Raw genomic sequence first — 59,629 nt, forward strand, 5'->3', positions numbered from 1 at the left:
AAATACTTTGAGAAAACTCACGAAATTGAGATGTATCTTGATGTCGTATCTAGAGGTAATTCCGTGCAGTAGAGAGAGAGATAGGAAATCGTAAAGTAAAAAAATATTTTTATTCAGTACTTGCTTATTTGAGAAAGAAAAAAGTTTCTTTATCAGGCATGCTTTGAAAGAATTTCAAATGCCGAGTACGTGCTTAAAAATTTAAAATATTTCTAAGTAAAGCAATGTTTTTTAAGTAAAAAGTGATATTTATAGTAAAATAATAATATTAAAAGATCATCTTAGAAAATTAAATATATAATTTTGACGTTTTTATCAATTCATTACAAAATAATAATAAAAAAATGATATAATTCAGATTTCGACGATTCCGAATGTTTGAAATTTGGAACTTTCACATTTTGTTTCTTGTGAAAACTCTTTACCCTAGCGCTGCCAGTTCCTCCACGTGCAATTTGGATCACATTTGCAATATCCACACCTATAAAAAAAATCAAACAACATTCCCATAAATAATAGGCAGCTAATTTGCCTAGTATACCAGTAATATTTTTGACACAAAACAGGAAGCCTTCCCGCTAATAGACGGCAACTCCCTGAAATTAACATGGAATCTTTCTTACGAACTGAGAAACCTTCCCAGAGGAAGCTAATAAAGGGCTTTTTGAATAAGTCAAAAATCTTCCAAAAGTAGATATGTTTACAGTAAAAATCTAACACTTTCCTGGTTTTTATCAGGTAAAGTTCCTAAAGAATTTAGAAAATAAAAGCCAATAAATGTACCTTGATATATGATGATGCTTCTTCTGTATTTCCAATAAATCAATCTGAAGCTACAAGTTACCGACCCAGAGCCGAGACCGACTTGACGACATTAACCACGTTACAGCTCAGTTGCCGAGACGACACTTTCACTCAAATAGTCGGTCTCTAGTAGACGTAACAGAACGGTAGGCAAAGAACCTCATAAAGGAAGTTGCATACATCTTTAAACTGGTAGCTAGAACTAGTTCAGCACAGCAGCAAGCGGTCCTCAAGCAGGGAACGGTTCCACCTCTTAAAATGAAAACAAAAGCTAAGGGCAGATAATTTATAGTTTAATGCCACAGCTTTTATCTTCACGTCTCGATTAGTGATGTCCCGGATCGCTAAAAAAGTAGATCCGCGGATACGGATACGGATCTCAATTTTTTTTAAACCCAATTCAACTATCCAAGTGTAACATTTGTTACAGAAGGTATTCCCGTCAAAATAATGACAGTTTCTTCAAAAAATATCAACTGCGGCAAAAATATAATCAAGACTATGATTTACTCTTTAAAGAAATCTCCGTTCAAATTGAGGGAGAGTTGGAAGGAATGGGTCAGCGCTGCATTAATGCTTAGATGGAATGCGAAAAATTATTTCTAGCTTACTCGGTAGATGTAGGATACAGGAGCAAGAGTGTAAAGCTGCTACTAGACAGGCTAGGAATAATTTTTCGCATTTTATTTCAGCATAAATGAGCGCTGACCCATTCCACCGAAATTACTCCTACCGACGAAATACAGAGCCGGGAACACCTTTAAACTTTAAAAACAGTAAATAGAGAATTTAGTCTCACTTTTTTTGAAGGATGCTGAGAAAAACAAAAATGAAGAATAACAGAAACCCCAAATCTCAATACCAAAAACTAATATTAAATTAAAAATTAAAAAAACAAAACTGTCCCAGAGAGCCGACCTCATATTAAGATGAATTTCGCGAGTCAAATTACACATTTGTTAACAAATATGAACTGACAGCAGATAAAAATTTTAAATCATTGAGCTTTTTCTCCTTGTTTTCCGACTATGAAATCGCTACCAACCACATGTATCAAGGCTTAGAATTGCATTTAAAATTAACTTAACAAGATTATAGCTCCTACTGTACATAAAGTTGGAAGTTTCAAATTAATATCAAACGCAGAAAACTTCGTTCTTTCAATTACGGCCAACATTTTTAACGTACAGGTAAATTTTTACTACCATAATTGTGAAAACCTTTAAGTCGGTTTTTAATTAATATTTCCAGTAATTAAAGTTCTATAAAAACGAGGCCAAGCTAAGAACACTTTCAATCAAGTCACCTTTTGAATGAAAAATAAACAATTAAAATCGGTTCATCTGTTTAGGAGCTACGATGCTACAAAAAGACACACTGATACGCACTTTTAAAACTTATTTCTCCTTCTTATTTGCAACGACGGGGGGTGGGATACAAATCGGCTTCTGAAATGATAACTTATAATTTAAATAGGGAATAAAACCTAATTTAAACGGTTAGTCTTTTATTCACATATTTTAAAATTTTTAGAATAGAAATGATCCGTTTAAGATCCGCCAAAAAAGTAACGGATACGGATACAGATCTTTATTTTCCTTCGGATATCCGCGGATATGGATATCCGGAACATCACTAGTCTCGATGCGGAGCTATACCATATTTGCAGACCTCTCGCTGATGGTAAAATATGTTTTGCTACCAGTGTTGTGATTTTTTCTCAGTTTCTTACTGAGGCTGCAGCCTTCGCTTCTGTTATGGCTGTTCCAGATTGAACAACCCAAAACAAGAGCTAAATTGCAATCTCTGGATGTGTAACATCAGTACGATTTTTGATGATGAAGCCCGAAATTTGCTTAAAAGTTTAGCAAAGTATTTTTTTTATAAATATTTAATGACATTCAATAACAATTTTTCATTAATTTTAGTATGCATATATTATGCAGATTTGTGCTGTGAAATTTAATAGTATATAGCACATCTTTTAGAAGCTGTTTTGATAATTTTGTAATAAAATGTCTCAGTGAAAAATATTTTACTTCTTGTGCCAATCCTAGTATAGTAATATGTATACATTTAACTAGTACGATGACTGAAATTGCTTCACCAAGAAGAAAATTCTGGTTTTTTAATACCCAACCAGTACTCGAGGATGTTGCAACACATACACACAAAACCGTGATCACTGAATTCAGGAAAATATTTCGAAAAGATACTTCATTTTTACAGGAAACCAGTGAAATGCCGAAATGCTGCTGGAAATAACAGATGACAAAAAATTCTTCAGCTCAAAAACTATGTATGTGAGTCGTTATATTGTATAACAAAGAAAACTCATTTCTAGAAGATTTATGATGTGGAAAGGTACCGTAAACTTTAAAGTGAACCTGAAAAAAGGAGATTATTTGAAGCTGCATTTAAGGGTATAATTTAGGGCAAAATTACTACACTTACAGATGGTTTGCTTCGTGTAAATCTGAAAGCTATTCTTTCCCTTTCTGTGAAACTTTTTTTTTTTTTTTGGAGTGAGTTATTCGCTTTGAAGAAGTACTATGTTTTATTGAAAATTTGATTGTACAGTAGGGCTGCGATATTTTGGTGCTCGATAACCATGATGATACAAAAATCTTGGCCTGAATTCTGGCAGGACGAAAAAACTAGCTTGCACTCCTGATAACTCGGAGTTTTCACACACTGCGCCACTTATGGGTTCACATTAGGTCGGGTTTTCGGGGCTGCACTCTATTATTTAACTGGAGCTTTACGAACGTCTATAAATTCTTGTAGAAAGTCAGATTTTGGCACTGATAGCTTCGTAAAGTAGCCTACCATTATGAATGCGAAAATAAAGTTAAAAGATAAATTTACACCAAAAAAAAATGATGTTTCTAAATCAAGATTATGGTTTCACTTTGGCAAAAGATTGATAGTTTTGTAACCGTAATAGCAATAAAAGGTTTCACAAAAACATTGTTACCTGCTACATTTTAAAGTTTGTTGAAAATTAAGCAACATTAGAGCAAAAAATTACTCATTTCTGAAGTGGAGAAAAAACATTTTATGTAGCTAATATCCAAAAGAACGCACAGACATTATGCAATTAATGAACAGCAGTGACATAAAATAATTGAAGTTTTGGCATAAAATCAGAAAAATTAAAATTTGGACAAATAATTGTGTTTTGGAGGATGCCGTCGTCAATGCAGCAAATAGAAAGGTTTCAGAAATTGAGTCATTAAAGATTTTCAGTAGGGCTGCTTCTCTTCTTTCCCAGCCTTGGGATATATGAAGCTCGCAATAGGTAATCTCCAGGCTTTGTTTCAGCCCTGTTGATTCTACGAGGGTGTTGAAAGAGCTGTAATAATAATTTCTGGATCATTTCATCCTCGTGCGGGGTATAATCCATTTCCAATTCTGGGTTTGGGTTTGAATGGGATCGCTTTGTGCTTTTTCCAAAATGCAAATTTTTTGAATCTTTACTGATACCCTGATCGTCTACGACATTATTCAAAGATGAATCCCTAGAAGCACGCAGTATGGAATCGATCAAGGATATAAACATCTGCGCAGAGTCATCAGATCCAGCTCGGAGTAGAATCTTGCCATCTTGGTCACAGATCGTGCCTTTATCAAGAGCAAGATTACCGGAGCAGCCTGGAAAAAAACAAAGCAGTTTTTAACCTGATGTGGAAATTAATTAATCGTTATCAAATGTAAAGCTTTCCCATTGCATTTCATTCCTTATTATTATGATTTGAATGACTTATTATTTTCTTTTCTTTTTTTTTTTTTTTTTTTTTTACATTTTAAACGTGGAACGATTCTAACAAAGTATTTCTGAAGGCTCAGGAGCTAAAACATTCGTTAATATTTCTTTTTCATAAGAAGATGAAAAAAATTCAGTCTTCTGATTGAGAACTTTCAGTACCGTAATGTTTTATGACGTTTCTTCAAATTATGGTACTTAAATCTTAATATTAACAATTACATGAACTAAATATATCAGAAATAATTTTTGCGTAATACCATTTAAGTTTAAAAAATAAACTGATCATGACTGAAGTTAAGAGTTTTCTAAGTTCTATTCGTCAAATTTAAATTATAAAGATCTGGTTCATTTTATTTCTCATAAAACAGTAAAAAGTTTCAATGTTGGTAACATCTGATGGGCCAAATAAATTTTTATTAACAGTATGCAAATTTTTATTAAATATGGCGCAAACTTACGTTACACTTGCTTGGGTGGCAACAAGTTTTTTGTTTTTTTTACTTCTGGAATGGAATGAACTACCCACTCTATTTTCGCCTCCCTGGAAAATATTTACAATCATGTTGTAGGTCATTTGCTTACTTGTAAAAGATTAATAAATTGTTCATCGAGAAGAGATTTCATGTTTCGTCTTTCCCTAGTGGAATGAAATTTCCCACCCACTCAAAATTTTCAACATAATTCGGAAATCTTACTAAAAAAATATTTATAATGATATTGAAAGTGCTTTGCTTATGTATACAAGTTTAATATGTTGTGAATCAAGAAATATGCATTATTTTTTCTTTTACTTGGTAAATGAGCCACCCGCTGTTTATTTTCAACGCAAATTCGACACCTTTACTAGGACAATATTTATAATGATGTTGCTTTTGTTTTGATTATTTGTACACGTTTAATAAATAGTTCATCAAAACACATGCGTAGGTCACTACGTGTCTTACGTCCTTGACTTCATGAATAAAATTAACCACCCACACTGAGTTTTCAACCCAAATCAATACGCTTTCTAAGAAAATATTTGTAATGATGTTGCAAGTATTTGCATTATTGTATAGCTTGACCACGAAAAGAAGGCGGATGACCTTCAAGCAAAAATATCATTTGTAATAGGTTTTTCGTTATTATTTTGGAATAGATAGGATTAGGCGAGACCACGCCTCTTACTATTCGGTGTTTTCTGGCAAATTCTACCTATTACAAATGATACAAATGATGTTTCGCTTCAATGTCATCCGCCTTCTTTTCGTGGTCAAGTTTTACAAGTTTAACAAATAGTTCATCAAAAAACATACATAGGGCGCTCTGCAAGTCTTACGTCCTTCACTTCCATGAATGAAATAAACCACCCACAAGTTTTTTTTTTCTTTTTAACACAAATAAGTAGCCTTTATAAGAAAATATTTGTAACGATGTTGCAAGTATTTTGATCATTTGTCCAAGTTTATTAAGTATTTCATCAAAAAACATACGTAGGGCGCTCTGCAAGTCTTACGTCCTTCACTTCCATGAATGAAATAAACCACCCACAAGTTTTTTTTTTCTTTTTAACACAAATAAGTAGCCTTTATAAGAAAATATTTGTAACGATGTTGCAAGTATTTTGATCATTTGTCCAAGTTTATTAAGTATTTCATCAAAAAACATACGTAGGGCGCTCTGCAAGTCTTACGTCCTTCACTTCCATGAATGAAATAAACCACCCACAAGTTTTTTTTTCTTTTTAACACAAATAAGTAGCCTTTATAAGAAAATATTTGTAACGATGTTGCAAGTATTTTGATCATTTGTCCAAGTTTATTAAGTATTTCATCAAAAAACATACGTAGGGCGCTCTGCAAGTCTTACGTCCTTCACTTCCATGAATGAAATAAACCACCCACAAGTTTTTTTTTTCTTTTTAACACAAATAAGTAGCCTTTATAAGAAAATATTTGTAACGATGTTGCAAGTATTTTGATCATTTGTCCAAGTTTATTAAGTATTTCATCAAAAAACATACGTAGGGCGCTCTGCAAGTCTTACGTCCTTCACTTCCATGAATGAAATAAATCACCCACAAGTTTTTTTTTTTTTTTTTAACACAAATAAGTAGCCTTTATAAGAAAATATTTGTAACGATGTTGCAAGTATTTTGATCATTTGTCCAAGTTTATTAAGTATTTCATCAAAAAACATACGTAGGGCGCTCTGCAAGTCTTACGTCCTTCACTTCCATGAATGAAATAAACCACCCACAAGTTTTTTTTTCTTTTTAACACAAATAAGTAGCCTTTATAAGAAAATATTTGTAACGATGTTGCAAGTATTTTGATCATTTGTCCAAGTTTACTCAATATTTCATCGAAATACATGCGTAGGATACTTCATGTTTTACGTCCTTCACTTCCGTGAATGAAATAAACCACCCACAAGTTTTCTTTTTTTAACAAATAAGTAGCCTTTATAAGAAAATATTTGTAACGATGTTGCAAGTATTTTGATCATTTGTCCAAGTTTATTAAGTATTTCATCAAAAAACATGCGTAGACTACTTCATGTTTTACGTCCTTCACTGCCGTGAATGAAATAAACCACCCCCGCTAAATTTTCACCCAAATCGATAGCCTTTCTAAGAAAATATTTGTAACGATGTTGCAAGTATTTTGATTATTTGTTCAAGTTTAATACATAGTTCATCAAAAAACATACGTAGGCCACTGCAAGTCTTACTTCCTTCAATTCCATGAATGAAATAAACCACCCACACTTTTTTTTTTATATATATATATAACACAAATCGGTAGCCTTTATAGGAGAATATTTGTAATGATGTTGCAAGTATTTTGATTATTTGTTCAAGTTTACTCAATATTTCATCGAAATACATGCGTAGGATACTTCATGTTTTACGTCCTTCACTTCCGTGAATGAAATTAACCACCCACACTGTTTTTCTTAACGCAAATCGGTAACCTTACGAGGAAAATATTTGTAGTTACGTTTGCAGGTCTTAAAGCATAATAAATTGAGTATCAAGATACTTACATAGGACATTCATTTTTTTATCTTTTACTTCCCAAATGAAATCAACCTAACAGTTATTGCTTTCAACAATTTTCTTGCCTAGAAACTTACAGTGATTTATAGCATGTGTGTTTTGCAAGTCTACTTTCCAGATTTATTATTCGCGAGTGAAGCAAGTGACTGGAATAGTGTAACAAATGAATACGACAAAATTTGCTTTGTTAATATGTTTCTATCGAAAACAATTGTCTGAAAAGTTTATTCTGATGTTTGTGAGAAACAGTTCTTGATCCAGTCTGCTTACCATCGCTCAATCGTCTGTCAAAAATAATGAATCTGCGAAAATCCAGTAATGGAATTCGCATATTTTACCGAAGTAATAAATTGTACTGAGACACTGAGCAATTTTGGGTGAAAGTGTAATTTCGTACCTATGATGCAACCAATCATGCTGTATTTCATTGCGAGATCGTCAACACCAATTCATCGTGTGGCGTGAAGGAAACGATTTATCTTAGGCAAAAGGAAATTTTGTATAAAAGGCAAATTCTCAGGAAAAAACATCATCGGTTCACGTTTTGAAAATAGGGAAATATTAAGTTACGTTAAAAACTCTGAGAGTGAAAATTGAAATTTAAAATTATTTATTGAAACGTTGATTTATAAAAATAGACAATACATTTTGTGCATAAAAAATAATTTGTTCAAGAAATAGACAGTAATACACTTATTTAATAGAACGTGAAGGTTAAATGAAATACTGGATTTAGAGGTTATTTTAAAAGTTTTCATTTAATGCTATCGAATTTTATTTAATATTACCGATAACGTCGTTGGGAATTCGAATTTTCCGCTTTGAAATTGTTCCCCCCTCCCCCATATAAAACCTCAGTAAGTATTGTTTACAGGAAATGACAAAACTTGTAAATCATCCTGAATGAGAAAATTTTTGTTTCAGGAAAATCGGTTAAAAATAACATTCAGACCAATTTATATTGCAGACATATTACTTTTTCTAATTTTTATTCAAAGGAGATATATACGTGCGGTGCTAGATCAATGGTTCTCTACTTGGGGGTAATTGTCCCAAGAGGGCGAAGTGAGATTTTTTGAGGGTTAAACTAAGTACCTGGATTGGGTCATTTTTCAGTCACAAAACAATATTATAAAAAATTGTTTGCATCAGATCGATAATCATTAGTGGTTGATAAAAAAAATAATAATAAACTTTCAGCTCTACTTACGAGGCACACTGACCGAAGCAACAATTATAAAACAAATTTTCATAACTAATCAATATCATAATATCAACCATCTCATTGATTCCTATTGGTTTTATAACAAATTGCTAAGAAATAAGTGTTTCCATTATCTGAAGGATTAAAATTATAATTTTATGTTTGTAGTAAAGAAAAAAATGCAATAGCTAATTTATTTTTCGACAAAACATTTTTGGTGGTAATGGCTAATATATTGTCTGCTTTATGGGCCTTAGGTTAGGAACTACTGTGCTAAAATAACAGTCTTCACAGAAAGAAAGTCCTAATGCTTAAGATTAATATACATAGTTTTATTAAGTTTAGAAAAGAAAACTGAATGATCCCTCAACCATATCCTTACTTGTAATGCAACGTGGAGTACAACCCATTCTGCTTATTGATTATTTAGTGTACAGCAAACATTTTTTTTTCAGTTCATGCGGCAATTAATGATAAACTGCTCTTTAAAGTACAATTTTTATTTATTTAGGCAGTCTTTTTTTTTAATTTTCAGTTAACTAAAAATTTTGCTCAGTCCAAATTGCAATATTTATTGCACACATTTTTCCTCGTAAATGCATTACTTAGACAGTAAAAAGACATTTTTCTTCGAAAATGCATTTTCTTTCAATTAGAATTTCTTTAATAGTTCTACAATGCAAAATAAATATAATCTACAAAATAACACTTATTAATTTTCAGAAAAAGAACTACTTCTTACTTTCTAAATTTTAGGATTTAAGCTACAAAAATTGAAGTATTATATGGAATATAAATATACTTTCGAAAATATTTAGACATTCGAAAGAGAGTAAAATAATTACCCGTTAACCTGGATCCCTTAGGTAAGAAGATTCTAAAAAAAGGAACTATATGGAAAAATGAAACATATATATATATATATATATATATATATATATATATATATATGCGGAGGAGGTTCCTCTTATCAGACAAAAATCTTCAGTCTTACTTATCTTATTGCTTTAAAACTGTTACTTTCTCGAAACACCCTGTATGATTTCCGAGTTTTTCGGTAGAATCCACAATTGATAAAATACCATGATGCTTGCATTTTTTATGACGAAACAATATCATTAAAAAATGCTATTTAAAGAATGTGTTATTAAAGTATGCACATCGTTCTTTACACAGAAAACTTTTTTTTAACAACAGGTTTACTATAACAATCAGAATTGTATGATAAGTTAAAAAAAATCAACGTTGTGGTATTATGAACTCCAAAACATCACAACAAGTTAGAATATAAATTTAGCTGTATAGTTGGGAATACTAGAAACTGACGCATGCGCAATGGTTTTAAGAACTCGAATTTGCTATCACAACCATTGTCAAACAAATAGTGTAACGCGCTAACTCTATTTCATACTAAACAAAATTTAGAAGTGTTCCTATAAACAGCTATCAACTCCTATTTGTGGCCACTTTTGCATAGGCAGAGATAGTTTATTACGTCCAGAGAAACATTACTTTCAATTTGATGTATAAATGATGAATATATATCAAATGAACGTATAAACGTACCAAAATATTTTCTGTTTACGCCTGGATATGAAGAGGTAGCGGTCAGGTGTGCAACAAGTGAATCAAATTTTGCCCAAACAATTTTATCGTATCACACGGTGTGCAAATTTTTGTCGCAATTTGAAACCACAATCTCTGCAAGCATAAAATTACACCGAATTTAAATTTCATAAAAGAAAAGTGTATCGGAAAATGGTCGAGTTTGCGAAAAGGTCGGGTTATCGGAAATGTCCGCGTTACAGGATTTTTGTGAAGATTTTTTTTCGCCATGCCAGAATGTTGTTGAGTTGTGTGGATTTGTTTTGGTTTTGGCGCAGCCAGAATTTTTGCTGGAAAAGGTTTTCACATTCAAAAATTTATCTCATCGCGAAAAATTACATGTATGTTTAAGAATTGGAAAGTAGTTTGTAATTGCTTCTTGCTCAATAAGATATTTTGTCAAAATCTATTTCGTTTGGAAAAGTTAAAATACTGTTTTTCCTTTCATTCTTGGAAATGAATGTGTCGGTGTTACGGAAAACATGAGAGTGGTTTTAACTCAAAAACACTTCCCGTACCTGCGCCATTGCAGCCGGGTAATCGATAACCGAGTTTTCAAGATTCTACTGTATTAGTATTAATTAGTACACGTGATTAGTTATTTTTTTAAATAACTGTCAGAGACAAATGTCCTTACAATGTCAAAGTATCCATTTGGACGAGGATAAATATTTATTCGAAATATTGTGATTGCTCTTTATTTATTTATTTATTTATTTATTTTTTGAGTCTCATTTATGTTTCAACTTTAAAAACATTGTTATTCTGTATTAAAAGTTTTCATTTTAAAACTGACATATTTAAAAACACTCCAAAAAACCGCTACCTCTTCATATCCAGGCGTAAACAGAAAATATTTTGGTACGTTTATACGTTCATTTGATATATATTCATCATTTATACATCAAATTAAAAGTAATGTTTCTCTGGACGTAATAAACTATCTCTGCCTATGCAAAAGTGGCCACAAATAGGAGTTGATAGCTGTTTATAGGAACACTTCTAAATTTTGTTTAGTATGAAATAGAGTTAGCGCGTTACACTATTTGTTTGACAATTGTTGTGATAGCAAATTCGAGTTCTTAAAACCATTGCGCATGCGTCAGTTTCTAGTATTCCCAACTATTCAGCTAAATTTATATTCTAACTTGTTGTGATGTTTTGGAGTTCATAATACCACAAAGTTGATTTTTTTTAACTTATCATACAATTCTGATTGTTATAGTAAACCTGTTGTTAAAAAAAAGTTTTCTGTGTAAAGAACGATGTGCATACTTTAATAACACATTCTTTAAATAGCATTTTTTAATGATATTGTTTCGTCATAAAAAATGCAAGCATCATGGTATTTTATCAATTGTGGATTCTACCGAAAAACTCGGAAATCATACAGGGTGTTTCGAGAAAGTAACAGTTTTAAAGCAATAAGATAAGTAAGACTGAAGATTTTTGTCTGATAAGAGGAACCTCCTCCGCATATATATATATATATATATATATATATATATATATATATATATATATATATATATATATATATATATATATATATATATATATATATATATATATATATATATATATATATGTTTCATTTTTCCATATAGTTCTTTTTTTTAGAATCTTCTTACCTAAGGGATCCAGGTTAACGGGTAATTATTTTACTCTCTTTCGAATGTCTAAATATTTTCGAAAGTATATTTATATTCCATATAATACTTCAATTTTTGTAGCTTAGATCCTAAAATTTAGAAAGTAAGAAGTAGTTCTTTTTCTGAAAATTAATAAGTGTTATTTTGTAGATTATATTTATTTTGCATTGTAGAACTATTAAAGAATTACCAGGAAAAATATTTTTCCGTCAAAAAATAAGTTTTTAATCAAGTTTCTGTGTGTCGTCACTTGCTTAGAGATAACATTTCGTTTTTAAAGAAATAACTGTTTTCATGCAAAACTCTTACACAAACCTGAAACTAAAACCAATGGAAATGTATTATACTTTCGTTTTTGCAAATAACGTTCTAATCTACAAATATAATCTTTTAAATTAAAAAAAAATAAATAATACTTTATGAATTTAAATCCCGTTCTGAATTCCAATCCGTTAATGATTCTGGGGGTTGGACTAAGTTTTAAAGCTTACGTTTAGAAACTCTAGTAAAACATCCAAAGAGTGAGATAATGTTTCATAATTCTTCGCTCTTCTAAGTACTTCGTATACACTGTAAAAATGACTTCGTTCTTTTGGCGGAATAAATAAAACAAAAGTAAAAAAGAAAATATATATTATTGTTCTTTTTCAGTACCTAATACACTGTAAGTATTGAAACAGAACAAAGCAAAGGAAACCATTACCAGGAAAAATATTTTTCCGTCAAAAAATAAGTTTTTAATCAAGTTTCATCCTTCATTGTTGAGCAACTACTGCCTTTTTTATGACAACTTTGAGAAATTGAAATGAATTGATCTTCCTCGACTTTTGCGGCTGCATTCATGTATGTTACATCTAATTGAGATAAAAATGAATTTAAGGAAAATACATTTTTCCAGCTGAGTTTCCTTTTAAATTTTGAATAGCGTTTTCTGCACTGCGGTACTTAAAACGTTAACTAGATGAGAAAATTAAATGCACATATACATACAACATGAAATTTTTGGAGTGTTTTTAAATATGTCAGTTTTAAAATGAAAACTTTTAATACAGAGTAACAATGTTTTTAAAGTTGAAACATAAATGAGACTCAAAAAAAAAAAAATAAATAAATAAATAAATAAATAAAGAGCAATCACAATATTTCGAATAAATATTTATCCTCGTCCAAACGGATACTTTGACATTGTCACGACATTTGTCTCTGACAGTTATTTAAAAAAATAACTGATCACGTGTACTAATTAATTCTAATACAGTAGAGTCCTGAAAACTCGTTTATCGATTACCCGGCCGCAATGGCGCAGGTACGGGAAGTGTTTTTGAGTTAAAACCCACTCTCATGTTTTCCGTAACACCGACACATTCATTTCCAAGAATAAAAGGAAAAACAGTATTTTAACTTTTCCAAACGAAATAGATTTTAACAAAATATCTTATTGAGCAAGAAGCAATTATAAACTACTCTCCAATTCTTATACATGTAATTTTTCGGGATGAGATAAATTTTTGAATGTGAAAACCTTTTCCAGCAAAAATTCTGGCTGCGCCAAAACCAAAACAAATCCACACAACTCGGCAACATTCTGGCATGGCGAAGAAAAAAATCTTCACAAAAATCCTGTAACGCGGACATTTCCGATAACCCGACCTTTTCGCAAACTCGACCATTTTCCGATACACATTTCTTTTATGAAATTTAAATTCGGTGTAATTTTATTCTTGCAGAGATTGTGGTTTCAAATTGCGACAAAAATTTTGCACACCGTGTGATACGAAAAAATTGTTTGGACAAAATTTGATTCACTTGTTGCACACCTGACCGCTACCTCTTCATATCCAGGTGTAAACAGATAATATTTTGGTACATTTTATACGTTTATTTGATATATATTCATCATTTATACATCAAATTAAAACTAATGTTTCTCTGGACGTAATTAATGAACTGCCTCTACCTATGCAAAAGTGGTCACAAATAGGAGTTGATAGCTGTTCATAGGAACACTTCTAAATTTTATTTAGAATGAATTAGAGTTAGTGCGTTACACTATTTGTTCGACAAGGGTGGTGATAGCAAATTCGAGTTATTAAAACCATTGCGCATGCGTCAGTTTCTAGCGTTCCCAAGTATGCAGCTAAATTTATATTCTAACTTGTTGTGATGTTTTGGAGCTCCTAATACCACAACGTTGATTTATTTAACTTATAATACAATTCTGATTGTTATAGTAAACCTGTAGTTAGAAAAAAAATGTTTTCTGTGTAAAGAACGATGTGCATACTTTAATAACACATCCTCTAAAAAGCATTTTTAATGATAATGTTTCGTCGTAAAAATGCAAGTATCATGGTATTTTATTAATTGTGGATTCTGCTTAAAAACTCGGATATCATACAGGGTGTTTTGAGAAAGTAACAGTTTTAAAAGCAAGAAGATAAGTAAGACTGAAGATTTTTGCAAAACTTAAACAGTAAGTCACATTTTAAATAAAATTTAAGAGTGATGTAGTTTATAGTTACTATATAAATAGAATATCGTTGCTATGGAAGTTGTCGAAAAAAAAGTTTTTTCTCACATATAATTATAAAGAAGAGAACGAGGTACATTTTCCAAGCCGGTACAATTTGTCGGGCAAGTCGGACCTTTTTCATATTTTAAATGAACAGTAAAATCATTCGTGTGCCTGCAATGTGGTAAACTAAATGCAACTACCGAAATTTTATCTTTACACCCAAACCTGTTTTTTTTTTTTTTTTTTTTTTTTTTTTTTTTTTGAGCAATCACGATTGCTTATGGTCCTCACTTGACAGTCTTTGGCGTCTGGTTCCTTTTTCAGATTGAACCAAGGGCCTCTGCAGCACCACCGGCCTCTGAAGGCGGCGCGGCTGCTCCGGTCCTGAGCTGGTCGGAGGCATCCATATACTACACACACGCACGCTCACACACATACACTCACACATGCCTACGTACACAGACACAGGTCCACGCACACACACACAAGCCTACACACACGCACACACAACTATGCACACGTAACCACACAGGAGGAGAGGCAGGCTTGGGGGGACAGGAGCCGTTTCTAGAAACAATAACTCCAATGAGTACGGTCATGTCGCAGTTCGTGATTGCGAAAAACATAATTTGAATTCAAACTTTCAGAATTCAAATTAATTCTCTCTCTTTTTTTTTTTTTTTTTTTTTTTTTTTTGCGGAATATGAAAGTTTCAATCAGATTGGGACTCGACTCAACTGGCGAAATTATTTGTAAAACGGACAAAGTAATCTTTAAAATGGACGAAGTTATCTTCAAAAGGAATAATTTGTTTTATGAGGTCCCTATCCACCGCACAAAAACAAGTTTGGGTGTACATAAGTAAAACGCAAACTCCAAAAGTGCACGAACAGGATAAACTCTGAAACCGATTGAAATTTTCAGTTTGTGACGGTTCGACTACTTTGAAAAAAATCAATGAATAGTTATTTTTTTATTCGAAATTTAGTTTTAGGACCCAAAAAATGGATTTTTCTTCCCTATATAATTATTTTATTGTCTCGAAAGCGAGGAAAAAATACCTCAATAGAAGATTTTCTACCTACGGTTCGGAGCATTTTAAATAAGGGAAAATTCATTGTAAATAAGCCGTTTGACATTTTTGCTTAAATGTGGACAAATAAAGTTATTTAACTGTTTTTAGGCTTAAAATTTCCACCCTTCGATTATTTTTTTCTGTTATTTGACGTCTATTAAATTGTTTCAAGCCTAGAGGCGTTCGCTAAAAATTTTACTTTGAATTTTATAATTGAAATTTTCATTACTGATGTATTTAATCTATTTGGGACTTAAAATTCACTGTTCTAATGTTATTTAAGAATAGTCTGAGCTGATGTGAATTTTTATTTTAAATTGGACTTTTGAAATCGTCTGAAAGGTGTGATCTGAATGAATGGGGAAACTCGCTCTTCTTCATTCTAAGTAAACTTTAACAATTAGGAAACCCTATTTACGGCTACTTTTAAGTAGGCAGGGGTAGTTTAGCATGTCTAGAAAACAAATAGCTTTAATTTGATACATAAATGTCATATGCGTATAAATGTGTCAAAATATTACCTCTTTGGACCTGGCTGCTAAAAGGTGGCGGGTAGGCGTGCAACGGCAACTATTACTTTTCAGGTTCTCTAGGCGTATTTCTTTGAAGTGCAGAACCATAGACTAATAATAAGAATAGATCGAGCTATGGCAACCCTTTTGCTGCTCATAAACCAAACCATGTGACTGGTGAATATCCTAGCAACAGCGGACGTTGATCGTAGCAGACGATCAACGCCAGCGAGAAATAAAATAAATAGAATTGATGGAACACGGATGAATGGTCTTTTATGGAGTCCGATTTGAAAATTTGTTATTCTAAGTTGTAAATATTTTGTTAATATAGTGAGTTTTTCGTTTAGATAGTATTGTGCATTTTCTTTATTCAATTTCAATAACTCTCTAAGCAATTAAAGATGCAAGCACCCAAAAAGAATCGCCAAACGGTAAGATTTTTACCTACAATTTCAAATTAAGATACCGATTAGTACATTTTTGAGTTAACGCAAAACGTTTACGCCATTACGTTCACGCCAACGCTGACGTTGCAGTTCCAAATGAAACAAAAGTTACTGAAAACTGTGATCAAAAACTAATTACTAATAACAAAATAATGCATAACTAAAAGAAAAACAGTTCAATCTCTGTACCTGGAAAAAAATTATAATGAAAACACATTACGTCTTAAAATACATGTCGAATGCCCCGTCTAGCAACCATGGGGCCTAAGTTTTCGCCAAGCCTCCCACCAGTCACATGATGTATCCATGAACCAATTTTTTCCTCAGCGAGTCTGGGAAAGCTCGGTCTACTCTTGTTATTAGTCTATGTGCAGAACAGTTTGTTTCAATAATAAGTGAACAAAAGTTTTTCCAAAAAGTAAATAAATATAAATTTGATAAAAAAAATACTATCGGGCACTTTTTAATACGCAACGTAACCGAAACACATTGTCTCTTACATAATGTAATATGAAATTTGATTTTGACTTTATGCTCGATGAATGTAGCAATATATCTTACAAAATCTAAAGCCCTCGATCCGTCTCTTAAGTGGCGACACGCTCCAGCGTCCGCCATTTTGTGTCGTTCCGCAACTTTCTCCCTATCTCAACAGTAGAAAAATACAGAGTTTCGCTCATTGAAAAGTATCTTTTTATCAACGAATGTTTACAGATTTTTAATCGTAACTTATGTAACTGATAATATACATACAAAAATGTTGAATTTTACCTTAGTAAAATATTTTTTTTATTATTAAACCGAATATTGGTAAAAAGATGTTTTGAAGAAATTTTCGACTATTTTTAAGAGTAATTTCTCCCCCCCCCATATAGACCTTCTGAGTTACAAATTACTTGAAGTGTTTTAAATATGCGTTTTATTATCAGAAAGTTGGTGTAGTAAAACCAGGGGCGGATACAGAAAAATCTCTCGGAGGGGACCCGGGAAATTGAATAGCACCACCTCCTTCCCCTTGCCACATACGATGTTTCATAACAAAGTTTTCATTACTTTATTTTTAAAATTTTTTTAGGATCCCTTAAACTAATGATCCACTTCTAAGAACATACATATTATGCGCCAATATACTTTGAATGTGGACGTAAAACATCTTTAACGTTTCAAGCCAATTAAATACTAAACCATAATAATGTTAATTTCAGGAACAATGTCGTAATGATTATAACACGAGGGCAAGGTTATTCAATAAAAAAAAATCTACCCATACCTCATTTGAGGTTTTAATATTATTTTATAGTATTTCCTAATTAAATAGTATTTTAACTATAAAATATTATTTAATTAGGAAAAGCATAGCTATTAAACATATAAGTTTTACAGAAAAATTCAGGACAATTTCTGTGTGGATTTCGAAGCAGTTGCTGATTGTTCTTGAAGCCAAGATACAGTTGGGATAACATATTCATATTACATGCCGCCTCCATTAATACCATGGTTTTCTCAAGAAACTACGATATGATTTCTTTCATTTTGCATTTTTTATAAGCTGAAAAAAGAAAAAGCTATTATTTCGCAAATAGCTTCCTGGATCAAAATAATTCTTTTAGGCACGCCTGCACATTTTTTGAAGAATGTTAGTTATTGATTCCATCAAAGAAAAATTAATGGACGAATCGCGATATTACGTTTCCTTGAATTCAAAACCAGCGAGTTAAATGTATAAATGTATTCTGCCACTCTATGACTCCAGTATGACTTCTTTAGCAAACAAAAATGCTATTATTCAAAATATGCTCTATGTGTGTTTTGTGTTCTGTTTAATTAACTATATAAAAAAATGCAATGGAGTAGTCAATTAAAAAATAGTGAATAAAATAGTTAAATAAATTCATCCTTCACGGGTCTCCTGCCCCCCTTAAATCCACTACTGAGCAGAACTGTAGTGAACTATATTAATTCTGTCATAAATTATTTGTGGGCAACAGTTTGAAGTTATTCATGCAAAGCAGTATCATTTATATTACTAATGTGTGTAGTTTTCTTATGGAAAATTATTCACTAATAAAAAATTGCAAAATTTCTTTTTGTTTTAACTAATAAGGTTTTATTTCCAGCAGAACTCTTCCATGTTTTTTTTTTTTTTTTTTTTTTTTTTTTACCAACACTTTCTTGTTTTTCATGACGATTTTACATTAAAAAATGCCTTTCATTTAAACCTGATTTTTAAGGATACTACTAGTTCTTAAAAAATCAACGAACTGATAATAAAATGTAACCAGTTTTAAATCAATATTAAAAAATAATAATAATTGAATTATTTGATATCAATAGGAATTCAAATAAAAGAGTGCAGATTACATCTGTGACGAACTGTTATAAGTAGTAATAATGAATTTATAAATTAACAGATACTGGGATAAATCATATATATATATATTTTTTTATTAAAAAGGATTTCACATCAAAATAAAAATTAAACGAAAACAGATTTTTTTTCCGAGCAAAAAAAAAAAATCTTCACGTAATTATGTAACTTGACTTGAGTTACATGTTACTATAATCTCAAAGAAGCTTAATTTTTTTAATGAATAATTTCATACTTTTAATGTCTTAATTTTTATGCGCAAAATAGATAAATAATTAACTTGGCAACACACTGAAACTCATGGTTATGACACAATTAAAAGCAAAACGACGTGTTCTTAAAATAATTTTGCTACAGTTATTGAGACATTTTGAAACTAACTAAACAATAGAAAATTTACATTAAAAATAAATAAAATAATTAGTATATTTAAATTTGGTCGGCTTTGTTATTTTAAACTCAGAAAAATCAGTTTTAAAAATAGGGCAAATATTTTACTACTGCTAGCAATTTATCAGGTGCCGTTACATAGTTGAGCTTTACAATACTTGAAGGAACTATTTATGATGATTTTAGTGAATGTCCTTATTATCCCATGAAAATTAACAAACTATCAGACAGTTTCATGCAAAGTAAAAAATATTACAATTTCAACAAGAGTTTCAAAAAGTATCTGAAATTGCACAGCAGTATTGAAAAAAATATTTAAAATACATAAATAATCTTTCAATGTACTTCGATATAGTAATTTTGAACTGTTAGAACATCTTGATGCACTATACCAAGGCATCTTCATATTAAAGATAGCGTTTGATGAAAAATACGAATAGCAAAGAGAAAATATCTAGTATTCCGCACAGTGAAATCACACAGGCAACGACACAAAATGGCGGACTGAACCCACGTGACTGCCCGCCTCCAATCGCAGTCGAAAGCGGCGCGCAGGGCATGGATCAAAGTGTGTCGCCACTTAAGAGACGGATCCAGGGCTTTAACAAAATCTACATTAGCTGCTTTGCAGCTTTTTGCTGGTGTACTTTCATCATATTTCTTCTTCAAGTAAAACGTGTTGTGAATCGTTCACTTCATCATAAACTGAAATATTGTTTAAAATTTAGAGTTATGCATTATTGTCAACCAAACCAAAACTATTTTGAAACTAATTCGTGGTTTTCTTTCATTTTTACGAAGTAAGTGCAATTCACAATGGGTAAAATTATAAGGTCCAAATGTCACTATAAGTAGCACTTTTCTATTAAAAACTTAAAGTTAGTTTGCAGTTCTTAGTATTTTCACGGAATGATTAAGAATCACATTGAAAATCGATTCCAAATGATAGGGTTGTAATAATTCTGAAATTAACAGATTTACCTTGTTTCACTCTATCGTTAATGTACTTTTCATTACTTTTATATTTCTTTCAATAGCATTGCTGAGACATTATGAATCACCAAACCTAAATAAAATGCTATTCAAAGTTCAATGCAATGTTTATTTTCCTTTTTTTTTAAATAATCCAGACCAAACTAGCGCTACTTTTGCTGTAGTTAGCAATTATTACATACCGTCATGCAATGATTATGAATCTTGACGAAAATTGTCCTAACTTCGTTGGAGGATTCAACAGTTTTCCTGGCTATTATTTTAATGAACTTAAGGCCATTGATTCAGCAATTCAAGGACATTTTTTCCACTAGTATGACCAGTTTGAAATTCCGAATGGTATCATCAGTACGAAAAACATCGGCTACAGGTGATTCGGTTCTTTCCTCCTTTGTCTGGGATCAAATGATTTGATAAAGAAGATTATGTTACGTAATTTTAGAATGAAAAGTTCATATGTTTTTGATCGATTTAATGAAACATGTTTGATTGCTCTTTCCGTTGCTCGAATTTTACTCACACGTTTCGTTCAACGGTAATGCTGATATAACTCGAATTACAGACTACCAACGTAATAAACGAGATTATCATTCAAAATTCACTGAAATCAGATTTATTTCTATTTATTTTCAAAGTACACTGCTCAAAACAATTAGGGGAGCAAGCAAAAACGTGAAGAAAACCGGGCGAGACGGCTATGTATTGGCATACAATGGATAGTACACTTGTATCAATGCACACTACAGAAAAAAAGACGTAAAAAAATTGGAATTAAGTTTTAATGCTTTGAAAGTATGGAAAAAACGTAAAAAGATGATTTAGGGCAACAATTTGGTTACATGTAAATGATGAAAAAAGACACTGTTTAGACATGATGCATAAGTTTTAATAAGGCGTGTGGGCTCCTCGAACACCTAAGACTGCTGCACACCTGTTTGCCATGGATGCGATGAGGTTATCTATCTGACTTTGGGGAATACTGTTCCACTCCCCAAGAAGTGCAATTTCCAAGTCTCGAACAGTAACAGGCGGCCTTGATCGCGCAGCAATGCGTCGTCCGAGCATGTCCCAAACATGCTCGACTAGATTCAGGTCAGGAGAGCACGTTGGTCATTCCATACGCTGTATTGTTTCAGCTTCAAGCATGTTCTCTACCAGACGAGCTCTATGCGGTCGGGCAATATCATTCTGGAAAACAACGGAATCTCCAATGGTTCCAGAGTAAGGGATGACATGAGGTCGCAGTATCTCGTATGCATACCTTCGGCCAGTCAAAGTGCCATTCCGAATGCTATGCAGGTCCGTACGTCCGCCCATGCTGATTCCACCCCATACCATCCAACCAACTCATCTGTATTGTGACTTTTCACGAATGAATGCGAGGTTATTTCGAGTGCCCCTGTCCCTCCATACCAGAAAGCGTCGGATGTCACACTCCAGGCTGATTTGGGACTCATCTGTAAACAACACTTGGCTCCAATCATGTTGCTCCCAATCTCGATGTTCAGCATCCCATCATCTTCGGGCAGCACGGTGGCGTGGGGTCAACGGAATGAGGACCATTGGCCTACGTGCATAGAGCTCTCCCTCATGAAGCCGATTACGTACTGTTTGGCTGGACATCCTTCGTCCTGTTGCCAAGAGTAACTGTCTTTGCAGCTGCGTAGCATTCTCTGTTCTGTTTCGACGGGCTATTAACAGTATATACTGGTTATCAGTTGCTTCAGTGGCATGTGGCCGACCTTGCCCTGGTCGACGTCTAACATTTCCTGTCTCTTGGAATTGATTCCAAAGCCTTGCAACAACACTTCTGGAGACTCAAACAGCGTCCGCGACACTACGTTATGTTTGCGTCTGCCTATAAGATGTCATGTCATGGATTCCGGTAAATCACTCTGTTAAGACATTCTCAAGTAACCTTGTCTCAAGAAAAAATACTGTGCAATCGAATTTCACAGTTACGGCAATAAAACGGACGTTTCTGCAACATCTCGATTTCTGCTCTTATCTCCTTTTTCTGGTTTTTGACGTCATGAACACTGATTGGCATATAAAGTTTTCTTTTTCCGTTTCCTGGTAGGCTTAAAATTATGGATGTTTATATGTACATACATTTTATGTTATTTATTAGTATGCATCTTTGCGTAATTTTGTTAAAACCATGTGCTCCCCTAATTGTTTTGAGCAGTGTACTTAAAACTGGTTTACAGTATTTTGTACATATTTGTATTTTATTTTCACAGAATGATTAAGAATCTCGTTGATCAATTCCAAATGATAGGTTTGTATCAATTGTGAAACTGTCAGTTTTAGAGTTTTTTTCACTCTATTGCTATTAAAATACTTTTTATTACCTATATATTTCAAGGCAATGGAAAAAGTATTAGCAATATGGTATGACTAGTTGAAAATTCCAAATCGTATCGACAGTAGGGGAAGGTGGTGTACCTTGGGCAAGCATGTACCTTGGGCACCCCCTGCTATCTCTGTCGTTTGGGAAGGGGTATTCGTGTGGACGTGGGACATTGAAACGCATGTTGTGGCAACACTACTCCTGTGTTTTGGTCGCTTCATCGGTCGCCATTTCAGTTTTATGTAGTAATATTAAAAATAAGTGGTAGAAAGTAATTTTTTCTCGCCCAATCACCTGTGTTTTTAGTGAGCGGTAATTTTTAGGGAAGTTGCAACCTATTAAATGTTCATATTTTGGCTATTGGATATTGTTAATTGACCCTCAAAACTAAAAAATTCACCATCGCGCAATTTTAAAACACCGTGGTTGATTTTTAATGAATTTTTAAAAATCCACGCGCAAAAGTGCGCGCTTCTGAAACGTCACGAGCCTACGTCACAGGGCGCGAATGGGCAGCCTTCCGCCGAAGATCCCTTGTTTTCGCTAGGGACATTTTGAGCGCACTGATATTTTTATTTTTTAGAAATTCAATAATCCTTTTGAACACACTATGGAGACCGGATTCGTTACAGCACAATCTAAATAATCTTCCTTGTGTAAGATCAATGATTTTATTCGAATATTTCCGAGAGGATGAGAGGTTTAATGTTCCAGAAACGCGAGGAGTTAAATGCGAGGAGATAAGCCCTTTACGTTTCGTCTTCGAAGTCGAATGCGTGACCTTCGGCTTCTCCCCTATCGGAAGAGGGCATGACGTCACTTCCTATGCCATTTGACGTCACAAAAGCTTGAACTTTAAAAATTAATTTCAAAAAAACTACTTATCGTATCGCAAAATTTTTTTCACCTATGATGTTCATACATGTTACTCTATCATATAAAAATAAAATTGAAAAATCGAAAACTTCCCTTACTTTGAAATGTGCGCTTCCCAATGTGCTATCGGATTTTCTGTTTTGTTAACATTTTGATGTTCTTTAAGAAATATTTTGAATGTCACTTTCGTGTACCTTGGTCATACATTTTGCTTGTACCTTAGGCACCCAACACAGGTGGGTAAGTGGATGCCTAAGGTACAATTAAGGTACAAGTGTTAAAAGAGACGAGGAAGAGTGGGGAAGTCAAAAAACCTTACTGATGCACCTGAAAAAATGATTTGATGAAAGCTTCACAAGCAGAAAACTGCAGTTTGAAATGGAAATAAGACCAAGTAGTGAAGAAAAAAAATTAAATGTGACAAGAAGAGATCAAAGAAAAGGATCGAAGAGGAAAGTTCAAAAGAAAAAAATAATAAGTGGAGTCCGTCTAGTGAACAAGATGATGGTCAGATGGAAGACTATCTTACGAAATTAATAGCAGAAGATCAGGAAATACAGACTCACAGGAGTAAATTGAGGGGGGGGGATTTTACAATAATCCAGCAGAAAGTATTGGCAAGTGGGTTCTAGTATCTTTCTCGACGGCAAACGTAACCAAATTTTACGGGGGACAGGTGCCTGAAGCTAACTACAACGACCAAATGACTATGAAATTCTTACGAAAGAAAAAAAAATGGTTTTATATGGCAGTCGATTGAAGATGTTTGTAGAAATAGAGTTGCAAATGTTATAAAAGTATTACCCTAACCTCTAGTCCACAGGCGAGGTGAGATCCAATTTAAAATTACTTTTGTTGGGATCACTTTTTATTAGATGCAATATGAGATAAAATCAAAAAAAGTGATTGACTGGCTTGTTGCCCCAGGTATAATCAAGGGTGCCCAAGGTACAACCCTTGATTGTACCTTAGGCAAAAAATCCTTTTTTTTTTTTTTTGAAAAGAATTTACCGAAAATCACCTAATCAAAAATTTTTCAAATTTCAATAATAAATAGAATGCTAACCAGCAATAGAACTCGTACAATCAAAACCATTTGTTTTACATTGCTTTAACATGCTAAAAATTAGCATTGAAAAAGAACTGTCCGAGGTACACGACCTTCCTCTACTAGAAGCATTGACTACAGGTAGTTTTATTCGTTAATCATTTGTCTGGTATCAAGTGGTTGACTACTGATGATTATGTTGCGTAATTTTGGAAGGAAAATGCTATAATCTCCAACTCACAAGTAACATTGTCCGTGAATCACCGATTGGGAAAAAAAAAACTTTGTACATCGATAGAGAACACTTAAAAATATTGAACCCGTGTTTTTTGTATCGGCAAAAGACCTGTAACGGGATGAAATTCACTCCTAAATATTAGATTATTGGGATATTAGAGGGTAAAATATATTCTTTTCTTTTAAATTTTAATTACAAAACTTTGAATAATGATTGAAAATTAAAAAAAAAATCTAAAACTAAAGTTGACGTGTTTCAGGATTTTTCTGAAAATACTATTTATGGGGTAAATCATCTTTCGCAATATTACCCCGTCGCGGTGAAAGACCCCGAATCTTAAATATAGCCTAAGAAGTCATGTTACGTATCAATGGAAAGCTCTAGTTTTTAGCTTCACAATATTTTTATTTTTCTATTATTAGGAGAGAAGTTACAGTCATTTGTAAGAACACACTTTTCATGTTTTTCACACATGTTGAGTTTTTTTGCATTTCTATATTTCGAACAATTTTTAAAATAGAAATCTAAAAATTAGCAGGATGACTTATCGTGTCATATGTATGCTTCATAACAAATTTTATTGAAATCGGAAACGTATAGGACATGACATTATCTGATATGGAATGGCTCACAGGCAACTAGCCGTGCGACGGTGTTAGATTACGAGGGAGGAATGGTCTATCCCAGTAAATAGTATCCCACCAAAAACATTCAATAAAAAACTAGCCAAGTCTCGATGGAGCTGCTTGTTTATCTCTAAAAAGTAATGAAATCTAGACAAAGTCATGACAAGTCGAAGGTTCCTTACTGCGATTTCTTTATTGTTATAGTTAATGTTGTGTGACTTGGCCGTTAAACATTCTTTAAACGTTAGTGGGTACAAGTCAATTTTGTTTACACGTTTTCCAAGTGGCAATTTTCCATCGTCAATGGGTAGCGGTTCTGGCGACAGTTTGGTGCAATCGTGTCATGGAGCACCTGGTTTTGTACCCTTGTGTACCCTTTAACGGCCAAGTCACTCAACATTAACTATAACAATAAAGAAATCGCAGTAAGGAACCTTCGACTTGTCATGACTTTGTCTAGATTTCATTACTTTTTAGAGATAAACAAGCAGCTCCATCGAGACTTGGCTAGTTTTTTACTGAATGTTTTTGGTGGGATTTCACTTCTTTTTGTAGAAACATTTAATTTGTGTAATATTCGAGTATACTAAAGCTTGGCTAAATTAAATTAGAAGATGTGTCCCACTACGCTGGACTTTTGCAATGACAGTCGATTTTTTTATGTACCAATAGTAGAAGGGGGAATTACCATATCTCTAATACAGCTGAGGGTTCTTTATTGGATACTTCAGACTTTCGATTTTTGACATCAAATGAAGCGGCCCACCAAGTTGAATATTTTTTGTAAAGGCGGTACGTCGATCTCTAATAGTTTGGTTGGGCTCTTGTGTTTTCTAATCAGGGTCACTCCAGATATTCGATTAGCCTAGTTTTTATAGTTTTCCCTTTATGTAGCCATTAAATCCTAACTCTGTACCAAATAAGTACTAGTTCTATTTTGATGATCATGAGTGAGTGAGTGAGTGTCATAAATGCGAAACTTTGCTTTCGCTTAACTTCGGAACTAAATGACCTACAGACTTGAAATTTCGGATTTTAAGAATGATTATAGCTTACTGGATGACGAAAATTTCTGCGCTTTGGTCTCACTAGAAGGTTCTCAAATAGGGGCCTGAAAATGCGGCGAAATGGTTCCAGTAAAGGATGGTACGGCAGTGTTTGCTTCGCGTCGACTTGGCGGGGGCACTGCCGTGCCCCCCGATTTTCAGAAAAATCCTAAAACTTGTTAACTTTAATTTCTTTAGTTTTTTCAAATTATCAATCATTATTTGAAGTTTTGTAATTAAAATTTAAAATAAAAGAATATATTGTACTCATTAATATTCAAATTATCCAATATTTAGGGTTAAATTCCTCTCCCCCTCCGCCGTTAAGGTGTCTTTTGCCGATATTAAAAAAACACGGGTTAAAATACGACGTAAAATGTAAAACAGACAGATTTAAAATCTGAGCAACGGAAAAAGCAATGAAACAAGAATTGACAATTTAACTCTACCGAAGTGTGAATTACCGATTGGAATAAAACTTTGCACATCGATAAAACACTTAAAAATATTTAAGAAGTTTTGCGATACGTTTGGTGGAATGCGTACGTGTTCTACTTATTTTTAATAACAGTGGACTTTCTTTTTTTGAGCAAATACAGAACAAATATTTATACTTGAAATATTTAAAAAAAAAAACTTTAAGTATTAAAACATACTTATATGAGGCCTAAGTTTAATCGAACTTTGTCTTGCATAGTAAAGGACAAATGATTAATTAGAGAGAAAAAAATAGAAGTTATTATTTTACTGTGCTCTAAACAAAGCTTTTCCATCGCGCTAAAAATGAAAGGGAAACGCGTAATTTCGAGTCATTTCCCTTGTGGAATCTCTTTCAAAGGATTATAAAGACTTTTATAATTTCAATGACGTACATTTTCTCGTAAGAAAGAGTTACATGCTATCAAATGCTCTTTTTCAGTAGAAATTGAATAGAGTAGTAGGAGTCGCTTCTCAGAGTACATGACCGTAATCTCACGTTTGAAGAAGTTTTGCGTATTAAATCGCGAGGTTTTCTGTAATACTTTAATTCCATAAAATATGCTTTCAAAACTGAAATTTTAATATTTATGCGAGTAATAGAAATCGACAAAATGATAAAAAAAAAAGATTTAATTCGCTGAAATGTATTACAAACTTATCGTTTTCATCTCCGATTATTTCCCATAAACATTGAAGATTATTGTATAGCTAAAACCATAACCGAAAAAAAATAAAACATGTAGATGTATAAAATCCATCAATAGAACTATTTATGAAACTAAATCACTATTACTTATTCATATATAATGCAAATACATTTTTTATCTGCATTTGAAACAACAAACAAAAACTTGGAAAGTCCATACAAATAAAAGGACTTAAGCAAATTCTAAGCTAAGTTGTGTTAATAATCTGCTAAATAAGGCTCAAAAAATATATTCAATTTCACCAAGCAGGAAAATTTATAGTTGGTAATAAAGAAGAAAATTACGTCAAAGTTATGTCTAACAGTAGCAAGGTGAACAGTTTTCTCTTTTTTTAAATTTGTGTTCCCTAATTTGCTGCCTACAGTGCCTTAAACATTTGTAATTTTAATGAAGTATCAAATAACTGGAAAACCAACTTTCAAAATGTACATATACAGCAAACTCCCTATCATTGGCGGTTGGGTTATTCGCGCGGGTCTTTTCACATTTTTTTTAAACTTATGATTATATTATAGTTCGCTTTTAAATTTTACAGATTTTTTATATTTAATGTTTGTAGATGCAATGTAGCAATGTTTTTAGTTATAATTTAAATGTAGGTGTGAATGTTATTAATATTATTTAGCTATCGGTTCACTAAGTATGCAGTTTTTGCATACTTAGTGCGCACCCTATTCCGTGGATAATCGGGAGTTTACTTTAAATATTTACTACTAAACATTAATCTTTGATAATTTTCACCTATCGTTTCTTTGAAAAATGCACACCAGATTTTTCAGCCAAATTCTCTTTTCCTTTCCTTTTCTTGAACTATAAAAGTTCTCTGTTTTAAAGTTGACCTTTGAACTATGCTTCACATTTAAGGCGGTTACATACGCAAAAAAATAATTTCCTTAAAAATTGCCAGTTTTATCTTGGATGACTAGAAAACGTAGAAGTTATAGAAAGCTTCTGTAAATACAACAGTTTTAACATTCCGTGACCCTTTTCTTTCAAAATCATTTTATTAACCCGAGATTGCTCGCGCAGGGTATGACATACCCACATCTTCGCTTTCAGTCAAATTTCTCCCCACCTTTTTTTTTTTGGAAGTAGACGATTCCTTGAGTAGCTGACCCATAGGTCATAACCTTGAAGGGGTAGAAACGGTGGGGACATTCTAAAATTAGTTTCTTTGGAATTGACTTCTACGGGTGTATCATCATACCCTACGCGAGTATTTTTGCTACATTTCAGAAGTAAAGCATACGAAATGCTTCCAAGAGACTTAAAATTAAAACTAGGATCTAGTGAAGACATTGCATCCCTTGCTAAAAAAGCAAAGTCAACGTACAAAAGCTGTACTGAAAGCCCCAATATGAAAGACAAAAAACAAATTTGTGTGTGAAAAATGTGACAAAAACATTTGCATGGACCATATGGCATGCATTTGCGAAAAAAATGTAGAAATTGAATGCAAGTCTTTTAAGAAAGTATTTTATACTTAAACTCTTTTCACTTATTTGCATTTTTAACCTTTTTGAAAAAAAAATTGAACTCAAAAATACTAAAAAACCTCCTCGGGTATGAGATACCCTGCGCGAGCACTCTCGTTCGTTTTGGTCGCGCGAGCAATCTCGGGTTTTAACTGCATTTCAACTTGTGGTTGTGTATTAACAGTCCAAATGACAGTTTAAACCCAAAAGTTTTATTTGATGGAAATTTTCAGTACACCTACGTACCAGAGTGTCGTCAACAAGAAACGTGTTTCTACCATGTAAAGGTTTCTTAAATATAATGGCAACATATATTCAAGACATCGTATCAATAAAAAAACATCGCATAAGGCGAAAACCAAGAGGAAAGGTTTCGAAAATATGAATACTTTCTATTTATTAATACCTACAATACATTTTCTCTACAGAAAGCTTCTGTTTGATTTAGCTCACCTCTCCAAACTAACTCAATAGGATTAATAATGAAAAAAAGTATTTTTAGTGCATGACAAAGAAATTGATTTCTTTTAGTGAAAGTTAAGTGACTACATATTTCAAATAGCTTATGGAATCAGCCAAACAAATGTAAAGACCATATCTCAGCATATCAGGAAAATCGTAAAAATAATAAATCATTTACGAAATATATTTAAATCATACTTTTATACAAATTCTTGGAGATGTCAGAAACGAAACTACTATTTCGGAAATGTCTTCAAAAAGAAAGAAAAAAATAGGAAATACTAGCTATTGCTATTATTCCATTTCCTGGAGGGGGGGAGTGCAAATTTATAGTGAAATAATTACTTTAAACACATTCAATACATGATTCCGAGGTTTTTGTTAAACATGTTAAGTTGTTATTATTTTATATTCTGCAAACGCTTAGTGGTAGGCATTTAACAAAATTAGAAAACTGATTATCAAGTTCAAAAAACCTGGCGCTGTTTTCAGCAGCCCAGTTTTTCTGGAATTGATCTTTACAAGTTTCTCACCGACAAAGACATTATCTTAGACGCGCTGTTACCTTGCAGAAGTGACATTAATACGAAATGTAAATGCAAACTATTTCAAATGAGAAAGATATAACTATTGCCGAAATTTGTACAAACGTATTTTGACTCTCAAAATAATCATATACTAATACTCATGTTATTCAAATGTAACACCAAACGTAAAATCTTTGATTTATGCAATTTTAAAGAAAATCGCTGTTCAAATTGTAGCTATACAGTTATTGGCTTTCAGATGCTCTATCTATTTGCACCGATGTGATATTTTTACTACTCGCAATTTATTCCCAGAATTTTAAACCTTGTCCATTTAATTGTGACATATTCGAATACAAGGAAGGCCCGCAACGCGTATGAATCATTAGTTTTTTTCAATACAGACAAGATCCTATTCTTGTGACAGTATCCTAACTTGGGAAATTTTGACAAATTTTGTTTTGAGGGATGGTGCACCTGTCGGTTATCCACCAGTAAGAAATAAATGGTGTTGCAAGCTAAATGAATAGATCTTTTGGGTTAATGGAAGTTACGTTGTAGTGCTTTAGCTTTATCGGTAAGTTTAATTGGAAATTTTCGACAAAATATACGATTTTTAAATATGGAAATAACTATGGTTACTTACTTTAACTGCACAGCAGTAGTTTTAACTTTTTCCCACTTCATCTCGGCTATGTACTTGTGCCTTATTTTTGCCAATTCGTTTCAACTTAACTTATTCAGTTTTACTTACTTTTGAGTAAATATTAGAAATTGCAGTTAGGCTCCAACATATGACACTGTTCTAAGCTTGGGTAGTAAGACATAAAACTTGTCTGCGAAGAATATTGAGTTAAAAAATTGAATAATTATTGAAACAAAATATAGTTAAAACAATTGACTATGCTGTTGACAATAAATGTGTCATACTGTTGCAGATCAGAAAATTAGCCATTGGTAAAAAAAAATCGTAATCTGTCGATGAAGAAAAGACGTTTTGTCCAAATGTCACGAATGATTAGTTCTAACAATGAAAATGAGTCTCAAAGTATAGATGAGACCAACTAATCCACATATAAGTAAAAAATGAAAAATGTGAACAGATGTGAAATGAGGAAGACATAATGCAAAAAATCGGCTGCACGAGGAATTATTTGAGCTCACCAATTACTTTTATGCTTCCAAATGTAGAGGGGAAGGCGGAAACATCATATTCAAAAGAATTAAGAAAACTGGGGGACAATCAATAGATTCAGAAACTAATGTACATTCTAAAATCTGAAACTTTAAAAGATTTTCAAGCTAATGTTGCTTTTACTTCGTAAAATAAACTTCCTTAAAATAATAATTGGTGTCCAAAGCTATAATCTGTTGCTGCATACATTAAAAAAAATCAAAATGTTAAGTGCCCTAAGTTAGGAAGCGGGTTCCCTAACTTGGGACAATGAATACACTTTGTCTTAGAGACATATCTACACATAATGAGCCTTGTCTTGAGGTAAAGTACTAAGGCTCTAACTAAAAATTGAATGCTTTGTTCGAATTGAAAACATATGATTAATATGCTAATATGCTACTAAAGGTAAAGTTCAAAAGTGTCCCAAGTATAGGCACTTTTATTCAAGAGAAAGTTTTAGAAAATTGAGAGATCATATTGTGATACATAATGATTTCTTTCACTCGAATATATGTACAGTAACAAAAACTAATGCGTACATTAAGCGAAAAAATTCCAGGAATAAAGTGAATATGTTAGAAGTGTCCAAATTTTCTATTGCAAGGGAAAATATCCGCTTTTTTTAAGTACTGATAAACACAAGAGACAAAAACTAAACTCATAGGAGCCAGGAGGCCGCCCGCCCTGTCAAGTGGTCAGAGGAGTCTGACTGCGAGAGGGAGGTCGTGGGTTCGGATCCCGGCTCGGGCATCAATGTACTTTCTCTCTCTTGTCATTTCTTTGTGTGAATGTGTTGTTCTGCTGTGAATGATTGCCTACCCTATAAACGGGTTCTTATGGCATGTGTGTACTGTGGAACTCGGACCTCATATCAAATTACGGTACATTTGGAAAAGTTAAGCAGCGCACTCCAAATTGCCAGCCTAGCTAGCACACGACAACAGCAGCATAGGAGATAGAAAAAGAAATAGGCATCAGACTTTCATTTCTCAATTTTTAGGACGATTTAGTGCATTATGGTTTCTGAAAGATTCTTGTTCTAAAAGAACTAGTCGCCCACTTTTTTTTAGTCGTCCGGGATTTATTGGACCCAGCAGATAAATAATTGTTGAAACTAAGTTCATTTGTATACTTTGATACTTTGATTATGCTCTTACGTCACCTTTTAGCCCTTAACCTACAAAATTGATTGCCAATGTGTCTGAGGTGTTCATTAATCTCTGGAAATCATCAACACTGCTAAATATTTACCAATATTGATCTCAGAAACAAAACAGAGACCTGTATCAAATAAAGCACCTCAGAAAAACGTTGCTTAGTAGAAAAACAAAAAAATTCCACGAGAAACAAGTAATCAAGCGAAATAATAACAAAATTTGGGTGTATTTTTCGCTTACATGGTTCGCATTTTTCTGTAGCTCGAGGTTTACGTTTTGTTTATGCATTGCTTAGAAATTGCGTTCATTCTTTCTTACTGAAGTGTAATCATTCTTTCTACTCTCTCATTACGCTGTCTGTATCTAGTTCCCACTATCCTATTGTTAGTATCAATCTCAATTCTGGCACAAAACACTTAATAGATGATTTCAAATTAAAAAAAAATACATTTTTTATGTAGATAGTAGTTCTTGTTTCAGATTACTTTTTTTTTTTTTAGGTTTTTAGAAATTTTGGAGAAAATTACTTTTTCCGCTACATGGAAAAAATTAACTGTGAAATCAATATATTTATGCATGCATACTCATCCACACACACAAATATAAATGAATAATTTAGTATATATATATATATATATACTAGCTGACCCAGCCACGCGTTGCTGTGGCTGAGAATGGAAATTATTTTTGTACGATCAAATTAATATTTTTAACAAAGCTGGAAAAAGTTCCGTTGATTTTAAATCACTGGGAAATGAGAATGGTCGTGTTTGCCCGAAGTAGGAACTAACTAAATTTTCTATAGTAAAACCATTACTATCTACGTTCCTAGAAAATAACGGGCAGCTGATATGCCCAATTTCTACCATTAAGATACCTTATAAAAATCAGGAATTTTTTCCGCTAAAATTAAGTAATATTCCTGAAATTATTCCGGAAGCCGCGTAAAAAATGCAGACATCTTTCCGTTTAAAGCCAGTCATGTTTCTGGAAAATCAGAGAAAACTTAGGTAGGTATAATCGTTCGGCGCCTTCCTGATTTAATTTGAAAGTTCCATCAGCATTATTGCAAACATGGAAGAAGTCAAGCAAGAATTGCAAGAAAGTATCGTGCATTACACTCGCCTGCAATTCTTGCGAAACAACGTCGTCCATGCCTATTTACTCCCTATCGGCACTTAATCAGCTTGGACAGACCATAATCAAACTGAAGCCCATACACTTTATAAATACGATCAGTTAATCTTTGAACTGGTAGCTAGAAATATTTTTCACAACAGTGAGAAAACTGCATTCTTGCAACGTGTAGCAATTCAGAGAACTTTTTGACAATAATGCTTGATATTTCTGGAAAGTGTATAAAAACCACTGAAATCCTGAAACGTTACACGGAAATACTCAGAAACGTTTCGGAAATCTTTTGCAGTGTACTTACATCGTCCAAAGGTGCAAAATAACTTGAAAGTGGTAAGTAAAGTACCAGAATGTTGAAATTAAGCATTAACCAATATACAGATTTTGTATGCACAGTTTATACATAAATTGATAAGCTATAAAAGTGGAATTTTATGAATAAGGTAGATAACATTTATTTCGAACTATTGTTTCGATTATTTTAAATTATTAAAATTGAAAATTATCTTTGTACTAATTTGTTTACAATATTTTTGGTTAATCTTTATTTTGCTAAGACGAACAGATTTGATGGTTTTTCCACACATGAACATGTTACATGTTGTTGTACCCATGGGAGAAACACCTATTTTCCTAGTTCAAACCGCCATTGTTTGGCCTTGAGATCTATTTATGGTTGGAGATTCTGACGATATTAATGGAGCGCATGGCAGCAGGATAATTCCTCCTTTAAACTTTTACAATAAAATTGCTGCTTCAAGAACATTTCCGGTGACCCTTTTGACAAATATACGTGTATATTTGTAAAAACCTAGGTGGGTTTAAATTATGGAGAATATTAATTCGTGAAATAATTTTCAACTGGAAATTGTGTAGTGTTATTCCTGGTATGTCCAGATAATTTAAAATTCAGTTGGAAACTTTACTGATTTGTTCTAATCAGCAATTGTATCGATTGATTTAATTTTTTTCAAATTACCGGGCAACAGCTGCTGCATTTAAAAGTTAATTGTGTCTACATTAACTTTTTTGCTGCCAAAATAGCGTGACTACAGAAGCGGTCATAATAAAAAAAAAAATATTTTATTCGGGAATACACTCTTAATTAGTTCATTTTTCGTCTCAATTGCAGTGCAGAACTTTTCGGGCTAATTGATGTACTGTGTATTTTGATATATTTCAGTTTCAATGTTTGCAATACCCAGAAATCGCTTAGAAAATACTTGTGCGAATACCTAATTTTGCGTTTGAACTCGCATGTTCGTGGTCAATCGCATCATCTCGACATGACGCTATAAAAACGATTGTTTTAAACATCGGTTGATTTCATCGGAATAACTGGTATTGTCTGCCGGAAGTCCCCAGACAGTATTCAGGCAATAGTACTAAAAGTTTATCGTTGCCTTTCAAATCTTACATAATCCTTTGATGTGCTTCGAATGAATGCTTTTTGCTCATGAGCCATAGTACACTTATCCCAAACTATAATTGCACTCTTTTGCAACACTATAGCCATTCCGCGTTTTTTCTTTAATGTTACACATTGCGTTTGGTTTGTTATAAATATCTAATAGGCAACTTTAAAGCTGTATGTGCTGTTCGTCTACCATCTAAAAAAAAAGTAGCAGCAATGCCTGACGATGCAATTGTCACTGCAATTTTCTGTTGCGAAAGTATATTTGCAAGAGTTAATGTTATTAAAAATCTCCTGGCGAAAAAAAGAAAGAAAATTAATGTTTTCCGCTTAAATTCAGTAACCTTCCAGAAATTATCCTGGAATATTTTTGAAGAATTCAGTAGTCTTCCTGGTTAAAGCCAGTTATGATTCTGGCAACTTCAGAGAAGCCTAACGTAGATTTAATATAATAATCTGGAACCCTTCCTGCTTTCCCCACTAAGATCTCGAAGCATTAATGCAAAGCTAGGTTCTAATGTAAGTGCTGGCTCGAATGTAACTCATGTGCAACTTCCTGCATAGCTTCTTGATCCAGGCATCTTTTCGCTCTCATTGGGAGCTGAGTCAATCTCGACTGACCGTCATCGAGCTGAAACCGATACACCAAATAAATACGTTCAGTTAATCTTGATACCGGTAGACAAAAATATTTTTCACAACGGTGTGAAATCTGCAATTTGTAGCATTTCAGGAAACTTTTTGACAAAGATAATTGACTTCCTCAGAAAGTGAATAAAAACCTGTAAAATCCCGAAACGTTATATGGAAACAATAAGCAACGTTTCGGAGGTTTTTTTTTTTCATTATAGTGTTTTTAGCAGTAGGTCAAACGATGTTAGAGTTATATCGATTAATTAACTTACACCGCCATCTATTAAGAATTTACAGAACTAAACAATTAATACACACTATTAATGTGTAATTAACATTTTATTTGCAATTAAAAATTATAAAAACTATCCTATCTTTTAAGTTGGACCAAATTACAGATAGGTATGAAATTTGATAAAAATCGGTTCAGTAGTTTCGGAGTTTACCCCGAACAAACATCGTGACACGAGATTTTTATATATATAAGATTTTTATATATATAAGATATATATATATATATATATATATATATATATATATATATATATATACTGTCAAAAAAGTATATGCTCCCAGGAGAAATCAAGCTACAGTCAAGAAACCCAGCAGGAATGAACTCTGGTACAGGGCCGTATTCAGAGGGGGGACTCGACAGCCCCCCCCCCAAAACCCGAAAGTTTTGTTTACCGTAAAATAGAAGTTTTTTTTTTTAATTTCTGATGTCAGTAAAGGAAAATAACTAAGTTTTTTTATTTTTAATTTTGTAACTTTTAAACAAGTGAAAATTTAAAGAAATACAGAAAAAGCAAAGAAAAAGCAATTCTAGTTCTCATTAGCAGCAAAGCATACTTGAAATTTAGACCTTTAATTAGGACTTCCTGCTCACTTTGCCAATTCAATTCAGGACCATGAAGGGCCAAGGCAGGCCCCTTGTCAGTTTGTTAGACTTGCCGTCCGCCAGGGGCGTGCACAGAAATTTTGGGGCCGTCACTAATGACTTTTTCGGGCTCCCATTCATATTGTTAACCCCTATTTTCACCCCTAGTTTTAAAAATATTGGGCGCCCTTCAGGCTCAGGCCCGAGACAATTGGTGTCTCTTCCCCCCCCCCTGTGCACGCCCCTGCCCTCCTTCCCCTTAAGCTCTTATAAAACCTACACTGCACCGATTTCGAGCCGGGGACTCCCCAAAGGCCGGGCCCCTAGCTTCCGATTAGGCTAGTATCTTGTTACCAAGATGTGCCAAATTCAGCTCCTTGATACAGTTAGAGTAAAAAAATGCAAAAATCATGATTCTCGCGTTTTTGTAGAATATTTTTCAAGATAAGTTTTTGTGACTGATATGTTCCCTGTCTTGCCATTTATTTAATACCGAATTCAGTACTTTGGAAGTTCTTTTGTTATTGCTTGTTTTTATCTTACTTCTACTTCATACTGTCAACATCTTAAGCATGAGAAAAAAAATAACACTTACTCTACTCTATTTCATTTTCTGCACTACTTGTGATTGAAAAAAAAAAAATTGTTCGCTTTGAGAAATATTTCGTTATATTTATTTTTTAACTTAAAACGGGTGTGTCTTACAAAGTTATAATCATTTTGTAAGACTGTGCAATGAACTTCTAAAAAGTTCAAATAAAGTGTTTTAAATAACTTCAACTGTTCTAGAGTCTTCGAAAATCATTTAAGTTTTTGAAATTCCTTGAAAGGGTTTTCAATTTTGTCTCTGATCAAGAAAATCAAGTATTAACTGTCCAAATTGCCAGAATATTACTCTTTCGTTCTTATTTTCTGAATTTCTACACCATTTCTTTTAAACCATTTTATACAAATTTTATACTGCAGAGCATTTGATGAAAAAGGAGGGTGTTGGAGAAGTGATCAAAAAAATTACACTAAAAGCCGATATGAGCAAATGACGATATGCTTCTCTTTTCTCCTCTCTCGTTTTTCCTCGCTGTCGATTAATGTCAACGATTTGTCGATCAAGAAATTTTTATTTTGATTAATCTTGATTTGCAAAAGAATGCATAACTTTTAAAAGACTTTGTTTGCATGTTTTTCTTCATACTTTTGTCGTCTCAATTACCCCATATAAGGCCTCAAAATACAGATTTTTACACCTATTTTTCAAAAAATTTCCCAGAGGAGAAACCCCCAGACCCCTGAAATTATGGATGTTTTGCATCCAACTTAAAGGGACACTCTCCTGTTATCCTTACCTCAACAAGGTGAATAAAAAAATAAGAAATTAAAAATAACGAGCTGATGTGTGCATCACATGACTTCCTTTTACTCCAATTTAATGTCATTTTCTCATTATTGGCAGTTTTAATATGATTCAATAATTTACTCTCTAAATATTACCAACAATGACCAAATTGAAACCAGATTCTAAAAAAATTTTTTTTTTTAATCGCCAAGTTGGCGACAAAATTCGGCGACCAAGAGACTGGCGATATATCGCCAAGTGTCCGCCAAATTATAACACCACTTGAGTTTACATCGAAATTAACAACGATTTCCCCCAAAAAGGGGCAAAAGACCCCTTTTGAAGCATACGAATGCTACCAAAAAGGAAGGTGCACAACTAGACCCCACTAGGAGTCTACTTACCAAATTTCAATTTTCTAGCACACTCCGTTCTTGAGTTATACGACATACATACATACATACACACATACGCACATACATACGTACATACAGACGTCACGAGAAAACTCGTTGTAATTAACTCGGGGATCGTCAAAATGGATATTTCGAGTATCTGTACGTTCCTAGGCACATATCCATGTGTGGTCGGGTTGAAAAAAAACTCAACATTCCTTCGGGGAAGAGCAAAATGGAAATTAAGGCCGATTTTCGGGTGAAAATTTTTTCGCGAATACAATACTTCCTTTTTTGTAAAAGTAAGTAAAAATAACAACAGTCCAACAGTGGAATCATTAAAAAGTCGAGACAAAAATCATCTTCTGTGTTAAGTATTTTTATGTGTGTATGTGTGTCTTTATGTATATATATGTGTGCGTTTGGACAATGTGCGAATCCGGACCTCTCCCGAAAAAAAATTCTGGATACGGCCTTGCTCTGGTAAGATACGCATAAATGATTTAAATTTCGTCATAATTCATTTGACAAAGGCAAGCACGCTATGCAACATGAAAGATGTGTAGCGAGGAAGATTGAAAGTACGATTGCTCGTAGACAGTAGGGCTATTCAAACGAAACTCAAAATGTGAGGACTAGAACGTCATTTGAGAGGTTACCGGTGCCAATACGAACAGTTGTTCGGTTTTGGATGAGAGTGTACACTAGGTCTCAGAGATGCAGATTGGTTGTACAGGCGTATCGGCCGCCACCTCGGCGGAAGCGATATGGTACAGTCGGACCCCGATTCAGCGAATTCATCTGACCGAAACTTTTATACGTTAAATCGGGTTTATTCGCAATAATCAGGGTGCGATTTTTTTTTCTTTTGTTAAATTGCACGTACTTTATTTAAAAGCCCTAATAAGCAACTGCACCTGAAATCATTTCGGTTGGCGCTCATAGCACAAGAAAAAATTAAACGGAATTAAAATTTAAAAATTAAAATTAGTTATTTCATAATGTAAACCAGTTATGTAATTCAAAAGGGACATCATCAAACCTACTGTACTTGTTAAGTTATGTGGAAGAATTTTTACTTCTTTTAACAGTAATGCGAAAGTAAATTGACATTGTCTCAAAACTGGTGGTTTGATTTTTGTCTGAACGCTGACGATTTAATGTAATTTATCCTCGAAGAATTTTGCTAATTTCGAAATTGTTTATTGCTCCCCCCTTGTGTTTCTTAATTTTAAACTCTCGCAGATATACGACAATACGTTAATAATCCTCCAATATGTCTGAGTAAACAAAGATTTTTTTTTTATTTCGTGATTCTCATAACGTATCTTGCCCAGTAGAAGCAACTGCTATACACCTGCGTCAAAAAATTGTCTGAAAATACATCCTTTTTATTGTAATTCTTTTTTGTGCCATTCCGAATCTTTAGTTTAAAGTTCGTTGAAAATTTTAAGAAAAAGTTCCTCACACGAAAGAACAAATAATGTAACCAATATAAAATATATTGTTATTTTCAACACGATAGCTGAAATTGATTGATTCAAAAGGATTCATCACGCGAACGATGACCATCTGTACCAAGTGGAGTTCATCCCGTTATCTCCGACAACTATTGTTTTCTTTCAAACTAGTCATTACCCAATGAAGATAATTCCTGAATGACTGAAGATTTTTCCCCCTGCTGTGATTAAGAAAAAAATATAATGAATAAAGTTGAATGGCAAAACTAAAGGAGCAATAGTTTTTCATATGTCAGAGGCATAACCTATTCCTTTGCAATTATTGTTAGTTGTACGTCGCTAAAATTTTAAGAAATATATAATTTACTAAATCTTATTTTTTAAAGTATTTTGTTCTGATTTTTCTCAATTTTACTAGCTCATTATTTAGTAGTAAAACAAGTTTCAAAAAACACTTCAAGGGTTTAAAACATTTTCAAACACATTATTTATATTTTTCCTTGCATTTAGAATGTAAAACTGGCACTGAAATAGTCATCTGTTCATTTTATTATTATAAATATAACTATAATGTCTAAATGTAAAGAATTAATGATCAGAGAAATTTGAAGATGAATTTTTCCATAGATTAGAAAAATTTCAAGGTCTTAGTGTGCTAACATTTTTAGTTCCACTTCTTCACAAAGTTCAATGAGCCTACTTCAAAGCAAGATGTAGTAGATTAATTAGCATTAATAGATAATGAACAATGAAGGTTTTTTATTAGTTAATTAGACTCATTAAACTAATGACCATTTCACTAGTAGAAAATTTTGAAGTAAAATTATTACTTATTTAAAAAAAAAAACACATGCCAGCACAACAGCCGGTTAAAGATTTAAAATCGAAATTTTATGAAGATGATATCACTCAAAAATGTCATGGATTTGGGCAGCAAGCATGCTAATTGCGATTCCATTTTAAAAATTGTCACTTCTTCCAATATATTTACTTTTTTTTTAAAAAATGTATCTCGATTTCTCACATCGAAATTGCAATGCATAGACGTTGCTTAGTAAATGAGAACTTTAACGTAATAAGTTCCCATTTACTACACACAAAAAAATATTTTACAGACTTTCTTCAATGGAAACGAAGACCATTCTGCAGTGGGAAAGTAAACAGAAGTATCTGTAGAAGCGAGTTTTATAAATATTTCAAGAAACGCATTTTGGATTCCATATTAACAAAAGGGAAATGTTGGAGTTTGACGGAGTGGGGGGAGGTTTCGTACTTTATTTTTAGTGAAAGTCAAATAAGCAAGCTTGTACAATAAAGCTGAATAACAATAGGTGAAAAAAAGAAAAAGAAAAATTAATTTGAATTTTGACATCTTGAATTCAAATTATGTTTTTCGCAATCACGAGTGTGTATGTAGGCGTGTGTGTTTGTGTGTGGGGTATGTGTGCTTGTGTGTAGGCATGTGTGTTTGTGTCTGTGTGCTGGCACATGTGTGTATGAATGTGTGTGGGGGGGGTATGTGTATGTGTGTAGGCATATGTGTTTGTGTCTGTGTGCAGGCATGAGTGTGTGGGTCTATGGGTGGAGATCTCTAGTTGTGTGTAGGTGTGTGTGTATGTGTAGGCATCTGTATGTATGCGTGTGTATATGTGTTTGTATGTGTGTAGGCGTATGTATGTGTTTGTGTGTGCGTGTAGTTGTGTATGTATGCGCGCGTGTGTAGGACATGGATGCAACGTGGAGACGGCTTTCGCTATAGGAGCAGCATCGTGAGGACCCGGTCGACGGTGATGGTACGGAGGGTGGCGGTGGGAAAATAAAATCAAAGGACGCCAAAAACAGTCAAATGAAAGCAATAAGCAATCGTGATTGCTCAAAAAAAATTTAATGAAAAATTTACAGATCCTGCCCTTTACCGTTTTACCGTCCCACAACAGCATTGGCGCGTTCTCTGCGCTCCTGAGTCAGAAGGGGTATCGTAGTTCCCTTATTAGCTTAAAAACGAACGATGATCTGTCAAACAACGTGTCACGTTTTTAAGTACGGAAATGTGAGGCAAACTGAAATAGTTAAGATGACTGAACTTTTTCAAAGTAAGCAAATAGGAAATTTGTTCTGAAAATTGCGGAACATAAAGAAAGAGCATTATTTTATAATAAAACTTGCATTGAAAATGTATTTTTTTATTTTTGGCAGTAAATTTTCGCTTTAAAAAAAAGGTGGAAATTTTTCATTTTTTTCATGGGGCAAAGTAAAATATGAAGTGATAAGGTTAAATGACTAAATAAAAAGATGCTAAAAAATAAACGAATAATTAAATTAACTAAATAATTAATGTATGAGGACAAATAAATGAGTGAGTATAAGAGTAAATGATTAAGAAAATATGTGAATGAATGAATAAATATTAGTGAATTTCTAATTTAAGGTATGTTGATATGGCAATTAATTAAGAATTAGGGTTTCCAATCCCGAAATCCCGATCCTGAATCCCACGAGATCTCTCATGATATTTAGCGGGATTTTCAGTCTCGCAATTTTTTCCATGTAAAAGTTTTCCAAATTTTTCCGCTTATAAAATGACTATTTTCACAAGCATCATCTGAAGTTTGAAGAACTTTCCTCTTATGTCTGCAAGAAGAGCAAAAAAAATTGCCTCAGATGATGAACGGTGGATTTACCATTTAAGAACACAATAAAAGTTGAGTTTATTTTTCTGAGATTGAATTGGTATTCTCATTCAAGGATTTAGTTTTCATACGTTCCGCAATTGAGAAAATGTGTACAATTTAAAAACATTCTCAAAAACAATCACTAAAATTTAAAATCCAGAAAATTACGCTTTAGAAAAAATAGGGAGAGTGATCACAGATTGCAAAACCCACTGGGGTAGCCTCAATGATGGAATATTGGTGAACTTCTGTAAGCTTAAGGAATGCACTCAATAACTTTAACTTAAAGTGCACACTATTTTTCTACAAAGAAGAAAGCAATTTAAAACCTGCCATACATTCGGCACGACTCTAAAAGATGTGACAGAAACTTGGATGAAACATAGTATGACTCGCATGACAGTGCAGTAAATTAAGCTGCTCCAGTTTTTGAATGTCTCATTCAAGTGAGAGGTAAAATTAGTGAAATTATCAAAAAACTTTTACTTAGCCTACGATTTGGCTAAACCAAGTAGCACACACCCCTTGCAGTAATAAACCAAATGCACTGATTCAATGACCAATGTTTATGAAACAACAAGGGTATTCTTTATGCAATTTAAACTGAATACAGCAAAACATACACAGCCATCGTTTTTAACAGAAATTTGTAGTTCTTGGGCAGAAACCAAGCATAAGAGTAAAAAAAATCTATTTCAGAAGATGATGAAGATAATGGGGATCTTTTGAAAAAGTGGAGCCACAGTGGAGTGTGGCGCGTGTTTTCGTCAAGCCCGTTATTTTTTGAGCAAAAAGACTTTCTTATCCTGTACTAGCGATGCTTTATAACGATGTATTGAACTTTTTAGGGCACACTTTTGCGTACCAAACAGTAATTACTAATTGGAATTTGACTTTGTAGTGCTCTTCAATTGGTATACGGAATTTCAAAAAAAAAACTACTAGTTGAAGTAACAAAAGCAGTCCTTTCTAAAAAGCACAACATTTTCATTTTTTAGAAGAATAAAGTCAATCCCGCGAAATCCCGGGATCCCGCGGGACTAGCTCCTTACAATCCCGAAATCCCGCGGGACTGATATCGGCGCGGGTTTGGAAACTCTATAAAGAATACGTAAGAGATTTAATAGATGATTGAATAATTAAACGAAATGAACTATTTCACTTTGTCTCATCCACTTTGCCCCGCATGTACTCGTCTAGTTGTACAAAATATTTAAAATATAAATAAGCTCAATTAATATTTCAAATGTTAATTACAAGAACTTTATCATTTAATAATACCAAAAATAATTTTCGATAACACAATATTACAATATGAGCATCAATTTTTAAAAATTGCTTGTATTATCATATTCTTTTATTTTCAGATGGATTTTTTCTTGACAGGAATCGACTACATGTGTTACTACATAGTTGATAGATAGGTGTCGCTAAAAACAGCGTAAATATTTCACCATTTCACTTTTCCCAACATTCTCTTGAATCAATTTTATACTTCATGCGCTTTAAAAATGCTTTATGACTCTTACTTTTTGAAAATTTTACATAGGGCGAGTACTAGAGAGCCTTTTTAAGAGCAAACCAAAACTCCCGATACAGTTGTACCCACATTTCTGAAGCTCTGCACCCGCCTATGAGAGGAACATCTTTGTTATTTGCAAAACGCTGGGAGCTTCTTAATGTAGAAAGTCCAAAAAGCCGGATTTAATTATATCAGCTCAAATAATAGCTTTTAAATTCATAGTCCAGGTGTCCTTCGGCTATCGTTGCGCTCTGACGTGCAAGGTATGTAGTTCTACGGTAAGCTACGAAAATGACAAAATATGAGCTTTGCTGACATATTTCTTCCTTGCTGAACTTACGACCCATTTTTATGTTATTCACGAAAAAGTTAGTAGAGAAGACTACAGTTTTTTTTCTTCTTTTGTCAGTGTGTAGTGCTGTCTGGGAATGCTTGAGCTTCTATTATTCTGGGAGGCAGGGGCGACACTAGTAATTCTGCCGCCGTAGGCGATATTACCAAGTGCCGCCCCTCCCCCCCCCCCCATTAAATAATAATATAAAATAATAATATATTAATAAAATACGAATAATAGTAAAGTGATTAAACTTAAAGTGAGTTTCTAGTTAAATTCTAAACTGGGCTTTGCGTATTCAATCACTAGTACACACTTTAAATTATCTTTTTTAACATTAAAGTAGTGCATCTTTTGGCACTGAAAAAAATATTAATATTTTAAACGACTTTTAAATCACGCAATTTTCCGCCACTAAAATAAATTGAATTTCTAGTTAAATTCCAAACTATGTTTCGCATATCCAAGCGTGGGTACACAATCTAAATTATTAATTTTAGCATTGAAGCAGTGAATCTTATGGCGCTGAAAAAAATGTTTCAATTTCAAAATTTGTCACCCTAGGCGACCGCCTAGGTCGCCTATCCCAAGAGCCGGGCCTGCTGGGAGGACTGGTGTTTGGCAGTTGAATCTTGTTGAGACAAATACTAAGGAGTGTTGAAACTTTTTCGGAGGAACCCACGATATTTTTGAAGGTAATTTTATAAATTAAAACAGTTGTTCAATCAAATCAAAGTTCTTTTTACCGATGACTGGTCTTTTCCTGAAGTGATGAAGTTATAAATTGATTGATATAGTTGATTAATATAATTATACTTTGAGTTAAAATTATACATTTTAACAACAATCTACGAATACATATTCCGAATCATGAAAGGTAAATTCAAATAATATTTCAATGGAAATTTGTTATTGATTTATTTAGATGAACTCTTACATTTGACATCTCTTTATTTAGAAAGATATTGTATCTCATTATTCTCGGTGCATTTTCTTTGCTAATAAAAAAGCTGAAAGTCTGTATCTCTGGATCTCTGGATGTCTGTTACGCGCATAGCGCCTAGACCGTTAGGCCGAGTTCGGTTAAATTCGGCACAAAATTAGTTCGTAGCATAGGAGTGAGCAGCTCGAAGCGATTTTTCAAAAATTAGATTTTGTTCTTTTTCTATTCCAATTTTAAGCTCATTTTACCGAGCAAATTATCATAACATGGACGAGTAAATTATCATAACATGGACGAGTAAATTATCATAACATGGACGAGTAAATTATCATAACATGGACGAGTAAATTATCATAACATGGACGAGTAAATTATCATAACATGGACGAGTAAATTATCATAACATGGACGAGTAAATTACCATAACATGGGTGAGCAAATTAACATTAACGAATTGGCAAGATATTCATCATCCATTATTTGTAAATAAACAGGCGAACCAAATGACCTTTTAATTTTCTACCACGGGAAAAGCCGTGCGGGTACCGCGCTAGTTCTCCATAAATTTCAACCTTTTAGCACTGGATCCTACCACAACGGCAAGAGGGTAATTGGTGTCAGAGATCGACCGAGACTTAGTAGTGGTAGTAAGAGTCTTACAGAACACCAGACTAGTATGGAATGATATTGCTCTGGTGGAATATATCTCTACTGTGTTCACTGTTTTCGTATATTTCACTCCTACAAAATTAATTTCTCTCATCTAAAAATTTCAAGGACTATTTTCACGCCTTGAAAAAAATCGTAGCTACGTCTCTTGTCCCTACTGTTCTCAAGATACATTCTTATACAAGATTGTGCTACATCGGAGGATTCAGGTTCTTTTTAAGAAACGGTTTTAAACTTAGCTTTGAATTTACGAGGAGAACAGAAATCCATTCTTTAAACCAGAGAGAAAATTTCAAAAAAATCCATGAAGATTTTATTAAATTGAATTTGTTAAGTCAAATACGAAAATCAATCGCTATCTTTCTGATTTTTAATTAATCATATGTCCCAAAACCATCAGAATATCTTCTTTTTCAACATTACTTGAAATTACAAGTACGAATTTCAGCATCTATAAAATATAGATTTTAGTTTACTTGACTAATAAACTTGACTTTAAATACTCAAGTGATGCATAAAACTTTAATTGGAATTTTATTAGATATAAAACATGCGGTTAAACACGTACTTGCATAAGATTTATCAGAAAATTATAAAGGGTAAGAAATTGATCTATGGAAGGAAACTGAAATTTTCATCTCAAAAATATTTATATTTCATCAAAACCTTCCAATACATTTTTCTGTTAAATGATGCAGCGATTCATTCTTTAACTTAGTGCGACTTTCATCAAATGCTTTCAAGTTGTTAATTGCTATCATGTAACTGACGAATTAAACTAAATATAGTATTTATTTTCTAGATTATTTGAAAGTTTTTGGAATAGCTCATATTTTGAAAACATTTCATGAATCCTTAATTCGTAAAATTGATTAGAATTTCTTTAATTTCTTGCAGTAACATGAATAAAACCTTTCATTGATATTATAGCTTTTTTTGCATGAATTAAATCATATATTACTTTAAATTAATGTAGAATCATCTTGCTAAATTTAGTTCCTTAAAAACAAGTAAAATATAGTTTAAACGCGCTCAGGATTTAAACTAATTTAAAATTTCTACGTGCTTTTCTTTGACGTAAGTGTAACAGTTCATTAGAAACATTTTTACAGAAAACTTAACGAAGATATAAATTATATATTTATAAATCTTTAGCTCTTCTTGCTTTGGAAAGATTGTTAACTTCCATAAATAAATGAGTTTTTCCTAATAATTTTAATTGGGCAAAATTCTGATATGTTCAAAAGATGAGTAAAGCTAATTGTTATTTTCAAATGATGTGGAATTATATCTAATTAGCTGGAATTTCCTCTTCGAAGCAATAAAACTTTTTAGTTGCTTCCCATTAATGAAAAGTAAAACCACCAACTATAAATAGGCAATACCATGTCATACGTTTTAAAAATTAGCATTTTCTTTTTCTTTGATAATTTGCGTTAAAGCTCTACTTATGATACTCCAAAAATGATCTATAGCTAATTTTCTCAAATGTATGTTTTAATGAATTCCAACTATCAAGATTGTTTTTTAAGAAAATGTATGAGAGAACTAACATGCAAGCATAAGAAGAAAAAAAGGTAATTATACAACAAAAATTGCTCGTAGTGAATTTTTAAAGTGAATTAGCGGAAAAATATTTAAAAAGTTTAAAAAATATTCATGCAATATGTTTAATTATGAAGTTGCATCATTTTTTTTCCGTAACAAGCAAAAGGTATTTTTTTTAAGGAAAAAAAATTAAAGGCTAATAACTAAAAGTAAAATGTAACGTTTAACTAGAAATAATTTATAGCAAAAAAGCAAAATGCTATTCATTTCCTTCCTGACATGAATAATGATGCATTTTAAATTTCCAAGATTCTTAACTTTAACCTCACATTTTAAAGACTTAATATTAAGCCGACATTTTTTTTTATCATTATATTTGAATAGTTGACCCCTGAGAAGTATTTGCGCTCGATGGAAGGACGGTTTTTAAGTAACTATTTGAATAAATTACAATTGCAAAAATTAAACTGGTTTGTTTATTTTTCGCTGATAACGGTTAAAAACATCTGTAAAACGATGTCTTGCGTTTGAAGTTTGCTGAAGTATTAAAGGAAGTCATGGCGCACCTGCAAAGAACATCTTTGAGAAGTAATATACTTGATACCGCGATTTACCGTGTTAAAATAAAGCTCTTTTTTTTATTTCAAAACAACAACGCAACTGTTGTTTAAAATCCTGAACCCAATGAGTTAAGACTTTATATTCATGGAAATTTGGATCGGGTTTTAGCCGAGAAAAATTAGTCATTCAAAAAAAAAAAATACATTTTCTGACCCTACCTTCGCAAATATTAGCATGACGCTCTTAGTGACTGAGCTACCGGGTCTCCATCTCAGGAAGCTATATACTAAAGCAATGCGTCATAAAGCAACAAAATAAATTGAAATTGACGCCTCTGCTTTGTTAAAATATTTTTAAAAAGTTAAACTGCGATGTACCGTGTTAAAATCAATGTCTTGTTTCCTGATTTTAATAAAAACAAAACTGTAGCTCAGAATCTTGCGATGAGTTCCGATAACATATAAATGTAAATTTGGATTAGAGAAAATAAATCAATGAAACGGTAGTTTTCGGTGTATAGGGATTAGAGCTCACGACCTTCGCATTAAAAACACGATGCTCTAACCAAATGAGCCAACGTGTCTCCTAATTATAATGCACATTGAAGAAATGCGCAACAAAAAAAAACTGAATAAATCTGGTTTTTTGACTAAACAACCAAAATGTGCATTATTTTTTTGAGTTTCGCCGAAAGCAGTAAAAAAAAATTTAAAACGATGCCTTAATTTTGTAATTTCATCAAGTATTGAGGAAGTTAAGGCGTTGTCACAAAAAAAAATTAAGAAACAATTCAACTAATAATTCAAATGAGTAGTTCAAACTTTCTTCAAGTTTTTCAAATTTTATGAGCGAACGGTTTTTTCTAACCTTTACTTTCTAGATGAAAATTTGAATTTGTCTATTGATGCTTGAGCTAAATATTTAAAATCTGTACTCTTATTTCGAGAAACATTTCCATGAAACATTAATCAGCTCAATAACAATTTCTCAAAATAATTTGTCCGGCATAAATCCAACTGTTAAATAAGAATTTAAAAATAATTCAAATTTCCTCGTAATGCTCATTGCTACAATTCTTTGTTCTGCTCAAAACTGACAGAAGATTGTTAGAATAAAACATACGAAACCACGGGCAGAGGGGTCTGAAGAAGATCGTTCGATTTTTTTTTTCTAGTTGATTAACTCTCTGAAAAGATATTAGCCGATCGAGAGACAGACTGACAGTCTGAAAGACATTTAAAGAGGTAACTCAGCAGAGATAATTCTACATAGCGAATACTCATTTTCAAATGGTTTACTTTCGATTACAAGATGCAAAAAAGGGGGAAACTTGTAAATCTTAATATTTTTTCATGTATTCTTTCTTTAATATAGATATATAAGAAAATATGTACGCGAAACTACCGTAACGAAAACTGCTATTATGATCTGAAACATGCACACATAAATACATGTGTGTGTGTGTGTGTATGCGTCAACACTTGAAATTTTGCTAGTGAGGCAAGTATGGAAAAAAATCAAATTTCGCATTTGATTAAAAATATTGCTTTTTACATTTAGATAATGTTACTACTACAAAATACTGGTAAATAATTCGTGAAAAAAAGGGTATTTAATCACTTATTTAAAAATAAGGTGCAAATCGCCATGAAAATTGCAGAGGAGTATCAAATAACCACTTCTTCAGAGCAAGAAATTGAAGTTGTGCGAGATGAACAGCAAATACCGTTGTACATAAATAGGTTCAAATTTTTTGTTTAAAAAATATCTAAAAAGAGTTTCAAAAACCGACAAATAAAAGTGGTAAAAAGACTTTCTAAGACTTGTAGAAGAAAATGGTGATAACAATTTTCAAAACCCGTCAGAAAGAACTAGTAAATAAGATCTTAGAACAATGTTACAAAAAAATTTAAAGCGAATGCATAGGCAAATATTTGTCTAGGCTACAATATCTAACATTGAAAAAATAATTGTCAATAATTTAATATAACTGTTGCTCATTATGCTCACGTATTGCTTATTGCTCATTATGCGAGAGCAAATTTTATCAAACAAAGGTTATAATATATATAAACAAAACTTTTATCTTTTTTTAGCGTTTTTTTTTTTCCTTCCCACTTTTTTTTTTTTTTTTTTTTCGTTTTAGGAGACATATTAAACATTTTTCGAGGAGGAGGAAAGAAGTGATCTAATTTCTCTCTTTACCCCTTGTATATGATAACTGAAACAGACATTTTCTTATACTTGGTTTATTCTCGAAATTCATGTTTTTTTTTCTGCAGACTTCGTGAGAAATTTATTTTCGATTAGTTTAGCAATTAGAAAATGTTCGATAAAGTGACATTAAAGATAAAGTCAGTAAAACAACTATAGAGTTGCATAAAAATTAGAAGTCATATCTCAAATCCTTTTAATCCTGCATTTCACGCTCTTGCAGATTTGCTACAGTTTTTAATGTTTATTGGCTTTCGTCATGAGAAAAAAAAACAGTTAAAGAAAAAATATGTACGGCGGAACCACAAGCGTCTTCTTTGCTTCAGCAAAGGATAGAACTATTCTCATAGTTTTGATGTGAATTGGATTCTCTCCAGTAAATCAAGTTCGAAATTATGCTAAAAAATTTCTAAAATGCTATATTATTTTTAACCGATTTCAAAAAAGGAGGTTATGATTTCGTCTTGCGGCTTTTTATGTATGTTTTCGTATTTTTCACATAATACTGGACTGATTTGAAAATTTTTTTTCTTTGTTTGGGAGGGTATACTTTCCAGATGGTCCCATGTTAATTTTGTCTGGATCTGATGAGGGTCCTGGAGAAATAAAAGAAACTCATACATTAAAATTTCATACATTAAGGCTACGTAGACCAGCTTTCGTCAGCTGCTTGACACGTCACAGGTCACGTGGTTTTGGCTTGAACGGTGCATTTTTTCGACGGAGGAACCTTATCTTGAACAATATTTAATTCTCACGCATCGGGATGTTTGATTTTCTCGGCGTCGACTGTTAATTTTAAATATAGTCTTATTAATGTATTTATTACTCATGTAGCAAATCAGTAAATTAAATGTATTTTGCTACGAAAATAGTTGAATTTATTAATTCAATATAAAAAAAAGTTGGCTAATAAATAACGTCATTTAGTCATTAAAGGGTTTTTTTAATATTTCAGTTTTGAAATATATTTAGTGTTCAATTCAAGGGGAATTGAAGACAAAAATCCCTCCCGCCGACGATAAAATTTATGTTCCTTAATAAATATATCGTAACTGGTGTTCGACATCTGAAGTTTGACAAGTATTCTAGATTTAATATTTCATGACGCCGTCAGTTTAAATTTACAGTTATGGCAATACTAATTAACAGACTTCGTTGGAATTTTTTTATGTACTATGATACCCGATTATTAAAAGACGCCTGGAACGATTAGGAAAATTCTTTTTCTGTTTGAAACAGTATACTTCTATCGGTTATCTAATGGTCTTCAAGTCCGGGTATGAGGGATCTTGTAAAAATTGAGGGAACTTTTTGAATTTCTTACTCGCGCTTTGCTGTTTGTAAATTCATAGAGTTTCGCTTAGTGAAACGATTTTTATGGGTTTTTTTTTTTTTTTTGTTTAATGGATAAGAGTGATATAACTTAGGCACCAAACTTTTGCTTCACCCTATTTGTTCTTTAGAAAAAAGTTATGGACAAAAAACAATAAACTTCATTTAATTTCAATATTAAATGATTAAATATAAAATCCATTGTTAAAGAAAGTTCCATAAAACGAAGGTACTTTATTTACTCGGTGTTAAAGAAAGTACCATAAGATATTAATATTAATCAGGGGTGCCGCTTGGCGGGGGGTGTTTTGATGTTTATTTTTTCCTTTTAAGGGGGCCTCTTGCTTTGGGGGAGTTCCTCCCCCCTAAATGTTTCCCCTGCATGAGTCATTAGTAGTCATATCGCAAATTTTGAATAAAGCCTCCTCTGAAACAAACAGGAAATCCATTTAGCATCATTGCTCTGGTAGTATTTTGATCTCCATGTATACAACATCACAGTAGATACTCTGTTTCTAGTGTGGTGTTGATCTATAATGGGGCTGCATAAAGAGAAATGTGGCTTTTTTCACGAGTTACGTGATACGTATTATTATGAAATATAAAATAGTTCGGAAAACCATTGACATTTAAATGGTTCTAACTAAATTAGCGCACAAATAAATCCTGGAGAGGAACAAAGATCATTTTTTTTGTCCCAATCGTATAAAATGTTATGCGCATTAGGAATTTTTCTTTTTTTAAACGACTTTAAAAAAGACGCTCTCAACTAGTCGGAATCTTTTTATGTATGTCCCCTGTAAAATCAAACACGCGTAGACGAATTTGGAAAATTCTTCTTTTTTTTTCCTTCTTTTGAAAAGTTCTATACTTCCCAGGTGATCCCATGGTCATCAGGTCATATCTGAAGATGGGATCCTTGAAAAATCAAGAAAGCTCTTGAAATTCTATGTTCAAAACTAAAGCGATTTCTGTTGTTTTGCCGACTCCTGCACTTGACGCTTTCTCACTCCAGATGTACGTAAGTAGTGTACCACATACTTTATCCTACATACTTATTTTATATAAGCACCACTAAAAAGCAAAAAATAAATTATTTTCAAATAAAAAAAGAATCGACTTCAAAAAACGAAGAGGAACGAAAAAGTAAAAAATAATTAGTCATGCTTACATACGATTTCCTACCCAAACGTATAAATCAAATTTATTTTACAATTCCAGTACAAATATTAACTAAACTAAACACACAATTATAAAATAAACACTGATTTCAATTACTATACGATGAATTATTGTAATACCGATCAAGTTATATACGATCTCTTAATTTTTAATAACCATTTGAAGTCGGGGCCTTCTATAAACTACTACCTAACGTAGCTGACAACACACCAAATCCTGAGTTAAACACTAATTTAACAAAATGCGAAAGTCTTTAAAACTAAACCTACTCAGTTACGTTAGGTAGTAGTTTATAGGAGGCTCCGACTTCAAATGGTTATTAAAAATTAAGAGATCGTATATAATTAGTTAGGTATTAAAATAATTCATCGTATACTAATTAAAATCAGTGTTTATTTTATAATTGGGTGTTTAGTTTAGTTGATTTTTGTACTGGAATTGTAAAAGGAATTTGATTTATGTATTTGGGTAGGAAATCGTATGTAAGCATGACTAATTAATTTTTACTTTTTAGTTCCTCTTTGTTTTTTGAAGTCGGTTTTTTTTATTTAAAAATAATTTTTGTAATATGTGTCAATAAAAAATCTTGCCATTAGAAGACTTCCCATTCTGTCTTTTGCATTCAAAACGCCATAGACAAAAACATACAATATTTTTAGATTCGTGAAATAAGTGCATAATATTGGGAAATCAATATACGTGTCGTTGAATCACAGCAGCAGTAAGATATCTAATCCCAGAAATCACACTAAGGTATCTTACTGATGCTCTGAGGCGACGATACTAACTAAGAAAAACGCAAAAATGCAAAAAGATTACGTAAAGATTGCGAGTGAACTTTAGTGAACTGAAATTAGTTAAGTTTTCCGAAAATTAACAACGAAATAAGTCGTGTAAATAGATTACAAGTTAGTAAAAATTCTTATTTTTGAGTGAAGGTAATGCGTGCTTTAGAATCATGATTTTGGTAAAATAGTTGTTACACACCGGGCAACAAATGTAATCGAAGCTTACTTCAAAGCTTTTTATGAAAAAGAAATCTATTTTTGCTTGTGTATTCACATGTAATATGTTTTGTTAATTAAATTGATCACATGTGTTTTAATGGTATTTTTTTTAATTGAAATATCTTTTTAAATATTGCTACGAGTTTACGCAGTGCTTGACAAATTACACGCTCACTTGGCATTTCCAGATATTTATAACATTTTTGTGTTACAGTGTTAAAGTGCTTAAGTGCATTTTTAGTAGCTAATGTCCTGCCATGGGCTAAGTAAGATGTATTTACCAGGATAATTTTTTAATTCTTGATTGAATTAAAATGTTAGGAGAGCTGGAAAGCTTTGAAAAACTCATCAAATATGGAATCTACATGATGAAAATTTAATCCAAACTGAAAATTCTTAGTCAATTGGACTACTTGTAGGACTAAAGTGGGAGCAAATCTCATTTGAGCGTAAAAATTATTCTTTTAATGTGTTTTGTATATTTTTGTCTTGCTGTCGTCGGTTTCATATAGCAGGATCAAGTCTTTACAATTTTCTCTTTTTTTGTTCCATTCTTGGAGACGAAAATTCAATTATTATGATTATGAATTCTTAATGTGCCATAATTTGATGCAAATCTTTTGGCACAAGCTCAGTCATTCATAAAATTAAAATGCAAAAATAAACTTTAGTTAATAAACAATTTAGAAAATCAAATTTACTCATAAAAAAAACTATCATCCTGTGAAAAATCGTAGAAAATTACTTTTTATAATCTGGTACTTATTAGATTAGTTGAAATGAACAAGCATTTACTTTCAGACTTTACCAATTACAGTTAAAATTGAAAAACTAAAGAAATATTGCAGAAAAGTTGAATATATTGATGAGGAATAAAAGGAAAATATTTATTGTTTTAAAAATATTTTAAAATATCTATGAACAAAATATACATTTCCAAAATTGTTTCAAGTTGATTTTTTTATTTTTTTCCCTCGATTTCTATTGAAAATTATTACCTGATTAAATGACATTCAAATTGCATAACTTTCCCATATTTGGTCCTGATAATTTGAGTAATGAATTTCATAAACCATGGCTGCTTAGATTTTTTTTTTTTTTTTTTTTTGCGTGGTTTAAGTACTCAAGAATTAGTAATAAACACATTCCTTAAAAATATTTCAAGCAAAATAAGTATTTTCTAGTCTTTTTGTTAATTCAAAAAAAAGTAAGAAAATTAGTGTTGTACAACCCAAATTCAAAATAATAGAGTACTTCTCACTTTTTGGAAAAAAGTTTGTTCTAGCCAAATATAAGTGCAAATTAGGTATTTAAATGAACGTGCTGCCTTTCTTAGACCTTAAAGTGTGCATTTCATTTCAAATATACTCAATTAAAAATAATCTTTGACAAATAATCCAAAAGTTTATAGTGATGAAGTTTTACATTGAGTCAAAAAATTAGAATATTCAAATTAAAGGGGGGAAAACACTTTCAAAAGAAACAATATCAGTACTAGAATGCGTCATTTTTTGCTGGATTCAATGCTTTAATCCTTTCACACACGGATTCTACCACCTGTTTACATTAATCGTTTCAGACACTTGTTTCCAAACCCTCTTCAATGCGGCAACGAGCTCAATATTGTTGTCGGGCACCAGGTCTTGAATCGCTTTCGTTAGATTTGAAGTTGCTACAAAGTCTTGATCGTGTTGAGATTGGTAGAGTTGCTTGACTAGTTTAATACCGAAATTCCTCTTTGCTGAATCTTGCTGAAAGATAAAATGTGTAACAACTGTGCCTCAGATGAAGTATCATGCAATATTATTGACAAACAGCGGCAGTTACGCATTGCTTTATTTTAAGATATATATAATTTTCCAATTCCAGCAGCCCTCATGCACCCACAAACCGAACTGGATGTGTCAAATTGGAGAGAACTTTTTAGACAAGATTTCTTATATGCTTTTCTTTTTAAACATCAAACCCGAACACCTCTTTTTATTCACAGACATTTCAAAAAAAGATTCATCACTGAATATAATACTTTTCCAACCTTGTTGCCTCTGTATGAGCTTCTTTTTGCACCAGGAGAGTCGTGCACGTTTCTGCTTCAGGTTTATCTTTATTCTTACTTCGTAGATCCGCAATTGAAACTGCAATTTATGCAACCGTCCAAGTGTAGTTAGCGTGGACAAGATAACTATACATTCTTTCCAATACTTATGAACGTAAGAAGCATTTTCAACGATTATTTTGGACGATTTACTTTAATTTGGGTTCATCTCTGCCAGGTGATAAATTTTTTCTACCTCGTTTACTTCGATTACTTTTTAGTTGGTCAGTCCTTCTTTATTCCTTTAAAATCTTACATACCATAGATTGTAAAACGTTCATTTGAATTGAGTTGGATAGTTTTTTTCTAACTTTAAGAAAAGATACAATGTGTAACTTCGTTCTTTTCCTATTTATCACCTTGACAATCCATTTTGAGCAATAAAAAGCTTTTTAAAGAGCATAAAATTATCCGGCGCCAAGCTCCATACTTGTGACAAACTTTCGGTTAACAGGTATGCAAATATTTTCGCTATTTTTTAAAATTCACATTGAATAATTAGATAATTCTAATTTTTTGACCCATGCAAAAAATCTATCTACTTTTCCAATGCGTTAATGATCCATAAGTTGTAAAAATAATGTCTGAAAAGTTGTTCAAATTGATTTTCCCATTCATGAATAACAAGTTTTACTCTTTTTAATTTGCATGCGTTCCGGATTCAGAGACTAGTTTTGTTAAAACAGTTCTGCTATTCTATTAATTTGAATTTGGGTTGTTTTTTTTTTAAACATTTTGAAATTGATTTAACTTGAAGGGAAAAACGGAAGGGGAAAAACATTTTATTTTTTTTTTCTATTTTAGAATAGTATGAGCACCTACCAGTAGTATAAATAGGGATGACTAAAAGTCTCCGCTTTTTATAATCAATCATGCAAAAGAAAAATTGAAGTAATTTAACAAATGTTTACATGTTTCAAATGAAGAAAAAATCATTAGTTTGAAGCATTCCAAACCTAATGTTTAATTAATTTAAAACACTCTGAAATCAAGTCTATTGCGTAAGAAACAAGTATCAATTAATTATGAAATAACAAAAATATTAAACATTATTTTTCAATATTTCAACTGAGAAAAAAGTAAATTATTTACCTAAGTGCTACTTGGTTAAGTATAATTTAAATGAAATCTTAATGCATCAATTGACGAAAAACATTCCTAAATATAAAATATTATGTTCAATGTATTTCAACTTATCCCTTTGAGGCGTTTGTGGATTTGTTTGAATTCACCTAGCCGACTATATTTTCAAGACTCATACAGTATCTTCAGTGGGATCCGCATGTTCTTAGCCTGTTTTGCTCAGTAATTTAATGCTCTGTGTCTCAAAGAGTTAAATACTTAAAATATAAAAATAATCATTTTCAAATAATACTACTAAAATAAAATAATAATGAGGATTATGCTGTTTGTGGAGATAAAAATTGTTTATTGTTATATACTTAAAAAATAATAAAAATCAAAAACGGCAAAGGACTCTGGAAACTAAACTGGAATGAAAAACAACTTTCATCCCCCCTAGTAATTAAGTATAAGAGCAATAAGCTAAAAGAAAGCGTCTCGAAAAGAGTTGAAATGCTTTGCAACGGAAGGAAAAGCAATCCTTACTTTGAAAAGCCCCGAAAATAACTTTGTATTCCTTTTTGAAAACACTTCGAAACTGGAAATTTTTTTCGCAAAATAAGAAAAAATAAGATTTTTTTAATGTTGAAGCTAAAATATTTAGATAAAATAGAAAATTCTGTAACCATATGAATCTAAAACATCCATAATATTTTGAAAAGTTAGAAATGTAAGGAGAAGTGAAAAAAAAGAATTTATTTCTGTTAATATCACTTAAGAAATAAAAAATAATTTTTAAGAAAAATTTGAATTTCTCTTTATTGAAGGACATACTTAAAAATATTTTGAACCGAGTGTAAATTTTAGGAAGTAGCTTTATAAATTAGCCAAAACATTAAAAATAAATTTGACTTAAAAACATTAAAGAAAAATATATAATAATATTTAATGCAAGCAATATATTATTCAATAGCAAATAATTCGGAATTAAGCAATAAGAGAAAAGGCCATTTGTTTACCAATTCTCAAAACTGAGTAGATGAAGGGTGTAACGCGAAAACAAGCGTTTTTCCAAAACAGGAAAGGATATATCAAAAATATTAAAAATAAATTGGAGAAAGTGAAAATTAATAAAAAACTATTTCTTTCTTTTAAACGTTACAAGGCTAAATATAATAAAATAACAATTGTGGGATAATTTATTAGTTAATAGGAATATATCTTCAGTTGAAAATATTTGAAATCGAGAATTCATCTAGGATGATAAAAGAAGAAACAAACATTTAAAATATAAAAGTAGGGACAGATGAAATATTAAAAAATAACTTGTAAAATTAGTAGAAACAGATATACCACTATGTTTTCTTTAAAAACTGAAAATACTCCTTAATATTTTTTCAAGGACTGAAAATACTTCCATGATATTTTTTAGAGGAGTAAAATTCAGTTTGTAGGAGTGAAATATATGAAAACAGAGAAGACTATAACAGTGATAAATTAACTAAAATTAATTCAAGGATAATAAAGATTAACCAAAATTGCCAACTATTTATGGATGAAATGGAAAGTGGCAGAAAAGAAGAGATATGTACTACTTTAATTTTTAGCGTTTATAATGATAAACTTTTTGAATATAAAAAAATTGCAAAATATTAAAATGTATCATTTTAAAAATTCTAATTACCTTTTTTTTTCACGTAGCTAAAATTCTTGTTTGAAATGCAAAGCGTATAACTAATAGAGTAATTTTTATGAGTTTCCGATTTTTAATGAGTGAAATACGCTTGTTTAAAATATCTCTGAGTAGGAAAGAAAAAAAATTCTCTTAATTACTTGTAAGAACCACAATGTGAAACATAATATAATCATAAATTTTACAAAGCCGGTCAATTGAGGGGAAAATATTAAAATTATTAGCTGAATGAGGAAGGATAAAATCATTTTCATCAAATATTAAATACTATAGACTCACCTTCTGTTTCGTACGCAAGAATGAGAAGGAAACTTATGCAGCAAAATATCATTGCAGTGTGAGAAAAAGGAGCAGAAACGCTAACTCTACGTTTTAATTCCGAACACACGCGATTTCTACTAGACAAATTCATTTATTGCAAAACAACTGAACAACCGAGCGCGAACTAATTTTTTTCTTCTCACTTAACACTCAAAAATTACAGGTCGGTTTAAAGTAAACGGGGGCTAGTGACACTTAGTTCGACTAAGAGAGCCGATTTATACCTCTTGTCAACTCACGTGAGGGGAGTTTTCTTTTTACAGCCCTCCAAGAAAGTGAGGAGGAGGCTGAAAATTGAAATTAATACGCATCGAGGGGGCTCTAAGCTAGCCAGAAAGTCTGCAATTGGCTCAAGGCGAAACGCGAACTGAGCTTAGAAAGTAAGATTTCATCAGCCCCGGCGCAGGTAACTCTGCCCCCATGCGTTTTCTAAGTTCCCCTCCCCCTTCCGGTGCGCGATTCCTCGAAATTCAGTTAAGGACTTCCCATCTTCGCCACGAGAAATGATTTTATCTTCAAAAATTGAGGGCTCGATTTAAAGAACATCTTTTTTTTTTAAATAAATTTTACTTCCCGAAACGCGTTTATTCCTTTTGAGGAAAATCATCTGTAATAGATCTAAATAAAAAAGTTTTTCGTGTTGCCGTTGGATATATACGTAGTGAGGTTTTTCATGG

At 32.3% G+C, this 59,629-nt stretch overlaps 1 protein-coding gene across 1 annotated transcript; it reads right to left on the reverse strand.

Moving 5' to 3' along the window:
* Window positions 1-3,848: 3,848 nt before the first annotated feature.
* Window positions 3,849-59,201, reverse strand: LOC129231655 (uncharacterized). The gene is made up of 2 exons (XM_054866018.1): window positions 58,911-59,201; window positions 3,849-4,458 (listed from the first exon to the last, which is right to left on the reverse strand). Exons 1-2 carry the CDS (start codon window positions 59,041-59,043, stop codon window positions 4,040-4,042), a joined length of 552 nt encoding a protein of 183 aa, XP_054721993.1. The 5' UTR covers window positions 59,044-59,201; the 3' UTR covers window positions 3,849-4,039.
* Between the last annotated feature and the right edge of the window lie 428 nt (window positions 59,202-59,629).

Source organism: Uloborus diversus, chromosome 10 (genome assembly GCF_026930045.1).
Source record: "Uloborus diversus isolate 005 chromosome 10, Udiv.v.3.1, whole genome shotgun sequence".
NCBI lineage: Eukaryota > Metazoa > Arthropoda > Arachnida > Araneae > Uloboridae > Uloborus > Uloborus diversus.

Bases quoted from the DNA above. Each gene is read 5' to 3' on its own strand.
- LOC129231655 (XM_054866018.1), bottom strand. From the start codon at position 59,043: ATGAATTTGTCTAGTAGAAATCGCGTGTGTTCGGAATTAAAACGTAGA. The intron at 4,459-58,910 runs GTGAGTCTATAG...GTTTTTTTCCAG, and splicing joins TCTTGCGTACGAAACAGAAG to GCTGCTCCGGTAATCTTGCT.